The sequence below is a fragment of the Salvelinus fontinalis genome, chromosome 35 (genome assembly GCF_029448725.1).
Source record: "Salvelinus fontinalis isolate EN_2023a chromosome 35, ASM2944872v1, whole genome shotgun sequence".
Lineage (NCBI taxonomy): Eukaryota > Metazoa > Chordata > Actinopteri > Salmoniformes > Salmonidae > Salvelinus > Salvelinus fontinalis.
The window spans coordinates 1,223,009-1,295,097 of NC_074699.1; the positions used below are offsets into that span (position 1 = coordinate 1,223,009).

At 43.1% G+C, this 72,089-nt stretch overlaps 2 protein-coding genes across 4 annotated transcripts in view; both read left to right on the forward strand.

Moving 5' to 3' along the window:
* Nucleotides 1–709, forward strand: part of LOC129834176 (carnitine O-palmitoyltransferase 1, liver isoform-like) — a 15,524-nt gene extending 14,815 nt beyond the window's left edge. For both annotated transcript variants that reach the window (XM_055898917.1, XM_055898918.1), the window contains exon 19: nucleotides 1–709. This exon is cut by the window's left edge and continues 535 nt beyond it. The gene's annotated coding sequence lies outside the window, so the exon portion shown is untranslated.
* Nucleotides 710–14,718: 14,009 nt separating this feature from the next.
* LOC129834179 (leucine-rich repeat and immunoglobulin-like domain-containing nogo receptor-interacting protein 1-B) lies at nucleotides 14,719–43,181 on the forward strand. 2 transcript variants are annotated; one of them, XM_055898920.1, is made up of 2 exons: nucleotides 14,719–15,048; nucleotides 38,158–43,181. In XM_055898920.1, exons 1-2 carry the CDS (start codon nucleotides 15,037–15,039, stop codon nucleotides 40,015–40,017), a joined length of 1,872 nt encoding a protein of 623 aa, XP_055754895.1. In that variant the 5' UTR covers nucleotides 14,719–15,036; the 3' UTR covers nucleotides 40,018–43,181. The 2 variants fall into 2 exon arrangements, with proteins under 2 accessions (XP_055754895.1, XP_055754896.1); XM_055898921.1 differs by lacking the exon at nucleotides 14,719–15,048 and adding an exon at nucleotides 15,070–15,163.
* The last annotated feature ends 28,908 nt before the right edge of the window (nucleotides 43,182–72,089 follow it).

The window sequence follows — 72,089 nt, forward strand, 5'->3', positions numbered from 1 at the left end:
TACCACCAAGTAAAGGACTGTTGGCAGGGGTACGGTATCCATTTTAGGACAACTTCCATGGACAGGTGATGCTGTCCAAACATGGACACCATAACAGCCTAGAGTCTGACACATTTCAATAGTATGGTTAGTTGAAGGATCATACTTAAGGCCCAGTTGCCCAGACACGGACATAAGTCCTGGACTAAAAGCACTTAATATGGATATTCTCCTTTCAGCATGTTTTTCTGCCCAGGACTATGCTAAATCTGGGTCCAGGAAACCAGCCCTCTATGTACTACAGTATAACTACCGTTGGTAAAGTCTTAAAGGGATAGTGCTACATTTTGGCAATCAAGCCCTTTTTCTACTTACCCAGAGGCACATGATCTCATGGATACCACTTTTATGTCTCTGCTAGCTGTACCTATAGACTTCCAGTCATTGCGCTAACGCTTGTTAGCAATGCCTCGCCGAACTACCTTCAACTTCCTTCAAACTGCACCATGAGGCATTACAAGTCACATTTTCTTTGTTAATGTAAAGTATAATTACAAATATTTAAACTTGATCATTTTAATTTCAAAAGAATTAGAAATATCATATAGCAATAGAAATGTCTGCTGTAGAAGGTATTCCTTTGTTGCTAAGGCGATAGCGTTACATGTTTCGTTATAAATATGTAAAACAGCATATATATACCAAAATAAAAGTGTATGTTATCAGTGGATTAATAGTTGTATACTTGTTTGACATTTTTGCTACACTGTCAGGAACTAGTAACAAGCAATTTACTGCACCCTCTATTAAATCTGATAAACTGTGTACACTACCAATACACTTTGAATTGATGTCAGCCCAACTGCCATAGCCGTTCTAACCCAGAAGATGGATCTCTTTCATTAGAATACCAGTACATTCACTTTGGCCTTTCTCCTGTGTCCTCTTCACCCTGAGGCTGTAATCTACTAGAAGCCTGGTAGGTATGCCTTGACGGGTGGATGTACAAGTCCTGTCATAGTCCACAGCTGAAAAGCACTGCACTACCACACTGCTAAGGTCCTGACACACATTTTCTGTTGTGGCTTTCCACTTTGAAGACTGATGATACATAGCCACGGGCTGAACTTAGAAGTCTCCCCGCAGCGCAACTCATATCTACTGTTACTGCTCTACTCAGAGCTTTTGAAGTCATTACAAACACTGTCTAACTGCCTTTAGAAGTGTATATGAATAAACACATTCATTATTAACAATGTTAAATATGCATTCATGTATCCAGGCTTAAACCAGTCCAAGGTGACACAATGACAAATATCTCATTTAGTTTGCTGTTTACCACACCATTGTAGATGAAGTGAGCATTTTTATTTAAGATATTTACTAATAAAACAAATATAATTTAATGCAAACATAGCATAGTCTGTCTCCACCTGCTGTCTCATTTGTCTCCCCTTCTTTCTCAGTCGCTGCACTGTCTGACCTGATAGCTAATCAACATAATACTAATAACACACACAAGGCTATGCAGATGAGTCATCAAAATGTCAAAAAGGACTTGGCCATATGCCATTGTCTGGATAGAGAAACAGGGATTACATTACCCACAGGAAATAAAACGTATGAACTCTGTTGTGTAATTATACAGGGACAGGGATTACATTCTGCACGTCCTCCTCCAAGGCCAGCTGTCTGGACCTCATGGTTTCATCCAGCGTTAATGGTCAACATGCTGTCATAGTGAATTTGTGAATTTGGTTTAAAAGTATCTTGGGACACAAACCTTTCATACAATTATACATAAAAGTCACCATTATTAGGAAGCATGTAGAAAGACTCCATCCTACTCATGGGTTGGTGTGCTGTATACTGCCACGGGTTGGTGTGCCGTATACTACCATGGAAAACTAAGCCTTCTTTGGTTTATTCTTGATCAGTAGTCTTTTTGAAAGAAATGTATCCTCCACCTGGGGGTAAATGCAGCCTCCACCTGTGGGTAAATGTAGCCTCCACCTGGGGGTAAATGTATCCTCCACCTGGGGGTAAATGCAGCCTCCACCTGTGGGTAAATGTATCCTCCACCTGGGGGTAAATGCAGCCTCCACCTGTGGGTAAATGTAGCCTCCACCTGGGGGTAAATGTAGCCTCCACCTGGGGGCAAATGCAGCCTCCAACGGGGGATAAATGTAGCCTCCACCTGGGGGGAAATGCAGCCTCCACCTGGGGGTAAATGTATCCTCCACCTGGGGGTAAATGGATCCTCCACCTGGGGGTAAATAAAGCCTCCACCTGGGGATAAATGCAGCCTCCACCTGGGGGTAAATGTAGTCACCACCTGGGGGTAAATGTAGCCTCCACCTGGGGGTAAATGTAGTCACCACCTGGGGGCAAATGTAGCCTCCACCTGGGGGTAAATGTAGCCTCCACCTGGGGGCAAATGTTGCCTCAACTTGGGGGTAAATGCAGCCTCCACCTGTGGGTAAATGTAGACTCCACCTGGGGGCAAATGTAGTCTCCACCTGGGGGTAAATAAAGCCCCCACCTGGGGATAAATGTAGCCTCCACCTGGGGGTAAATGTAGTCTCCACCTGGGGGTAAATGTAGTCTCCACCTGGGGGCAAATGTGGTCTCCACCTGGGGGTAAATGTAGTCTCCACCTGGGGGTAAATGTAGTCTCCACCTGGGGGTAAATGTAGTCTCCACCTGGGGATAAATGTATCCTCCACCTGGGGGTAAATGTAGCCTCCACCTGTGGGTAAATAAAGCCTCCACCTGGGGGTAAATGCAGCCTCCACCTGGGGGTAAATGTAGCCTCCACCTGGGGGTAAATGTAGCCTCCACCTGGGGGTAAATGCAGCCTCCACCTGTGGGTAAATAAAGCCTCCACCTGGGGGTAAATGTAGCCTCCACCTGGGGGTAAATGTATCCTCCACCTGGGGGTAAATGTATCCTCCACCTGGGGGTAAATGTATCCTCCACCTGGGGGTAAATGTAGTCTCCACATGGGAGTAAATGTATCCTCCACCTGGGGGTAAATGTATCCTCCACCTGGGGGTAAATGTTTTCTCCACCTGGGGGTAAATGTAGTCTCCACCTGGGGTTAAATGTAGTCTCCACCTGGGGGTAAATGTTTTCTCCACCTGGGGGTATATGTTTTCTTCACCTGGGGGTAAATGTATCCTCCACCTGGGGGTAAATGTTTTCTCCACCTGGGGGTAAATGTATCCTCCACCTGGGGGTAAATGTTTTCTCCACCCGGGGGTAAATGTATCCTCCACCTGGGGGTAAATGTATCCTCCACCTGGGGGTAAATGTATCCTCCACCTGGGGGTAAATGTATCCTCCACCTGGGGGTAAATGTATCCTCCACCTGGGGGTAAATGTATCCTCCACCTGGGGGTAAATGTTTTCTCCACCTGGGGGTAAATGTATCCTCCACCTGGGGGTAAATGTTTTCTCCACCTGGGGGTAAATGTATCCTCCACCTGGGGGTAAATGTATCCTCCACCTGGGGGTAAATGTATCCTCCACCTGGGGGTAAATGTATCCTCCACATGGGGGTAAATGTATCCTCCACCTGGGGGTAAATGTTTTCTCCACCTGGGGGTAAATGTATCCTCCACCTGGGGGTAAATGTAGTCTCCACATGGGAGTAAATGTATCCTCCACCTGGGGGTAAATGTTTTCTCCACCTGGGGGTAAATATATCCTCCACCTGGGGGTAAATGTATCCTCCACCTGGGGGTAAGTTGCCAGAGGATGTTCTCGTTTAGGCTTATTAGTAAGTCCACTAAATGTTTATACCTCCCAGTCACAGATGTTGATGACGGATAGACATATGAATAGTCCCAGTACATAGAGGTCTCTGTGACATTTACTATGCATTTGGCATTTACATCTGAGGAGATCACACAAATGATCTACCGGACATGCAGTAATAAGCTCTGGATGTAACATTTAGTGTGCGAGGCAGTTCACTTGTTAAATGTCAAATGACAGTACTTGTCAGTGCTGTTGCGCTGGTATCATTATGAGCTTTTTTAAATATAATGGGTCCAAGGATTCCTACTACAATAGGCCTTACAAACATTTCCATAATATCTGTGGGTGTGGGGAAATTACAGTGAATACTTTCACTAGGCAGTGTGCAGTAATACATTCTATGATGTGAATACTTTCACTAGGCAGTGTGCAGTAATACATTCTAGGATGTGAATACTTTCACTAGACAGTGTGCAGTAATACATTCTAGGATGTGAATACTTTCACTAGGCAGTGTGCAGTAATACATTCTAGGATGTGAATACTTTCACTAGACAGTGTGCAGTAATACATTCTAGGATGTGAATACTTTCACTAGGCAGTGTGCAGTAATACATTCTAGGATGTGAATACTTTCACTAGACAGTGTGCAGTAATACATTCTAGAACCTGAGATCGTGATAGAAAATCAGATTCCATCAAGATGATCTAGTGGCCCAGTTCTGTCTCTGCTATCTGAACACCTCTCCTGAATACATACTCACCATCAACATCTGAATCTAGATCAATCCCTGATCATGTATCAGTCTGTAACCCTTTTTCATTGTTTTTTACTTCACCTTTATTTAACCAGGTAGGCCAGTTGAGAACAAGTTCTCATTTACAACTGTGACCTGGCCAAGATAAAGCAAAGCAGTGCGTCACAAACAACAACACAGAGTTACACATGGAATAAACAAACATACAGCCAATAATACAATAGAAAAGTCTGTATACAGTCTGTGCAAATGTCATCCCAGTACATTTCTCTCTTGGCCCATTAAAAGAGTAGGTTTGTATATCATCCCCCTTCTCTTCACACCTGCTGGTGTCAACGTCATCCTTCACCAGGACCTGAGCAGGGTCAGTGTCCATCACAAATTGAATAAAGCAGCACCAAGTCCCAGTGTTGTTTCATCTTGGCAGTACCTGAGCACAGACAATGGCTTGGGCAGGCTGTTCCCTGTGATTCAATTTGCTGTTCCACCTTGTCTGTGATACAGAGATTGCATCCACCCTGTAATGAGGTCATTCATTTCGCTTTGATGCACTGGGGTTGTCCAGTCTGAGAACTAAAGGAGGCTGCCGGCAAAGACTGCCTGAGTAACACAACATATCATACTGAACACACCACACCCTACACACCATATACAACACAACATACCATAACATACACACCATACACAACACAACATACACAACACACCATACTCAACACACCACACCCTACACAACCCAACACACCATACACAACACACCATACCATACACACCATATACAACACAACATACCATAACATACACAACACAACACACCATACACAACACACCACACCCTACACACCATATACAACACAACATACCATAACATACACAACACAACATACACAACACACCATATTCAACACACCACACCCGACACACCATAACTTACACACCACACCATACGCAACACACCATACGCTACACAACACAACATACACACCACACCATACACAACACAACATACACACCACACCATACGCTACACACCATACACTACACATCATACCCTACACACCATACACAACACAACATACACAACACCACACCCTACACACCAACTACAACACAACACACCATAACATACACACCATAAACAACACAACATACGCAACACACCATACGCAACAGACCATACGCAACACACCATACGCAACAGACCACACCCTACACACCATATACAACACACCAAACCATACGCAACATAACATGCACACCACACCCTACACACCATATACAACACAACACACCATACGCAACACACCATATGCAACACACCATACACAACACACCATACACAACACACCATACCCTACACACCATATACAACACAACAAACCATACGCAACATAACATACACACCACACCACACACACCACACCATACATTACATTTACATTTACATTTAAGTCATTTAGCAGACGCTCTTATCCAGAGCGACTTACAAATTGGTGCATTCACCTTATGACATCGCAACACACCACACGCTACACACCATATACAACACACCACACCCTACACAACACACCATATGCAACACACCATACACAACACACCATACACAACACACCATAACATATACACCATATACAACACAACAAACCATATGCAACATAACATACACACTACACCACACACACCACACCATACGCAACACACCACACGCTACACAACATACGCAACACACCACACCCTACACACCATATACAACACAACATACGCAACACAACATACGCAACACACCACACCCTACACACCATATACAACACACCACACGCTACACACCAAATACAACACAACACACCACATGCTACACACCATACCCTACACACCAACTACAACACAACACACCATACACAACACACCATACATAACACACCATACACACCACAACATACACACCATACGCAACACACCACACCACACCCTACACACCTATACAGCACAACACACCATACGCAACACACCATATGCAACACACCACAACCTACACACCATATACAACACAACATACCATACACATCACACCATACACATCACACCATACACATCACACCATACGCAACACACCACAACCTACACACCATATACAACACAACATACCATACACATCACACCATACACATCACACCATACGCAACACACCACAACAAAGTACAAGAGCACAAAAAAAGCACAAAGGCACAAACACACACACACTGCAGAAATGACAGCTACGTTGTCATCTGTTCCCCCAATGTCTGCACCTCTGTCTCGCTATGTCCTCCAGCACGCTGTCAGTTTGACTTGTTGATAGACTTGTTGATAGACAGGTAGAATGAATGAGTGAATGTACAAGGTTTCAAGTAGACGCTGACATTATTTCCCCCCCTGAAGCACTGTCTGTGTAACCGATGTGAAATGGCTAGCTAGTTAGCGGTGGTGTGCGCTAATAGCGTTTCAATCGGTGACGTCACTCACTTTGAGACCTTGAAGTAGTGGTTCCCCTTGCTCTGCAAGGGCCGCGGCTTTTGTGGAGCGATGGGTAACGATGCTTCGTGGGGGACTGTTGTTGATGTGTGCAGAGGGTCCCTGGTTCGAGCCCGGGTATGGGCGAGGGGACGGACGTAAAGTTATACTGTTACATCTGGAGAAACACTGAAACCTTATGCATGGTGATTATACAGGATTTACACTATTACCCCAGATCCAATTTCCATCTGCAAGCAGACTGGAGCCATGTTGGGGGGGCCTGAAAACCAGCTGCCTAAAAAGATCATAAGTGTTGTTTGTCTCTAACAAACTGTTGGACATATGTTACCGGGGACTTGGGTCTCATGTGGGAGCTGCTCAACTATCATGTTATTCCAATGAGACAAGATGCCTTTTGGAGGACAAATACAGCTTTATTAGAGAGAAGCTGGAGAAAGTCTGTATTCCCACAGTCTCCTGGGGTGGATTGGACAAAAGATCAGGATTTGCTGCAGGTGGCAGTCAATAATGAATGGCTTTGTAAGGCTCACTGGAGTTATGAGAGCTCTATTCAGATGCATCCGCTTTCACTTTCACACAGCGGAAAAGGTTACACTCACTAGGGCTATATACACTATATATACAAAAGTATGTGGACACCCCTTCAAATTAGTGGATTAGACTATTTCAGGCTCACCTGTTGCTGACAGATGTATACAATTGACCACACAGACATACAATCTCCATAGGGAAACATTGGCAGTAGAATGGCCTTACTGAAGAGCTCAGTGACTTTCAACGTGACACCGTCATAGGATGCCACCTTTCCAATAAGTCAGTTCGTCAAATTTCTGTCCTGCTAGAGCTGCCCTGGTCAACTGTAAGTGCTGGTATTGTGAAGTCGAAACGTCTAGGAGCAACAACGGCTCAGCCATGAAGTGGTAGGCCACACAAGCTCACAGAACGGGACCACCGAATGCTGAAGCGCGTAAAAATCCTCTGTCCTCAGCTGCAACACTCCCTACCTTGTTCCAAACTGCCTCGGGAAGCTACGCCAGCACAATAACTGTTTGTTGAGGTTTCCATGGCTGAGCAGCCACACACAAGTCTAAGATCACCATGCGCAATGCCAAGCGTCAGCTGGAGTGGTGTAAAGCTTGCTGCCATTGGACTCTGGAGCAGTGGAAACGCATTCTCTGGGGTGATGAGTCACGCTTCACCATCTGGCAGTGCGATGGACAAATCTGGGTTTGGCAGATGCCAGGAGAACGCTACTTGCTCCAATGCATAGTGCCAACTGTAAAGTTTGGTGGAGGAGGAATAATGGTCTGGGGCTGTTTTTAATGGTTTGGGCTAGGCCCCTTAGTTCCAGTGAAGGGAAACCTTAACGCTACAGCATACAATGACATTCTAAACAATTCTGTGCTTCCATCTTTGTGGCAACAGTTTGGGGAAGGCCCTTTCCTGTTTCAGCATGACAATGTGCACAAAGTGAGGTCCATCCAAAAATGGTTTGTCGAGATCAGAGCCCTGACTTCAACCCCATCAAACACCTTTGGGATGAATGGGAAGACCGACTGCGAGCCAGGCCTAATCACCCAACATCAGGGCCCGACCTCACTAATGCTCTTGCAGCAATGTTCCAACATCCAGTGGAAAGCTTTCCCAGAAGAGATGAGGTTGTTATAGCAGCAAAGGGGGGACCAGCTCCATATTAAGTGTCCACACACCTTTGGTCATGTAGTGTGTCTCCTATACTCAGTAGGGCTATATATACTCAGTGGCCACTTTATTAGGTACACCATCCGTTCCCGAAACTGGGTGGCTCCTACAGACAGTGAGTTACGTGGTCATGGCTTGCTATATAAAGCAGACAGGTATTGAGGCATTCAGTAACCGTTTGATTGAACGTTAGAATGGGCACAACGAGAGACCTGCGACTTTGAGTGTTGTATGATCGTAGGTGCCAGGCGAACTAGATCCAGTATGTCAGAAACGGACGCCCTCCTAGACTTTTCACGCATGACAGTGTCTAGGGTTTACCGAGAATGGTGCGACAAACAACAGACATCCAGTCAGCGGCTGTCCTGTGGGCGAAAACATCTCACTGATGAGAGAGGTCGAAGGAGAAAGGCAAGAATCGTGCCAGCTAATAGGCAGGGCCACAAACAGACAAAGAACGACGCCGTACAACGGTGGTGTGCAGAACGACATCTCGGAACGCATAACTCTTCGGTCCTTGTCTCGGATGGGCTATTGCAGCAGACCACCACACCGGGTTCCTATCAGCTAAAAACAAGAAGAAGCAGCTCACGTGGGCACACGATCACCAACACTGGACAATTGAGGAGTGGGAAAAAAACATTGCCTGGAAAATGACAGCTAGTTCAGTTTACTTGAGTCTCCAGCCCTCAATCCAATAGAGCATATTTGGGATGAGACGGAACGGCTTGTTCGCAGCACGAATGTACCGGCGTCTAATCTGCACCAATTGTGTGATGCCATCGCGTCAGCATGGACCAACATACCTGTGGAATGTTTACGACATCTTATAGAATTACCCAAATAATTCAGGCTGTTCTGGAGGCAAAGGTGGGTCTAACCCGGTACTAGGTGGGTTTTATACAGGTAACGAGTTCAAACAGGTGAAGTTAATACAGGTAATGAGTGGAGAACAGGAGGGCTTCTTAAAGAAAAACTAACAGGTCTGTGAGAGCCAGAATTCTTACTGGTTGGTAGGTGATCAAATACTTATGTCATGCAATAAAATGCTAATTAATTATTTAAAAATCATACAATGTCATTTTCTGGATTTTTGTTTTAGATTCTGTCTATCACAGTTGAAGTGTACCTATGATACAAATTACAGACCTCTACATGCTTTGTAAGTAGGAAAACCTGCAAAATCGGCAGTGTATCAAATACTTGTTCTCCCCACTGTATGTCTCATACTCAGTAGAGCTGAGTACACACTGAGTGTACCAAACAAACATCAGGAACACCTTCCTAATATTGAGTTGCACCCCTCCACCCTTTTACCCTCAGAACAGCCTCAATTTGTCGGGACATGGACTCTACAAGGTGTTGAAAGCGTTCCACAGTGATGCTGGCCCATGTTGACTCCAATGTTTCCCACAGTTGTGTCAAGTTGGCTGGATGTCCTTTGGGTGGTGGACCATTCTGTATACAGCCTCATTATTGTTATTTTATTGTGTAACTTTTTTTAAACACATTTTTTATTATTTTTTTTTTTTTTTTTGTAAATATTTTCTTAAATCTATTTTCTTTAAACTGCATTGTTGGTTAAGGGCTTGTAAGTAAGAATTTCACGGTAAGGTGAAATTGTAATACAATACAATTTGATTTGATACACACAGGAAAATGTGGCGCGTGAAAAACCTAACCATGTTGCAGTTCTTGACACAACAGACATTTTTCGTCTTTCCCATTCACCCTCTGAATGGCACACATTCACAATCCATTTCACAAGGCTACACTGGTTGAAGTGGATTTAACAAGTGACATCAATAAAGGATCATAGCTTTCATCTGGTCAGTCTATGTCATGGAAGGAGCAGGTGTCCTTAATGTTTTGTCTACTCAGTGTATGACTCTTACACTCAGTACAGCTTATAATGTACATGTCTAATCGATAGTGAAGAACTACCGTGACCAGTCGATAAGATCTGAAAAAAAGATTTTGGAGTTTCATTTCATTTATCCCCCTCATGTTCCCATCACATAATACATGTTTACACCATTAGACTTGTGATAATGGATAGCAGGGGAATTCAGATCTGGAGTACTGCTGGATATGTAACGGGTCCGTAACCAGACGCTGGGAGACGGGAAGCAAGGACAGGGTGAGCATTTAATAATAAATAGACATGAAAATAAACATGAACAGCGTCTGGAGATGAGAAACAAAACAACATCAGTGCAGACACAGGAAGTGACAGATATAAGGGAGGCAATCAATGACGTGATGGAATCCAGGTGAGTCCGATGAAGCGCTGGTGCGCGTAACGATGGTGACAGGTGTGTGTAATGATGAGCAGCCTGGCAACCTTCGAGCACCAGAGAGGGAGAGAGGGAGCATACGTGACAGTAACCCCCCTTTAAGGGCGCCACCTGGCGTCCTACCTGGGTGAGCCCGACAGACCGGCCAAGGCATGGGAGCCCGACGAGCCGGCTGAGGCGTGGGAGCCCAACGAGCCAGCTGAGGCGTGGGAGCCCAACGAGCCAGCTGAGGCATGGGAGCCCAACGAGCCAGCTGAGGCGTGGGAGCCCAACGAGCCGGCTGAGGCTTGTGAGCCTCTCAAGCCAGCTGAGGCGTGGGAGCCCGACGAGCCAGCTGAGGCGTGGGAGCCCGACGAGCCGGCTGAGGCGTGGGAGCCCGACGAGCCGGCTAAGGCATGGGAGCCTGACGAGCCAACTGAGGCATCCCCGGTTGCTTCGGGAGAGGCACCCGGACTCGACCTAACCCCTCCAAAAATAAAAAAGACATTAAAAATTCCCTGGTGACAGGTGTGCGTAACGATGAGCAGCCTGGCGACCTTGAGCGCCAGAGAGGGAGAGGGGGAGCGGGAGCAGACGTGACAGGATATCTGTTCAACCTGAAACTGAATTGCACCCACCTGGTGTCCCTGGTCTAAATCAGTCCCTGATTACACGAGGAAAACGAAAAGAAGCAGTGGAACAAACTGGCTTCCATGTCCAAATTTGAATTTGAGGAGTCTAAAGTAGTCCACGGTGGTAATTTATGATTTACTCTCTAAAACAGCATAATTACGTACCATGTAATGTAACACGTCTCTTACTCTACGTCTCTGGTTGATACTGTAGCAAAGCAGAACGTCTATTAGATTCTAATAAAGAATTTGGAGTTGAAATGTTCATGACATTCTGAGAGCAATTCTTCCTCTAGTCATATTCCCATTAGATTAGATATGTTTATATCGTTAGACTTCTGACGGTCTGTAAACCATGATTTATTATTGACTCTATCAAACAGCCACAGTGCAGTTTACAAACCAGTTCATCTAGAAGGTAATATCTACATATAGCTCCATAAATTAACTGAAATATATTCTGTAGTGAACTGTGGGGTCAGAAGGCTTGCTGTGAGGAAAGTGTGGCACTTTTAGATTGTTTCTGTTGATGTTTACACTAGTGTTTCTGTTGATGTTTACACTAGTGTTTGTTTGTGTTGATGTTTACACCAGTGTTTATGTTTCTGTTGATGTTTACACTAGTCTATAAGTTTACACTGGTGTTTGTGTTGATGTTTACACTGGTGTTTATGTTTATGTTGATGTTTACTCTAGTGTTTATGTTTGTGTTGATGTTTACTCTAGTGTTTATGTTTGTGTTGATGTTTACTATAGTGTTTATGTTTATGTTGAAGTTTACTCTAGTGTTTATGTTTGTGTTGATGTTTACTCTAGTGTTTATGTTTGTGTTGATGTTTACTCCAGTGTTTATGTTTGTGTTGATGTTTACTCTAGTGTTTATGTTTTTCTACAAACTCCACCCGCCCTCCAAAACCTTCATCCAATGTGTTGTAGACATATCTACCCCCCACACAACACCTCAACCTCAAACTCCCAACACCAACTATCATGAACATGCTCCCTAACCCCCCCCCCCCCCCCCTGCCATCAATACCCTCCTCCTACAGTACCAACCAACCAACACCCTGGTAATTTGAATGTTAATCTCAAACAAACACACACTGCCCTTAATCTCTTTTACCAATCCCTACCAGTCTGTATGCCCCAAAACTACCCACAACCACCCACCCTTCACCTCAAGAAGCCTGTGTCTCTCATTGCCTCCCAGGCAGCACTTCAGTGATCTTCCTGCCTGCCTTCCTGTCACACTCCAAAGGTCCGCGTGCCTCATGATTACTGTTCTATGTATAATAGGTAGCATTCATCATCCACTAGTGACAGGAAATGATGGAGGAGTCTGGGGCGCGGAATAAAACCCAGAGCCAGAGCACTAATCTCTTCTTCTCCTCTTTTCTTTCTCTGTTAATACAATGACATGCTCATATTCCTCCCATTAACCCCCTCATCCCCACTCCACTAACACAATGACATGCTCATATTCCTCCCATTAACCCCCTCATCCCCACTCCACTAACACAATGACATGCTCATATTCCTCCCATTAACCCCCTCCTCCCCACTCCACTAATACAATGACATGCTCATATTCCTCCCATTAACCCCCTCATCCCCACTCCACTAACACAATGACATGCTCATATTCCTCCCATTAACCCCCTCATCCCCACTCCACTAATACAATGACATGCTCATATTCCTCCCATTAACCCCCTCATCCCCACTCCACTAACACAATGACATGCTCATATTCCTCCCATTAACCCCCTCATCCCCACTCCACTAACACAATGACATGCTCATATTCCTCCCATTAACCCCCTCATCCCCACTCCACTAACACAATGACATGCTCATATTCCTCCCATTAACCCCCTCCTCCCCACTCCACTAATACAATGACATGCTCATATTCCTCCCATTAACCCCCTCATCCCCACTCCACTAACACAATGACATGCTCATATTCCTCCTGTTAACCCCCTCATCCCCACTCCACTAATACAATGACATGCTCATATTCCTCCCATTAACCCCCTCATCCCCACTCCACTAATACAATGACATGCTCATATTCCTCCCATTAACCCCCTCATCCCCACTCACATCCCTACAGTAAAGTGTGGGGATATAGAAATTAATTTGTTACATTGTTGCCCGTTTTAGGATAGCACCCAACATATAAGCATCAATTTGAACTCACAAAAACAATACTGCAATAGTTTCCCATTATCCAGGCCTACACTTCTGGTTGGTCCTTTTTAAGTCCAGCCCAGTTTACACTAGAAAGTCACTAGTTTATTGCATCTCTCCGTTTACCTGGTCTACCTGGTTTCTCTATCTCCCTCTCTGTCTCCCTACCCCTTCCCTCTTTCTTTCCATCTCTCACCCTCTTCCACATATCCTTTTTTGATCTTCCTCTATCCTCATCTTCCTCTATCCTCATCTTCCTCTATCCCCATCTTTCTCTATCCCCATCTTCCTCTATCCCCATTTTCCTCTATCCCCATCTTTCTCTATCCCCATCTTCCTCTATCCCCATCTTCCTCTATCCCCATCTTCCTCTATCCCCATCTTTCTCTATCCCCATCTTCCTCTATCCTCATCTTCCTCTATCCTCATCTTCCTCTATCCTCATCTTCCTCTATCCCCATATTCCTCTATCCTCATCTTCCTCTATCCCCATCTTCCTCTATCCCCATCTTCCTCTATCCCCATATTCCTCTATCCTCATCTTCCTCTATCCTCATCTTCCTCTATCCCCATCTTCCTCTATCCTCATCTTCCTCTATCCCCATCTTCCTCTATCCTCATCTTCCTCTATCCCCATTTTCCTCTATCCTCATCTTCCTCTATCCCCATCTTCCATTATTCATTTTATTTTTCACATTCTGTCTTTCACAACCCTCTTTCTGCAGCTCCCCAGTTAATTTGAATCAAGCTGGAAATTGGGACGTTCAAGTAAACAGCATAACATATCGCCAATGCAATCAGAGAGCCTCCCTCCCTCCCTCCCTCCCTCCCTTCCAATGAATTGCAGCTCCTCCCTGCACCTTGCTCAGCAGCGGCCCCTCCCTCTATCTCTCTCCCCTGTCCCTCTCTCCCCTCTCCCTCTCTCCCCTCTCCCACTCTCTGTCTCACTCAGCTCGGTGCAGCATGTATGTTAGAGTGTCTGAGACACCGGAGCCTGTGTTTACATGCCAGCCTATCAGTGGAGGTGGATTTAGAGCATCTGGAGGACCCAGGCATCTCCCATGCTCCTCACCGGGGACTCACCTCCTTTTATCTCCACTCGGGTATCCCATTTCTCGCTTTGAATCCTCCTTTCAATGGCCTCTTCAATCTCTGCCCTGCTCTCTGAGGCATTTTGGATTTCCTTGGCAACGTGGAGCAGCTTAAATTAGAATTCTGTGCATGACGGTCCTGGTAAGTAGCCTCCTCTGTCTGTTCTGTGGGCTTCCAGCACTGAGCCATAGAGGCAGGCTCATCATGGTGCATTGGTGGGGCAGAATTGGCAGGAAAATATTTGTCTGGACAAATGGTACGTATTGAAAGGGGGAAAGGGAGACCGAGGGATGGGATGTTTGATCATTCTACTGAATAGGATTCAGGAGCAGGTTTGTTCTGTCACCTGGATGCTACCATTTATTTAAATGTGTAAGAGCATACATGTAGGCTACTGTGTGTGGGTATGGTATGTGTGTGTGTTTATATGGTGTGTCTGTGTGTGAGTACGGTGTGTCTGTGTGTGTGTGTACGGTGTGTCTGTGTGTGTTTACGGTGAGTCTGTGTGTTTGTGTGTACAGTGTGTCGTGTGAGTGTATGGTGTGTCTAGGTGTGAGTACGGTGTGTCTGTGTGTGTGTACGGTGTGTCTAGGTGTGAGTACGGTGTGTCTGTGTGTGTGTACGGTGTGTCTGTGTGTGTGTACAGTGTGTTTGTGTGTGTGTACGGTGTGTCTGTGTGTGTGTACGGTGTGTCTGTGTGTGTGTACGGTGTGTCTGTGTGTGAGTATGGTGTGTGTTTACGGTGAGTCTGTGTGTGAGTACGGTGTGTCTGTGTGTGAGTACGGTGTGTGTCTGTGTATAACTGTTTCTCTTTGTGTGTGTGCATGAATGTCTCTGTATGTGAGTCTCTCATGTGCTCCTGTGTCCCTGCTGTTTCCATATGTATTTTAAAAGGTGTGTCATATTACTAGTGTAGGGGTGTGTGTGTGATGGAGCGTGCCTGCTGTGTGTTCCTGTCTGAGTGCTCCTCCACCACCATGCTTATTGTAGCTCCAACTATTCTGTCCTTGTTAGCACGCCTCTTTCTAAAGACCCTAAACACGCCGTCTAGCCTGACACTGATTTGCTTCCGGAGGTCAAACTTCATTCAATCACAATGAATTTGCTGTGTTCCCTCTGGGGTTGAAAGAATGGTGTTTCATTTCACCCACAGGTTCCAGGGAAGGCTTTTTGTCCCATTTTGTATGTAGGTCAAACACCCCAGCCTCTCATCCGTTCTCTGTGTGTGTGTCTGTGTCTGTGTCTGTGTCTGTGTCTGTGTGTGTGTGTGTGTGTGTGTGCGTGTGTGTGCGTGTGTGTGTGTGTGTGTGTGTGTGTGTGTGTGTGTGTGTGTGTGTGTGTGTGTGTGTGTGTGTGTGTCATCCTTCTAGCCTGCATTATTTGCATCCCTCATAATTCTGCCTGGCTGCAGTGCTCTGACACACAGTAGAAATCTATAGAGACTCTTCTACCTCCTATAGAAGTACAGTACAGCAGCTGCCTGCAAGCCACAAGCTGATACCTCTAGCTGGTGAAGTTGAGGCTGTTTTAGCTTAGAGACACACACTACACTGTTGGTTACTGTACACGAGGCTCCCTACAATAGGCGAGACTGGAAAGAGACTTCTCTTCCCCTGGTTTCACCCCACTGCTGTTTTGTAACACTGTGACCCAAAGATGCAAAAATACAACGTTTCCTAAATTGCGTCCTAATCTAAAAAAAAAATCCTATCCAACACTACCTAGTTCATCTCCTTCATCACTACCTAGTTCATCTCCTTCATCACTACCTAGTTCATCTCCTTCATCACTACCTAGTTCATCTCCTTCATCACTACCTAGTTCATCTCCTTCATCACTACCTAGTTCATCTCCTTCATCACTACCTAGTTCATCTCCTTCATCACTACCTAGTTCATCTCCTTCATCACTACCTAGTTCATCTCCTTCATCACTATCTCGTTCATCTCCTTCATCACTACCTAGTTCATCTCCTTCATCACTACCTAGTTCATCTCCTTCATCACTACCTAGTTCATCTCCTTCATCACTACCTAGTTCATCTTCCTTCATCACTACCTAGTTCATCTTCCTTCATCACTACCTAGTTCATCTTCTTCATCACTACCTAGTTCATCTCCTTCATCACTATCTCGTTCATCTCCTTCATCACTACCTCGTTCATCTTCTTCATCACTACCTAGTTCATGTTCTTCATCACTACCTAGTTCATCTTCTTCATCACTACCTAGTTCATCTCCTTGGACCCACATGTATCTCTGTGTAGTATTGTTGTGTCAGTAGGATGTTGGCATCAGCAGCCTCTGAAACGGTAGAAACATGGTCTACTCATCAGACATCAGACTAGTCCCCTACACAAGGATATGTTGTAGGACATTGAATTGAAATCTTTTTTCCTGTTTCCTGTCTTCTCTAATATGTCATGATTATGAAGAAACAAAAACAGAGGGAAGCAAACAATCTAAACCTGAGATAGAGGTCGTTTTGGAAATGTTGAAGAAACCCAACATTGGGCTGAAAGGTTTGACCTGACACACAGGACTACATTAATATACTGATAGAAAAGGGTTTGACCTGACACACAGGGCTACATGAATATACTGATAGAAAAGAGTTTGACCTGACACACAGGGCTACATTAATATACTGATAGAAAAGGGTTTGACCTGACACACAGGACTACATTAATATACTGATAGAAAAGGGTTTGACCTGCCACACAGGACTACATTAATATACTGATAGAAAAGAGTTTGACCTGACACACAGGGCTACATTAATATACTGATAGAAAAGGCTTTGACCTGACACACAGGACTACATTAATATACTGATAGAAAAGAGTTTGACCTGACACACAGGGCTACATTAATATACTGATAGAAAAGAGTTTGACCTGACACACAGGGCTACATTAATATACTGATAGAAAAGAGTTTGACCTGACACACAGGGCTACATTAATATACTGATAGAAAAGGCTTTGACCTGACACACAGGACTACATTAATATACTGATAGAAAAGGCTTTGACCTGACACACAGGACTACATTAATATACTGATAGAAACGGTAGAGGGATTGTTTTCCTTCCAATATTCTGAAAATATGTACAACCAAATACTTCAAGAGTAAATTCAATGGCTCCTCTACACATCAAAATAACAGAAATGAATATATATTTTAAAGACGTATGGATTGTGAGGTCAGAATACCGCCATGACGACCATTCGTTATATGGTAAAGAAGATAGGAGGTTATCTCACCAGATGAAGCCAGAAAGGACAACCAAATATTACTGAAAGGAACTGAGATGTTCTCCATACATAGGAAAACCCCCAGAATAGTTGACCCTTTCAAAAAGATACACCACCGTTCAGAAGTTTGGGCTCACTTAGAAATGTCCTTGTTTTTGAAAGAAAAGCACATATTTTGTCCATTAAAATAACATCAAATTGATCAGAAATACAGTGTAGACATTGTTAATGTTGTAAATGACTATTGTAGCTGGAAATGGCAGATTTTTTTTGTGGAATATCTACACAGGTGTACAGAGGCCCATTATCAGCAAACATCACTCCTGTGTTCCAATGGCATGTTGTGTTAGCTAATCCAAGTTTATCATTTTAAAAGGCTAATTGATCATTAGAAAACCCTTTTGCAGTTATGTTAGCGCAACTGAAAGATGTTGTCCTGATTAAAGAAGCAACACAACTGGCCTTCTTTAGACTAGTTGAGTATCTGGAGCATCAGCATTTGTGGGTTCCATTACAGGCTCAAAATGGCCAGAAACAAAGCACTTTCTTCTAAAACTCGTCAGTCTATTTTTTGTTCTGAGAAATTAAGGCTATTCCATGTGAGAAATTGCCAAGAAACTGAAGATCTCATACAACGCTGTGTACTACTCCCTTCACAGAACAACGCAAACTGGCTCTAACCAGAATAGAAAGAGGAGTGGGAGGCCCCGGTGCACAACTGAGCAAGAGGACAAGTACATTAGAGTGTCTAGTTTGAGAAACAGACGCCTCACAAGTCCTCAACTGGCAGCTTCAATAATTATGCAAAACAACAGTTTCAACGTCGACAGTGAAGAAGCGACTCCGGGATGCTGGCCTTGTAGGCAGAGTTCCTCTGTCAGTGTCTGTGTTCTGTTGCCCATCTTAATATTTTATTTTTATTGGCCAGTCTGAGATATGGCTTTTTCTTTGCAACTCTGCCTAGAAGGCCAGAATCCCGGAGTCGTCTCTTCACTGTTGACATTGAGACTGGTGTTTTGCAAGGTACTATTTAATAGTGTATGTTTTTGATCGCAATTTTTTTTTTGGCTATTTCAGACAAAATATGACTTCATTTCAGATGTATATATCATTACACAATATTTTCCTCCACATGTAAATGTTTTTGCTCCATTTTGATGTGATTTTAATAGAATTTCATAGTTTTCTTACCACACATTTTTCTACCATTTAAGCCCAATGTTGCAACTTTTCCAGAAAATTCTACAAACTTGAAGAAAAAAAATATATACATTTTCATAATCAGAGGTGTATTCCAGGTATTTTTGAAGGGTAATGAAATGTTTTCCTCATTTGGATCTATGTTTGGGTCTCACAGGGTAAAATGGGAAAGAAGCAGAAGGTCTATAGTAGTGTTTGTATTGTTTGTGCTGCAGCTTTAGGTTAATACATACAGTATGTGTCACGATAACAAGGTGACAGTAGATATCAAACTACAGAACATCGATGTCACATGAAATGTGGGACTTTCACATCGTGACTGAGTGAGTGATTTAAACCACGACGGTTACCTGGCAACACGTTACTGTAGGTGGTCTAATGTAACAATCTAATAAACCTTCATAAACACTCTTCTCCAATTAGTCTTGCCATAATGAAAGCACAGATTCTTTAGCAAGCCCATCTGTTCAAGCACAATATCAACACGTGATTCCTTATAATAAGTACAGCATGGGCATGATCTGGATGTCAGGCTCATTCATATCAATGATGTGCAGTAGAAACGTCCCGTAGCAGTAGAATGTACATTAAGTACCGCTTAAAGCAGGACAATGTGTGTGAGCGCCACAGCGCCCCTGGTTGTTTCAATACACTCACTGTTCATAGGCTACTGCCGTTCGTTGATGTATGAGCCTATTGTGGGCCGCTGCAGTCTTTAAACATGCGATTGCTCAACCGTGACACGTGAGACAGGAAGTCATCACTCATCACTGTTTTGACTCTGTAAGCAGATGTGTCTCAGGCATAATTCTGTTTTATCCTCTCCGACTGCACAACAGAGATGCTACAGAGATGCGGGCATGGTATAATGATGGTCTATAGCCTTGCTGTTACCTTGTTCTCCTGACCTATAGTGGTCATATGAAGGGTCTGTTCTGAATGTACACCTCAGGGCCTTGCTACTTAAACTGAACCCAATAGCCATTGGCTCTTTCGCCTATTTAACCTTTTTCATTGATTGTGTTGTCTGTACAGTTGGGTAGCATGTAAGTGTAACGGATGTGAAATGGCTAGTTAGTTAGCGGTGGTGCGCGCTAATAGCCTTTCAAGCGGTGACGTCACTTGCTCTGAGACCTTGAAGTAGTGGTTCCCCTTGCTCTGCAAGGGCCGCGGCTTTTGTGGAGCGATCGGTAACGATGCTTCGTGGGTGACTGTTGTTGATGTGTGCAGAGGGTCCCTGGTTCGCGCCCGGGTCGGGGCGAGGGGACGGGCTAAAGTTAAACTGTTACATTGGTGCCGTGACCCGGATCACTGGTTTCTGCGGAAAAAGGAGGAGGTCGAAAGAGGGGTGAGTGTAACGGATGTGAAATGGCTAGCTAGTTAGCGTGGTGCGCGCTAAAAGCCTTTCAATCGGTGACATCACTTGCTCTGAGACCTTGAAGTGGTGGGTCCCCTTGCTCTGCAAGGGCCGCGGCTTTTGTGGGGTGATGGGTAACCATACTTCGTGGGTGACTGTTGTTGATGTGTGCAGAGGGTCCCTGGTTCGCGCCCGGGTCGGGGCGAGGGGACGGGCTAAAGTTAAACTGTTACATCAGCACTGGGAACGCCAATCTATATGCCGTTCCAAGATTGATAATTGCACTTTGATTGATTTGATTCAAATGGGAATGTTTTAACTATCTAGCAGAGGATGCCTCCATAGGGCCCTATTTGGCTTTTAATAGGATGGAAAACCAAATAGTGGTTAAGGTTGAGGACAATGCAGACGATGGCTGTACACAGTCTCTCTGGTGGTCCGACTGGTCATTACAGTATTGAGGCGGTTCACTATCCCCACTTTTGTTACACACAAGACGGAATAGAATGCAAATCATCAACAAGCCATTACAAGTTCAACTCTTGACACGCAAAAACAGATCTATAGATGAACATGTACACTGTTGGCCAACTTCCTGTTCAACAGTCCATCCACACCGCCCATCTCTTACATCGTGTGACCCTGTGGTGAGCAGTAGCTTTTCATGTAAATCAAGTCTGTGCCAAGGATATTTAGTCTGCCTGTCCTGTACACTAGTTCTCCGTAAGATATGGGGGGGAAGTCAGAGGGTGAAGGAAGCTACAGAATGCTGTAATAGTGATGTGGAAAGATGGACGGATTATATTCTCAACAGGGAGAGTGTTAAGGATGCTGCTGAAACCACGGCATTGCAGTAAACAGATGTAGGAACTTAATTTGATCACGCTTTTATTGCTGAAAATGTTCCTGCAAAGCAGGAAATAAAAACAGTTGTGTATTCAAGGTTTAAAAGCATCTGAAGTTTGTAATTCCCACTATAAATTTCAGACTTGATTTTCCCTAATGATAAATGTATCAACCCCTACAAAATTATCCATGAATTATAATCCACATAATAATTCACACTTCCTGTTGCTGCAGGATTATTTTCCTGCTGTATCAAATTTGCTCAAATTAAGATCCTAAACATGTAATGGTTCCTTCCTGTCAGGGACCGTTAAGACAATTGGACCACGTGTAGACCGCGTGCAGGCGGGAGGGACGGGTGAGACAGACAGACAGACACAGGCAGATCAGTCACGGGGTAGCCTACTCAATCTTGCTCTCTACAAATGTATTCACAAGGTCACAGTGGCGCTTCGCTGCAGCAGCCTCTCCCATTTAAATGTAATCATAACAGCTTTATGTAAAATATGATCCAGGCATGGTGGAGGATGGGGTTTGATTCTCCCTCTGACTCCTACACTCCACCGGCTCTATAATTCAGTGATCTTTGCATATTCTAAAACAAAGTGTGGGCTACCGATTAAACACTCCTCCTGCCCATTTGTTGTAATTGTCACTGTGAATATTTAGGGAAGTATTGGCTAGAGTGAGCTATATCAGCTAAATTAATATGAGAACGAAGATAGCTGGTGGTAATTATTATACGGGTGATTTGGGATGAAAAAATCTCCCAGAATCGTCCATTGTGCTGTCTATAAAGGGCCTTAAGAAGCTTGGCCGGTGGAAAATTGCCTTCAGGATTGCATTGAACCACAGTTTTCAATTCTACTGGAAACTTGGATCCCTGTTGATACAGAGGGGAAAAGGTTTGTGTAATTACCAGCTTAGGCTGCTGCTATAGCGCAGAATTTCCAAAGAGGAATGGTGTTAATGAGGAAAGAAGCATCCCTTTACAGAATTATTATTAGACATTCAGTCAGAGCAGAGAGAGACAGATCTGTGTGGAAATATTACCAATTAGACTCGGCACAGGCTTTGCACCGCAAGTCATTTCATACAGAACAAAGCACCCAAATGAAGTGAAACCAACCGGACAGCGACCATTACAATGTGTTCAGCACTCGTACAGGGATGTGTCATGCAGCATCATTTTCTGCATATATTACATAACGAGCTGAGGTTCTTACAGATCCAATATTCTATTTGGGTTTTTCACATTTCAGGTATTCTTCATCTGGTGTGTTCCAGTTCCTTAAACACAACAGCTACGGGTATTAGAACATAGTGTAGCTAATTACATAAGACATCTTACTTACTAGGCCCTATGTACTGTACATTGGAGCAGGCCAATTGGTGACAGTTGTAGGGCCAAGTCCAATGGATAAGCATGACAGAGGCATAGATTAACAGCAGTGGAGGCTGGTGACTTGAAAAATGGAGGAGGATGGGAGACCCACGGTATAGGAGCGGAACGCACGGAAACGACAGTGTGTTTCAAAAATCATCAAAGATGTATTATTTGAACCTATGTGATTGTGTGTTATCATCTTTGCTCAGTAAATACCGGAGGAAAGTGGAAAGCCTACTTGAGCGCACGTGAAAAAATGCGCTGGGTCAACATCTCTCTTTAATCAATTTTTTTTGGATGATGCGATGGAAGCTATCTAATCATTTGGAATTGTTTTCGACGTCGCAGAAAAGACAGTCGAACGTTCGATATGTTCAGCAAGTAAACCATCGTAACGTGCCATTACCTCTGTAAGCTCCTTGTAGTTGCCCTTGTTGGCAGAACTTTCCCTCTCACCATGTCCTCTATCGATGCAGCTTTTTCCCAGAAGCTTGAATCTGAGGTCGGCATTTATATGCTCCCTGCTTTTGTTTTGCCGTTTAGATCGATGTTCTTCAGATCACTGTACCCACCTTTTGACCAAGGCTCAGACTTTCCAAAATGCAGGCTAGCAATACAGGCGGCTTGATGACAGGCTCCCTGTTAGCCAGCTATACTTTTGAAACCAGTTGGTTTTGAACAGAGGTCAGAGGTCGACCCTTGCTTTTAATTTCCACCTTTTCTGTGTACCCTAGAGAATGAAAGGAGTTCTTCAACAAAACGTCCACAACATTTTTGTCAGTGTTGGCCATTCTACCATTCTGGCGGAGAAAACTGCACACTCGCGCTGGTAGCTAGCTAGCTACTGACGTTAGCAAGGCTAATGTTATTTTAATTTTTTCATAAATTGCACTAACTGGACACAAAAATTTTGTTTTAAAACCAATAAAATAATGTACAGTGGGGCAAAAAAGTATTTAGTCAGCCACCAATTGTGAAAGTTCTCCCACTTAAAAATATGAGAGAGGCCTGTAATTGTCATCATAGGTACACTTCAACTATGACAGACAAAATGAGAAAAAAAATCCAGAAAAATCACATTGTAGGATTTTTATTACATTTATTTGCAAATTATGGTGGAAAATAAGTATAACAAAAGTTTATCTCATAACTTTGTTATATACCCTTTGTTGGCAATGACAGAGGTCAAACGTTTTCTGTAAGTCTTCACAAGGTTTTCACACACTGTTGCTGGTATTTTGGCCCATTCCTCCATGCAGATCTCCTCTAGAGCAGTGATGTTTTGGGGCTGTTGCTGGGCAACACGGACTTTCAACTCCCTCCAAAGATTTTCTATGGGGTTGAGATCTGGAGACTGGCTAGGCCATTCCAGGACCTTGAAATGCTTCTTACGAAGCCACTCCTTCGTTGCCCAGGCGGTGTGTTTGCGATCATTGTCATGCTGAAAGACCCAGCCACGTTTCATCTTCAATGCCCTTGCTGATGGAAGGAGGTTTTCACTCAAAATCTCACGATACATGGCCCCATTCATTCTGTCCTTTACACGGATCAGTTGTCCTGGTCCCTTTGCAGAAAAACAGCCCCAAAGCATGATGTTTCCACCCCCATGCTTCACAGTAGGTATGGTGTTCTTTGGATGCAACTCAGCATTCTTTGTCCTCCAAACACGACGAGTTGAGTTTTTACCAAAAAGTTATATTTTGGTTTCATCTGACCATATGACATTCTCCCAATCTTCTTCTGGATCATCCAAATGCTCTCTAGCAAACTTCAGACGGGCCTGGACATGTACTGGCTTAAGCAGGGGGACACGTCTGGCACTGCAGGATTTGAGTCCCTGGCGGCGTAGTGTGTTACTGATGGTAGGCTTTGTTACTTTGGTCCCAACTCTCTGCAGGTCATTCACTAGGTCCCCCCGTGTGGTTCTGGGATTTTTGCTCACCGTTCTTGTGATCATTTTGACCCCACGGCGTGGAGCCCCAGATCGAGGGAGATTATCAGTGGTCTTGTATGTCTTCCATTTCCTAATAATTGCTCCCACAGTTGATTTCTTCAAACCAAGCTGCTTACCTATTGCAGATTCAGTCTTCCCAGCCTGGTGCAGGTCTGCAATTTTGTTTCTGGTGTCCTTTGACAGCTCTTTGGTCTTGGCCATAGTGGAGTTTGGAGTGTGACTGTTTGAGGTTGTGGACAGGTGTCTTTTATACTGATAACAAGTTCAAACAGGTGCCATTAATACAGGTAACGAGTGGAGGACAGAGGAGCCTCTTAAAGAAGAAGTTACAGGTCTGTGAGAGCCAGAAATCTTGCTTGTTTGTAGGTGACCAAATACTTATTTTCCACCATAATTTGCAAATAAATTCATTAAAAATCCTACAATGTGATTTTCTGGATTTTTTGCTGTTGTCTGTCATAGTTAAAGTGTACCTATGATGAAAATTACAGGCCTCTCTCATCTTTTTAAGTGGGAGAACTTGCACAATTGGTGGCTGACTAAATACTTTTTTGCCCCACTGTATACTATACCTCCTCCGTCTCCTGTAATTTGAAAAAACTAATTTGAATTGAATAATATCCCAAAAATGCTCAACTATCACTTTTCATCTCTATCCAACAATGTAACAAAGCTTCTCAACACATTGAACCCCCATAATGCTCTGTGGCACAATCCCAATACAACACTAGGTTAATTCTCTGACTATAATTCTGTGATTGGATTGGCAACATGTCACTTCATGCTGCAAAAGCTTTGATTGGTTGCAGGACGTACTCTGGAAGTGGTCATAATTACCATGTATATCTAAGGGGGTGAGGCCTATGAGCCTCCTAGGTTTTGTATTGAAGTCAATGTAGCCAGAGGAGGACGGAAGCTAGCTGTCCTCCGGCTACACCATGGTGCTACCCCAGACAGTGCTGTTGAAGTTACTGTAGACCTTCATTGCAAAACAATGTAATTTAATCAATTATTTGGTGACATATGAATATATTTTGCATAGTTTTATCTAAAAATGTTAACTTTTAAATGTTTCTAATGCTTTTATTTGTATGAAATTTCACTGAGGAAGATCTTCCTCCTCTGAGGAGCCTCCACCGATTAACAGTAAACGCATATTGTTTTGTTGTTAATTCTACAAAGTAATCAGTAATTTACACTAAAAGGTCAAATTCAGAGTATTTAAATGATGGAGAATTAGCCTACATGAGAAGGGGCCACTTGGGGAACATTTTGGGGGTCCCTGTGTCTTCAGATTCACAGACACCCAAATATCACCTGAGTATATTTTTGACATGGCCTGTGGATTAACCAGACACACCATTTCTCTTATTAGTAGTAATCATTTGCCATTGACCTTGAAACATATGATCATAATGGGGAACCATTAACTTGAAGAGCATATCAAGATATTATTTCTGAATCAAGAAAAGGTATAACACAAGCTCTCTGGTAGGAGCTCAGCTCTTCCAATCCCCCCTGCCTAGTTTTGCAGGTCACTTCAGTGTGCAAGGGCTTATTCTGTGGGATTCAAGGCTGCAGATAGAAACGATTTGCAAAGCTGGTAAAATCCCCTATTCCACAAGACAGAGAACAATGGCTCTTCTATTAACACTCCATTTCTGTCTGGATGTGCTGTGACATTGTGCCCTAACAAATCAGCCCAACGGGTGAATCCCAATGTGGTCGTGGTATAAAACGTCTCCTTCTACTTTCCTGCACCAGCACCGACTGGAAAAAGTGAAAGCAATCATGGTATGGAGGCATTCAATACTTAGCTTTCACTTTCCACATGTTGTCAGATCAGCCAAGAAAAGGAGATGAGGAAGCCTCTTTAGACTATTGGGACCAACTGCTGTCTGGTTGCCATGGTAGCGGACAGTCTTTCCAAGTGTTCTGTGTCTGAGATCCAGAAACCAATTGTAGTTCTTGCTCTGGCAGTTCCTCCCATGGTACACATACATTAGAGAAAAAGGCAGGCCCCTAAAATAGTCCCAATCCAATATCATAGACAAGCAACCAGGACGTTGAAACCGTTGGAGCAAACATGAATTTGAACTGAGATCAACTTTCAGTCCAATAGCAGCTGGGGAGGCTTTCACCTAACCAAACCTACATGTACATATTACAACAATCAATCACCCCAACTACCTCGTACCCTAGTCCAATGACTCAGTTCCGGTACTACTTGTATATAGCCTGTATATAGCCTCATTAATGTTATTTTATTGTGTTACTGTTACATTTTTATCTATTTGCTAATTTTCTTACTTTTGAACTGCATTATTTGGAAAAGGCTCGTAAGGAAGCATTTCACAAGTCTACACTTGTTGTACTGTATTTGGGGCATGTGACAAATAACATTTATTGAATTTGTGTTGCGGTTGGAGCCCTGTATTCCAAGCTGTCAATGTTATCCCCTTGTTTTGTGTGTTCTCTAGAGTAGATTTGCCTGCTCGGATCTCCCACATTTCCCAGCAGCAACATTCCCTCCACTTGGATCACTCCCCTTCAATCAGCTGTCACTCAAATCTCATTAGCATATCCACCACTGTTTTAAAGGGGGGAAAGGACCATTGGAACAGGCTCCTGTTGAAGGTCTAGGTGGAGTCGTCATGATGGCTGATACCTAGTCTTTTGTCTTTTCCCCCCTCTTTGGTAGGCACTAGTGAAAGGGCATGGTCTAACACAGGTTAAATAAGTGTATTGAATACCTATTCAATCCCTTCATCTGTTTGTGGTAATGAGGAAAAAGAGCACAGAAAAGGAAGCCATGCAAAAGCATTGAGATGCAACCCCATGTCTGAAAAGCTCCCCTGAAAGGGCATTGAGATGCACCCCATGTCCCTAAAGGAGGGGAGCACAGATGTGCTGCAGGCGAGAGTCTGTTGAATTAGATAAGAGAAGACAGACGAGACAGTTCTAAGTCATCAATGAGCTCTAATTTACTTCATTTCTCATGTAAAATCAACCTGCTACACATGCAAAGTGTACTTTTATGAAGTACTTAATAATACCCAGCTTTTCATTTTACACAATGTACAGCATGTAGCCTACACTTTTGACAGTAGTTTGAAAATGTTGAATTGCTTTGAAATTATCTTTGTTTGATGGTTTGTGAAATTTGGGAATATTTACTGATTTTGGCACAATCTGTCTGAGAAGTGTCTCTTTACAGTATGTCAACATCAAGGTGTCCAGAGTTTTTTGCCGTAAGTCAACTTTTAACAGATTCTCAGCTGTCAAAAACTCAAAGCTTTGATCTAAATCTTAGAGTAGTCAAACGGAACATCAAAGGAGGGTCGTTTTAGACTAAAAATAAAGCTCAAAGCATAACAAATAAGTTGTTTCTGTTTCCATTTCAAATTGAACGTATTGGGATGCCAACTGCTTTACCCTCATTAGCTTCATGGTATTACAGTATCATTGAGATGTGAGGCTAACTCATTAGCTTTATGTTAATACAGTACAGTATCATTGAGATGTGAGGCTAACTCATTAGCTTCATGTTAATACAGTACAGTATCATTGAGATGTGAGGCTAACTCATTAGCTTTATGTTAATACAGTACAGTATCATTGAGATGTGAGGCTAACTCATTAGCTTCATGGTATTACAGTATCATTGAGATGTGAGGCTAACTCATTAGCTTCATGGTACTACAGTATCATTGAGATGTGAGGCTAAGTCATTAGCTTCATGGTATTACAGTATCATTGAGATGTGAGGCTAACTTATTAGCTTCATGGAATTACAGTACAGTATCATTGAGATGTGAGGCTAAGTCATTAGCTTCATGGTATTACAGTATCATTGAGATGTGAGGCTAACTCATTAGCTTCATGGTATTACAGTATCATTGAGATGTGAGGCTAAGTCATTAGCTTCATGGTATTACAGTATCATTGAGATGTGAGGCTAACTCATTAGCTTCATGGTATTACAGTATCATTGAGATGTGAGGCTAACTCATTAGCTTCATGGTATTACAGTATCATTGAGATGTGAGGCTAACTCATTAGCTTCATGGTATTACAGTATCATTGAGATGTGAGGCTAACTCATTAGCTTCATGGTATTACAGTATCATTGAGATGTGAGGCTTACTCATTAGCTTCATGGTATTACAGTATCATTGAGATGTGAGGCTTACCCTACCTGACTTATTGGCTACACTTCATGTGACAGTGCCTTTGACAGACCTTTTGATTTATTTAGATGGGATTCATTGAAACAAGTGTCTCTAAATATTATTTTGTCCAATAATTTGAGTAATTTGGTAAAGGAATTGTGAAGCAGGAAAGTACCAATTTGAAGTATCAACCTCTGTTAATTCCCTGGTTTTCACTGATAGGCATACTGAGTCATCTACAGTGTTGAAACCCAGCATAGCAGAATTGCTGCCTGTAAAATCAATCTTTTTCTTGCCTTGAAGGTCAGTCACTATGTTACCAATTTGTGTGGAAGGGGAAGAGAAATAACAACATCCAACATGGTGTTTGCGTTTTGTGTTCCGACAAGTGGAAATGTGGAAATATGTTGTGTGCTGACGGAGCTCCCATGTCTCTATACAAAGTCATAGAAAATCCTTCATACTTCATGTGTTGTGAATGATTGAAAACATGTAGTGAAAGATTTACAACTATCCTTATTTGCACAGCTGACACAATAGGCCAAGTTGTCTCATCTATAGTATGTTCTGTAAGATTGTTTGCTATAGTTAGTTTTGAATAGTTAGCCTTGAATATTTAGCTTTGAATAGTTAACCTTGAATATTAAACCTTGAATAGTTAGCATTGAATAGTCACTGGTCACCATAACAACACCCACCCGTAGCACGCACTCCAGCAGGTATATCTCGCTGGTCATCCCCAAAGCCAACACCTCTTTTGGTAGCCTTTCCTTTCAGTTCTCTGCTGCCAATGACTGAAACGAATTGCAAAAATCGCTGAAGTTGGAGACTTATATCTCCCTCACTAACTTTAAGCATCAGCTATCTGAGCAGCTTACCGATCGCTGCACAGTCCATCTATAAATATCCCATCCAATCTACCTACCTCATCCCCATATTGTTATTTATTAACGTTTTTGCTCTTTTTCACACCAGTATTTCGACTTGCACATCATCATCTGCACATCTATCACTCCAGTGTTAATTTGCTAAATTGTAATTACTTCGCTACCTTGGCCTATTTATTGTCTTACCTCCTCACGCCATTTGCACACACTGTATATAGACTTTTTCTATTGTGTTATTGACTGTACATTTGTTTATTCCATGTGTAACTCTGTGTTGTTGTTTGTGTCACACTGCTTTGCTTTATCTTGGCCAGGTCACAGTTGTAAATGAGAACTTGTTCCCAACTGGCCTTCCTGGTTAAATAAAGGTGAAATAAAAAAATAAAAAAAATAGCTAGCCTTGAATATTAAGCCTTGAAAAGTTAGCATTGAATAGTTAGCCTCGAATAGTTAGCATTGAATAGTTAGCCTTGAATAGTTAGCATTGAATAGTTAACATTGCATAGTTAGCATTGAATAGTTAGCCTTGAATATTCAGCCTTGAATAGTTAGCCTTGAATATCAAGCCTTGAATAGTTAGCCTTGAATAGTTAGCCTTGAATAGTTAGCCTTGAATAGTTAGCCTTGAATATGAAGCCTTGAATAGTTAGCCTTGAATAGTTAGCCTTGAATATTACGCCTTGAATATCAAGACTTGAATAGTTAGCCTTGAATAGTTAGCCTTGAATATTAAGCCTTGAATAGTTAGCCTTGAATAATTAGCCTTGAATAGTTAGCCTTGAATAGTTAGCCTTGAATAGTTAGCCTTGAATAGTTAGCCTTGAATATTAAGCCTTGAATAGTTGGCATTGAAAAGTTAGCCTTGAATAGTTAGCCTTGAAAAATTAGGCTCATAGGTCATAGAATACTATTTGGATTTATTATGGATCCCCATTAGCTGCTGCCAAGACAGCAGTTACTCTTCCTGGGGTCCAGCAAAATTAAGGGAGTTATACAATTTAAAAAACATTACAATACATCCACAACACATTCAGTGTGCCCTCAGGCCACAACTCTACTACCACATATCTACAATACAAAATCGTGTTATCGTGTGTGTGTGCATGTGTCTGTGCCTGTGATTGTGTTTCTTCACAGTCCCCGCTGTTCCATAAGGTGTATTTTTGATCTGTTTTTTAAATAAAAATTTACCGCTTGCATGAGTTACTGGATGTGGAATAGAGTTCCATGTGGTCATGGTTCTATGTGGTTCTGTATAGAAAGGGAATGTATAGACATTCACAGTGTAAGTGGACCACTCCCTGTGATAACCAGCTTCCTTGCTCAGCTGCATCTTACAGGAGAGAGAGAGAGGAGGGGGGGGGGGGGGGGGGGTAGTAGAGAGAGTAGTTGGGGAGAGAAAAATGTGTCAGAATGTGATGAGAACGAGAGGTCCAGAGAGGAAAGGGCTAGCAGTCCTACAACTGCATGAGAGAGGAGGAAGAGGAAGGCCCACTGTGCTTCCTCCCAAGGTCATTACTAAGAGGACATCAGAGAGGGATGGAGAGACAGGGAGAGAGGGATGGAGAGACAGGGAGAGAGGGACGGAGAAACAAGGAGAGAGGGATGGAGAGACAGAGAGAGAGAGATGGAGAGACAGGGGGAGAGAGATGGAGAGACAGGGGGAGAGAGATGGAGAGACAGGGAGAGAGGGATGGAGAGACAGGGAGAGAGAGATGGAGAGACAGGGAGAGACAGGGAGAGAGAGATGGAGAGACAAGGAGAGAGAGATGGAGAGATAGGGAGAGAGAGATGGAGAGACAGGGAGAGAGAGATGGAGAGACAGGGAGAGAGGGATGGAGAGACAGGGAGAGAGAGATGGAGAGAGGGATGGAGAGACAGGGAGAGAGAGATGGAGAGAGGGATGGAGAGACAGGGAGAGAGAGATGGAGAGAGGGATGGAGAGACAGGGAGAGAGGGTTGGAGAGACAGGGAGAGAGATGGAGAGAGGGATGGAGAGACAGGGAGAGAGGGATGGAGAGACAGGGAGAGAGATGGAGAGACAGGGAGAGAGGGATGGAGAGACAGGGAGAGAGGGGTGGAGAAATAGGGAGAGAGGAAGGTGGAGACAGGGAGAAAGGGATGGAGACAGGGAGAGAGGGATGGAGAGACAGGGAGAGAGGGAGGTGGAGACAGGGAGAGAGGGAGGTGGAGACAGGGAGAGAGGGAGGTGGAGACAGGGAGCAAGGAAGGTGGAGACAGGGAAAGAGGAAGGTGGAGACAGGGAGAGAGGGGGTTGGAGACAGGGAGAGAGGGAGGTGGAGACAGGGAGAGAGGGGGGTGGAGACAGGGAGAGATGGAGGTGGAGACAGGGAGAGAGGGAGGTGGAGACAGGGAGAGAGGGATGGAGAAACAGGGAGAGAGGGATGGAGAAATAGGGAGAGAGGGATGGAGAAATAGGGAGAGAGGAAGGTGGAGACAGGGAGAGAGGGATGGAGAAACAGATTCTATGTGGTTCTGTATAGACAGGGAATGTATAGACATTCACATTGTAAGTGGACCACTCCTTGTGTTAACCAGCTTCCTTGCTCAGCTGCATCTTACAGGAGAGAGGTGGGTGGGGGGGGGGGGGGGGGGGGCAGATGGTAGAGAGAGTAGTTGGGGAGAGAAAAATGTGTCAGAATGTGATGAGAATGAGAGGTCCAGAGAGGAAAGGGCTAGCAGTCCTACAACTGCATGAGAGAGGAGGAAGAGGAAGGCCCACTGTGCTTCCTCCCAAGGTCATTACTAAGAGGATATCAGAGAGGGATGGAGAGACAGGGAGAGAGGGATGGAGAGACAGGGAGAGAGGGAGGTGGTGACAGGGAGAGAGGGAGGTGGAGACAGGGAGAGAGGGAGGTGGAGACAGGGAGAGAGGGATGGAGAGACAGGGAGAGAGGGAGGTGGAGACAGGGAAAGAGGGAGGTGGAGACAAGGAGAGAGGGAGGTGGAGAAACAGGGAGAGAGGGATGGAGAGACAGGGAGAGAGGGACGGAGAAACAGGGAGAGAGGGATGGAGAGACAGGGAGAGAGGGACGGAGAAACAGGGAGAGAGGGATGGAGAGACATGGAGAGAGGGACGGAGAAACAGGGAGAGAGGGATGGAGAGACAGGGAGAGAGGGACGGAGAGACAGGGAGAGAGGGATGGAGAGACAGGGAGAGAGGGACGGAGAGACAGGGAGAGAGGGATGGAGAGACAAGGAGAGAAGGAGGTGGATAAATAGGGAGAGAGAAAGGTGGAGACAGGGAGAGAGGGATGGAGAAACAGGGAGAGAGGGATGGAGAAACAGGGAGAGAGAGATGGAGAGACAGGGAGAGAGGGATGGAGAGACAGGGAGAGAGGGATGGAGAGACGGGGAGAGAGGGATGGAGAGACAGGGAGAGAGGGATGGAGAGACAGGGAGAGAGGCAGGGAGAGAGGGAGGTGGAGACAGGGAGAGAGGGATGGAGAGATGGGGAGAGAGGGATGGAGAGACAGGGAGAGAGGCAGGGAGAGAGGGAGGTGGAGACAGGGAGAGAGGGATGGAGAGATGGGGAGAGAGGGATGGAGAGACAGGGAGAGAGGCAGGGAGAGAGGGAGGTGGAGACAGGGAGAGAGGGAGGGAGAGAAAGATGGAGATGGAAACAGAGACAGAGGGAGGTGGTGAGGGGTTGAATTTCCTGTTTTTATGGGTTGAATTTCCTCCAAAGTGGAAAGAAATGAGATCAGGCCCTAAACTCCAATACAAACATGCAAAGTGATTTGAGACAGAAAGCAACATTGGTAATGGGTTCTCTTGTCATTTTAAGGGTTATTTCAATTACATTGTTTGGTTTATTTCTGACCCATATAAAATAACAAATAAAAATACAAACTTTTGCAAGTGAATCGCGGATGACATAATACAGTAGAATATCCATGTAACCATTCTCTCACTGTAACATATTTTCACAGGAAGACAAAACATCAAATAAGGCTGCATGACTTTAGGTTAGGATACAACTAAAGCACCAAAGCACAGCAATGCCTTTCATCTACACGTCCATGTTATTGTCTGGACATGCAGTGGGCGATACAGGCTGTGTTTACACAGGCAGCCCAATTCTGATTTTATGCCCAGTTATGAGTTGGTCAAAAGAGCAATTCTTAGCAAAAGATCAGAATTGGTCTGCCTGTGTAAATGAGGCCTTAGTCATGTGTTAGCGAGGTGTTGTTCCAGTCCCCTTTGACTCATTGTGTTTGGCATTTCATCACAGTACTAAATCACGTCACAACATTTACATTTAAGTGCTTTTATCAGTTGAAATATCAAAATGTCTCCTTCATTCTTTTTATATTCCTGGGCTGGTAGACGGATGTCCTGTCTGGGCTCGATAAAGACCAGCCATTTCGTCTATCAGATATGTAATAGATGTTTTATTGTGTGGCATATTCCAAACCCTCAATTAGCATCAGTGAGATTTCACAGTCATTAACCCAATACATTCATGAACCCAAGGATCAATTCTCATCTTAATTGTGTGGCATATTCCAAACCCTCAATTAGGTTGGGTGGAGGTCTGTGAATGCTTTTACACCAACCGGATCTACCCATTCACAAGCCACACAATGATACTGTGTGGTGAAAGGCTGAAACATGTTCTTGAAGTTTGAAACAAACAAAGTAGACTTTGGTGTATCACAGGGGTTGTGTATACCGTCACTATACAACCCCTTGAAAAATGTGAATTTGGATTGGAGGAGAAATGTAGAAGACAGTTAGACCTAGTGGGTCGCTGGTCCTGCTGAAAGAACAGTCCCAACCGTTCTAATGGCACTACTTTCTCTCCGTCTGGCATTTGTAAGGTGTGATTTGTGTCAGCTCACCGCTACCAGAGGAATCACTCTCATCTGACTGTCAAGTCCGTTTTGTTAATCACACAACTATGTGACACAAGTTGCGCAACGGGAGATACTATCGAGCACCTCCGCCGAACAATTGAAGCACTCTTGAAAAACCATTATGTGTTGCAGGGAATGAGCCCCCTCACTTCTCATCTGTGTGAGTTCAAGCTGTTTCTATGCTGATTCAGCACCGCCACTTATCAGCAGTGACGACATGCCGGCTCTCTGGCAGGAGACTGTTTCTGTTCCACTTGATACTTCCATTCATACTCTAACACACCTGGACAGCTTTGTACAACTCTCTACTGTACACTCATCATTTTGCTCCTCTCGCTGGGGGAAACCCAGTCGAGGTAGAGATGTGGTACTGATCTAGTGCGTAGTACTACCGGCATATTATACTTTAATTATGCTGTAATAGAGTGTTTCTCAGAAATACCTGGAAAACAGATGTCTGTAGATCAAAGTGAAATACTTCCTAGAGTAGTTATCTTTTGGAGAATGCATCGGAGACAACAGAAATGTTTAATATGAATGGTTAGCTTACTACTTTATAAACCCCATAAACCATGAAATCTTACTGTACTGCCCAGTGGTTAAATATGATGTCGACCGCAGTCACTCTTGGAAGCCAAATGCAGCATGTGCCATAGAACTAGAGTCCATAGAACAAGCCTCCCTATTCAAGTCAATGATGGCATAATGGGTGTATTCTATTTCTATGGTATGTGCCACATAGTTTTGGTTACTGCGGTTACCGTGGTCCTAAAATGGAACCTTTGATCATTCGTTTATGTCCAGGAATCTGTCCCTGGAGAAATGTACAGTCTAGTTAACATGTTTAGTATCTGTCCCTGGAGAAATGTACAGTCTAGTTAACATGTTCACTATCTGTCCCTGGAGAAATGTACAGTGTAGTTAACATGTTTAGTATCTGTCCCTGGAGAAATGTACAGTCTAGTTAACATGTTTAGTATCTGTCCCTGGAAAAATGTACAGTCTAGTTAACATGTTTAGTATCTGTCCCTGGAGAAATGTACAGTCTAGTTAACATGTTTAGTATCTGTCCCTGGAGAAATGTACAGTCTAGTTAACATGTTCACTATCTGTCCCTGGAGAAATGTACAGTCTAGTTAACATGTTCACTATCTGTACCTGGAGAAATGTACAGTCTAGTTAACATGTTTAGTATCTGTCCCTGGAGAAATGTACAGTCTAGTTAACATGTTCACTATCTGTCCCTGGAGAAATGTACAGTCTAGTTAACATGTTTAGTATCTGTCCCTGGAGAAATGTACAGTCTAGTTAACATGTTCACTATCTGTCCCTGGAGAAATGTACAGTCTAGTTAACATGTTTAGTATCTGTCCCTGGAGAAATGTACAGTCTAGTTAACATGTTTAGTATCTGTCCCTGGAGAAATGTACAGTCTAGTTAACATGTTTAGTATCTGTCCCTGGAGAAATGTACAGTCTAGTTAACATGTTTAGTGTCTGTCCCTGGAGAAATGTACAGTCTAGTTAACATGTTTAGTATCTGTCCCTGGAGAAATGTACAGTCTAGTTAACATGTTTAGTATCTGTCCCTGGAGAAATGTACAGTCTAGTTAACATGTTCACTATCTGTCCCTGGAGAAATGTACAGTCTAGTGAAACCACAATGTTTGGTTAGTTACTGTATGTTCAGTATGTATATATGCCTACATGACTTGCATACAAGTGAGCCTCCCTGTAGCATGTATTTCATCAGATGTTTTTGGACTTGGGCACTTTTCTTTCACCATGCATTTTGGAAAAACAACAAACAGTATTTTTGATTGACTTTTGAGTTTGTAGATTCTTGTTGCGCTGTGCAGACAGCCTTTCTTCCTCTCGGTCTCTGTGGGCTTTAGCCAGGAGTCAGTGAAATGGTTTGAGGACAGTGACATTTGCCCTGTCCTTTAGGGACATTTAGCAACATTAGCGCATATTGATGGATGGTACAGATTTTAGCTTGACTGTCAAGTAAAGCCCTCTCAATAAAGAGAATGTCCAGAGAGTTATTATTCTAACTTAGCGTGGCTTCTTCACAGAGTACATCACACAGACATGGATGAGCCTCAAATTGTATGATCGATGTGGGAACCAGAGCTTGAAGGCTTTTGCAAGTTAAAGCGCCCCTGAGTCTAAAGCAAATAAGGGTTTAAACAGTCTCTCTCTCTCCGTTTATCGCTTCTCTGCAGCAATCTCCGTTGTATATCACTCCAAGGTCGACAGCTCGCCAGCCAGCCGCATGGTAGTGTTGTGTTTAGTTGCAGGCAGCACACTTGTTTATTCACGCCATTTAATGCATTGAATTAAAGCCCATTTCGGTAAGCTACTTCTCATTCCAACTACTTGTCACAGGGAGATTGACAGGCGACTCCAGGTGCTGCTGACACCTAGAACAGTAACTGACAGACTCTGGAGCCCACAAGGCAGCCCATTCTCCTTTGGCCTGCAGATTAAGAGTTCATAAAGCCAGGATGAAGAATGTATCTGTCCCTCATGGTTGGATGGACAGTAGTTCTTTGGGGTTTACAGAAGACTTACAGTCCTAAGTCGATAGAGCAGCAGTTGGTGTTTAGGACCCTGACACACAGATAAGAGAAGAGTAACAGAGAAGAGTAACCTGCAATCGGAATAGAGGGTCCTCCAGGCAATTGCACTTGTACAAAACAATACATTATGTTCCATACAAGCCTGGCATAATTCTCTTTCACATTGGAAGTGGGTATCTCTCCATGATTTGTAAATTAAACTGACATTTGTTTATTGCTGTAAATACTTTGTCTGCTTCATTTAGTTGATTGAGGTTTACGAGAGAGCCTAATCGGAAGTGAAAAGGACTAATTTGAGCTTTGTCGTCCATTGCATTAAAAGAACAATTAAAGCTGTAATTCAGATGTGTCCTCTGTGAGTGGTGTAGTTACTAAACACGACAGATATAGTTTTAAGAAGATTTTTGTTGTGAAAGGAAATCTGAGGTTTTCTGTTCACCTTCTGGTATTTCACCTGATATTTCTACCACTTGTCTAACCCAGAGCCTTTATTCCAAATCTGAGGCGAATGTAACCCCGTGACATCATCTTTTGGGCAAGAGTTATGATTTTTGTCTGTTGTGTGGCTAAAGTATTGTTTGTTAAATAAACACAATTGTTTTTTTATATCAATAATACTTCAGGTGATAAGCGACAAACCTGACAAAATAATATAATTTAAAAAATGTGTTTATACATGTAGTTCTCCTTTAAATGTACCAACCATCTGTCTTACTTCTGTCTCCGCAGGTAAGCAGTAGAATGGTGTCCGGGGAGGCAGGTGGGCACAGCTACCTGGTGGCGTGCTGGCAGCCCATCCTGGTCCTAATGCTGGGCACTGTCCTCTCCGGCTCCACCACCGGCTGCCCGTCCCGCTGTGAGTGTAATGCTCAGGAACGTTCCGTAGTGTGCCATCGACGGAGGCTGGCCTCATTTCCCGAGGGCATCCCCATCGAGACGAAACTACTGGACCTCAGCAAGAACCGTCTGAAAAGCCTGGGGCCTGAGGAGTTCATCAACTACCCACAGCTGGAGGAGCTGCAGCTCAATGAGAACAATATCTCTTCCATGGAGCCCGGGGCTTTTAGCAACCTTGTCGGCTTGCGGACTCTGGGGCTGCGCAACAACCAGCTTAAGCTAATCCAGTTGGGAGTGTTCACAGGCCTCAGCAACCTCACCCAGCTGGACATTAGCGAGAACAGAATTGTCATCCTGCTGGACTACATGTTCCAGGAGCTGTACAATCTGAAGGCTCTGGAAGTCGGCGATAACGACCTGGTGTTCATCTCTCACCGAGCGTTCCACGGCCTCAGCAGCCTGGAACAGCTGACCATGGAGCGCTGCAACCTGACCTCGGTGCCCACCGAGGCCCTGAGCCATCTGCACAACCTGCTGTCGCTGCGACTACGCCACCTCACCGTCAATGCTGTCAGGGATTACTCCTTCAAGAGGCTTGACCGCCTGAAGGTGTTAGAGATCTCCTACTGGCCCTACCTGGACACCATGACCTCCAAATGCCTGTACGGCCTCAACATCACCTCCCTGACCATCACAAACTGTAACCTCACCGCCATCCCTTACCAGGCCATTCGACACCTTGGGCACCTTCTCTTTCTCAACTTGTCTTTTAATCCCATTCACACGGTGGAGGGGAACAAGCTGCACAATCTGCTGAGGCTTCAGGCCTTCCACTTGGTAGGAGGGAGATTAGCCACAATTGAGCCCTACTCCTTCCGGGGCTTGAACCACCTCCGAGTCCTCAACGTATCCAGCAATAGCCTGAACACCCTGGAGGAATCCGTCTTTCACTCCGTGGGGAACCTGGAGACCCTGGCACTGTACGATAACCCACTGGCCTGCGACTGCCGACTGCTCTGGGTCTTCCGCCGCCGCTGGAGGCTCAACTTCAACCGGCAGCAGCCTTCCTGCTCTTTGCCCGAGGCCGTGCAGGGCAAGGAGTTCAAAGACTTCCCAGACATCCTCCCCTCCGATTCCTTCACCTGCCAGAAGTCCAGGATACAAGACCACAAGGCATTGCAGAGGCACGTGGACGAAGGCACAACGGTCCATTACACATGCCAGGCGGACGGCGACCCAGCCCCCGTGATCATGTGGCTGTCCCCCAAGAAGCAGTTCATCACCACCAAGTCCGTGGGGCGTCTCAGCGTGTCCCCCGAGGGCACGCTAGAGGTGCGCTACGCCCAGATCCAGGACAACGGTACCTACCTGTGCATCGCCAGCAATGCAGCAGGGAATGACACCAAGCCTGCCCACCTGCATGTGCACAGCTACTCGCCCAACTGGCCGCACCAGCCCAACAAGACGTTTGCTTTCATCTCCAACCAGCCCAGCGAGGACGGGGCCAACGGGACCCTGGCCCAGGTTCCCTTCCCGTTCGACGTGAAGACTCTGATCATCGCCACCACCATGGGATTTATATCGTTCCTCGGCGTCGTCCTCTTCTGTCTCGTCATCCTCTTCCTCTGGAGCAGAGGAAAAGGCAACGTCAAGCCAAACATAGAGATTGAGTATGTACCCCGTAAGGCGGAGGCAGGTGAGAGTAGTCCAACCGGCGATGCGCCGCGTAAATTCAACATGAAAATGATGTGAGACTCAAGCTTACTGACTTCAAAATGAGGTGTGGACACACTATATTCTCTTTAAATATATGTGGAATTTATGACAGATAGACATCTTGATACTATACCCAAGACTGTTTTACCTTCAGGGACTGAATCTTAAACAGCGAGTGTTGGATTTAAAAGTATTCAAATCTCTGTGCATTTTTATGGGCAATAGTCATTGAGAAAATAAGCCAGAATAAGCCAGTCATGTTTTATGCTCCTTTCAACCTGAAAATGGAGATTGTCTTTATCTAGTCTTTTGATTGTTTTTTTCTCTCTGTATCTTGTTCTTCTTACCATGTACAACGAGCAAAGGAATGGTCGCAATACCACTTAAAGGGGTAGTTCACAGAAATACTGAAATTGACAGCAGCAACGGTAAGAGGAATATCATGTCAATTTGTTTGAACTACACCTTTAATGGTTATGGGTTTTGAGCATATTACTGTATTACGAGCAGGCGCAATTCAAGCAATGTACGTACAGTGCATTCGGAAAGTATTCAGACCCCCTTGACTTTTTCCAAATGTTGTTACGTTACAGCCTTATTCTAAAATTGATTAAAGTTTGTATTAACTCATCAATGTACACACAACACCCGATAATAACAAAACAAAAACAGGTTTTCAGACCCTTTACTCAGTAAACACCGGGATTTGGGGAGTTTTCCCCATTCTTCTCTGCAGATCCTCTCAAGCTCTGTCAGGTTGGAATGGGAGCGTCGCTGCACAGCTATTTTCAGGTCTCTCCAGAGATGTTCGATCGGGTTCAAGTCCGGGCTTTGGCTGGGCCACTCAAGGACATTCTGAGACTTGTCCTGAAACCACTCCTGCGTTGTCTTTGCTGTGTGCTTAGGGACATTATCCTGTTGGAAGGTGAACCTTCGCCCCAGTCTAGGTCCTGAATGCTCTGGAGCAGGTTTTCATCAAGGATCTCTCTGTACTTTGCTCCGTTCATCAATGCCTCGATCCTGATTAGTCTCCCAGTCCCTGCTGCTGAAAGAAATCCCAACAGCATGATGCTGCCACCACCATGCTTCACCGTAGGGATGGTGCCAGGTTTCCTCCACACCTGACGCTTGCCATTCAGGCCAAAGAGAGTGTTTAGGTGCCTTTGGCAAACTCGAAGTCGGCTGTCATGTGCCTTTTACTGAGAAGTGACTTCTGTCTGGCCACTCTACCATAAAGGCCTGATTGGTGGAGTGCTGCACAGATGGTTGTCCTTCTGGAAGGTTCTCCCATCTCCACAGAGGAACTCTGTCAGTGTCACGCCCTGACCATAGATTGCTTTGTATGTTTCTATTTTTTGTTTGGTCAGGGTGTGATGTGGGTGGGCATTCTATGTTTGTATGTCTATGTTTTCTATTTCTATTGTGTTTGGCCTGGTATGGTTCCCAATCAGAGGCAGCTGTCAATCGTTGTCTATGATTGAGAACCACACTTAGGTAGCCTGTTTTCCCACTTTGAGTTGTGGGTGGTTATTTTCTGTTTAGTGTTTGTTATACCTTTCAGAACTGTTTGTTGGTTGTTTTGTGGTTTTTGTTTGCGTGTTCATTCTTTATTAAAAGTATTATGGATACGTACCATGCTGCACTTTGGTCCTCCTCTCCTTCTCCCGACAACAATCGTTACAGTCAGAGTGACCATCGGGTTCTTGGTCACTTCCCTGACCAAGGCCCTTCTCCCGATTGCTCAGTTTGGCCGTGCGGCCAGCTCTAGGAAGAGTCTTGGTGGTGCAAAACCTCTTCCATTTACGAATAATGGAGGCCACTGTGTTCTTGCAATGCTGCAGAAATGTTTTGGTATCCTTCCCCAGATCTGTGCCTTGACACAATCCTGTCTATGAGCTCTACGGACAATTCCTTCGACCTAATGGCTTGGTATTTTGCTCTGACATACACTGTCAACCATGGGACCTTATATAGACAGGGTGATGTCTTTCCAAATCATGTCCAATCAATTGAATTTACCACAGGTTGACGACAATCAAGAAACATCTCAAGGATGATAAATGGAAACAGGACGCAAATCATTTTTGGAAATTTAATACATTTTCTAAAAATTCTAAAAACCTGTTTTCGCTTTGTCATTATGGGGTATTGTGTGTAGATTGATGAAGAACATTTTTTATTTACTCCATTTTAGAATTAAGGCTGTAACGTAACAAAACGTGGAAAAAGTCAAGAGGTCTGAATACTTTTCGAATGCACTTAAGAGATAAAAGTAAGCTAGAAAGGCATAGAACGGCATATTCTAATTTGTAAAAAAAAATATATATATTATGCTTGACAATCATCAAAATCACAAAGGTCATTGGTATAAAATCACAGAATAACTACAATGTAAAATATCAGCAATGAAGTTAGGGTCCTCTGATGCCATTTTGTCTACTGAGTGTGCAGTGGCTCAAATCCTTTCCTAGCAAACTAGGAACATTCTCTGAACATTAGCTAAGATTCCCCTTAAGTTCTAGTTCGGGTTTTAGGATGATAACATCCCAAAAACATAAAAATAATGTTTTTGATAACAACATTATTTTGTACAATATTTTTTATTTTTTAATGAAATATCCTTGGAATGTTCTCCTAACATTCCCTAAAATGGTGTGCACAACATCTGTAAGAAACACCACAGAACATTCCCCAAACGTTCACATTAGGTTACCAGGTAATGTAATAACACAATGTAGCAGTAACGTTTTTTACAACAAAATATGAGAGCAACGTTCTTGGAAACTTCTTGCAAAGTGCAAATGTTTTATACGAACATTGTATAATCATCAGCACAAGTGGACAGTTTTTGTGTTATGAGAACATTTGCCGCAACCTAACAAACGTTCTGGGAACTTTCACAAAATTAATTTTGGTTTGCTGGGTTGTTTGTATAATCACAAACATGCTTCAAATGATCATTGTGATATTCAATTTGAATCCCTATGTTGTTTTTGTTGTCAGTGTGTTCTCCTGTTAGCAGTGATCAGGAACCAGTTGTTGTAATACAGATGATGTGTTAACAGGGTTTTATGTGGTGAAATACATTTTATAGCCATAGTCTGCTCTGAAAGTAATGTGTTCATAAACCCTTAAACCACTGGTTATGAAATAATGGACGGAATGAAAGCATATTAAAACAATAAAGTTTTATACAGTAATTGTATACATTTTTTATGCTATTCCACTCAAGCACATTGAAAGGGCACCAAATGAGTCTATTTGCCTGCTGTATATCCCCGAATGTGAATACAGTAGTAGGCTAAACACTGTTGACAAGCCTAGGATTTCAGGTCTCAGAATTGGTTTTCTCCCTTTTGTATGCGGTAGCCTAGCCAGATGGGGGATGCTATAAGGAGTTTATTCTTTCATGCTGTGAGTGCAGCTGTGAATAATTTACAGGGGATGACGTTGCTATGAGAACACCAGAGAAGCGAAGATGAAACTGTGTCATCCTGGCACTCTAGGAGTTGAACACGAACGGATATTATTGGAGTAGATCCTGTTACAGTATCAGAGGCCAGGGAGGAGCTATGAAATATAGCAGTGGTTTCCAAACTTTTTATAGTCCCGTATCCCTTCAAACATTCAACCTCCAGCTCCAGCTCCAGCACCAGGGTCAGCGCACTCCAGCTGTGTACCCCCTCTAGCACCAGGGTCAGCGCACTCCAGCTGTGTACCCCCTCTAGCACCAGGGTCAGCGCACTCCAGCTGTGTACCCCCTCTAGCACCAGGGTCAGCGCACTCTCAAATGTTGTTTTTTGCCATCATTGTAAGGCTGCCACGCACACACTATACAATACATTTATTAAACATAATAATTTGTTTTTGTCATAACCCGGCTCGTGGGAAGTGACAAAGAGCTCTTATAGAACCAGGGCACAAATAATAATATAATAATAATCAATAATTTTGCTCTTTGTTTAACCATCTTACATAAAAAAACTTACTTGTTTATCGAAATTGTGAATAACTCACCACAGGTTAATGAGAAGGGTGTGCTTGAAAGGATGCACATAACTCTGCAATGTTGGGTTGTATTGGAGAGAGTCTCAGTCTTAAATCATTTTCCACACACAGTCTGTGCCTGTATTTAGTTTTCATGCTAGTGAGGGCCGAGAATCCACTCTCACATAGGTATGTGGTAGCAAAGGGTATCAGTGTCTTAACAGCGCGATTTGCCAAGGCAGGACACTCTGAGCGTAGCCCAATCCAGAAATCTGTCAGTGGCTTCTGATTAAATTCAATGTTCACAGAACCGCTTGTTGCAATTTTGATGAGGCTCTCTTGTTGAGATATCGGTAAGTGGACTGGAGGCAGGGCATGAAAGGGATAACAAATCCAGTTGTTTGTGTCGTCCGTTTCGGGAAAGTACCTGCGTAATTGTGCACCCAACTCACTCAGGTGCTTCGCTATATGACATTTGACATTGTCAGTAAACCTGAGTTCATTTGCACACACAAAATCATACAATGATGGAAAGACCTGTGCGTTGTCATTGTTAATGCAGACAGAGAAGAACTCCAACTTCTTAATCATAGCCTCAATTTTGTACCGCACATTGAATATAGTTGTGGAGAGTCCCTGTAATCCTAGATTCAGGTCATTCAGGTGAGAAAAAACATCATCCAGATAGGCCAGTCGTGTGAGAAACTCATCATCATGCAAGCGGTCAGACAAGTGAAAATTATGGTCAGTAAAGAAAACTCTCAATTCAAAAAAACGTGTCAATACTTTGCCCCTTGATAACCAGCGCACCTCTGTATGTAAAAGTATGTAAAAGCATTACATGGTCGCTGCCCATATCATTGCATCGTGCAGAAAATGCACGAGAGTTCAGGGATCTTGCTTTAACAAAGTTAACCATTTTCACTGTAGTGTTGAAAACGTCTTTCAAGCTGTCAGGCATTCCCTTGGCAGCAAGAGCCTCTCGGTGGTTGCTGCAGTGTACCCAAGTGACATCGGGAACAGCTGCTTGCATGCACATTACCACTCCACTAGGTCTCCCTGTCATGGCTTTTGCACCATCAGTACAGATACCAACACATCTTGACCACCAAAGTCCATTTGATGTCAGAAAGCTGTCCAATACTTCAAAAAGTACCAGGAGCTGTGCCAGGCCCGCCACGTCTGTTGACTCATCCAGCTGTAACGCATAGAATTCACTGGCTTGTATGCGAAGCAGTAATTGTTTCAAAACATCTCCTGCCAAGTTACTGATGAGTCGTGAAACAGTGTTGTTTGATGAATACATTGTCTTAATAGTTTTTTGGGCCTTTTCCCCCAGCATTGTCCCAGCCATATCCACGGCATCAGGAAGAATTTAGTTGTTCCACAATAGTATGGGGCTTGCCTGTCCTAGCCACTCGGTAGCTCACCATATAAGATGCTTCTAGACCCTTCTTATTAATGGTATCTGTTGCTTTTATACATGCCTTACTATTCTAAAGTCAACTTAATCCTCACTCAAAGAACTCCTGTGGCTTATTTTTCAAATTGGCATGTTTTGTTTCTAAATGTCTGCGCAAGAGTGAAGGTTTCATCAAGTTATGAGATAGTACTTTTGCACATATAACATACTGTGGCTGAGGAAAGGCACTACTCCCAACTGTTCAAGAGTTTGGGGTCACTTAGAAATGTCCTTGTTTTTGAAAGAACAGCACATATTTTGTACATAAAAAAACATCAAACTGGCACTAACCAGAATAGAAAGAGGAGTGGGAGGCCCCGGTTCACAACTGTGCAAGAGGACAATGTCACGTTCCTGACCTTATTTCCTTTGTTTAGTCTTTGTTTAGTTGGTCAGGACGTGAGCTGGGTGGGCATTCTATGTTTTGTGTTTCTATGTTGGGTTTGTTGTTTGGCTTAATATGGTTCTCAATCAGAGGCAGGTGTTTGTCATTGTCTCTGATTGGGAACCATATTAAGGTAGCCTGTTTTCACTGTTTGTTTGTGGGTGATTGTTCTTGTTCGTGCGTTCATGTGTTTTATGTTCTCAGGTTCAGGACTGTAGCTTAGTTGGTTTTAGACTGTTTATTGTTTTTTGTTAGTATTGAAAGTAGTAGTCTAATAAATATGGATACATTACCACGCTGCGCTTTGGTCCTCCTCCCAACGACGAGAGCCTTTACAGACAAGTACATTAGAGTGTCTAGTTTGAGAAACAGACGCCTGACAAGACCTCAACTGGCAGCTTCATTAAATAGTACCCGCAAAACACCAGTCTCAACGTCAACAGTGAAGAGGCGACTCCAAGATGCTGGTCTTCTAGGCAGAGTTGCAAAGAAAAAGCCATATCTCAGACTGGCCAATAAAAATAAAATATTAAGATGGGCAGAAGAACACAGACACTGGACAGAGGAACTCTGCCTAGAACTCTGCCTAGAAGGCAGAGTCCCTCTTCATTGTTGACGTAGAGACTGGTGTTTTGCGGGTACTATTTAATGAAGCTGCCAGTTGAAGACTTGTGAGGCATCTGTTTCTCTGTACGCCTATGTAGATATTCAATTAAAAAACAGCCGTTTCCACCTACAATAGTCATGTGCAACATTAACAATGTCTACACTGTATTTCTGATCAATTTGATGTTATTTTAATGGACAAAACATTTGCTTTTCTTTCAAAAAGAAGGACATTTCTAAGTGACCCCAAACTTTTGAACGGTAGTGTAAGTGAACCCCAAATCAATGTAGTTCTCATCATATTTGCACCTCTTTGATGGTCCAAAGTCCCTGTCTGTTGTTCGGTGCTTTCCCTGGTAAAATGGCAGGAGCTCTTCGGCTGCATCAGATTCACAACTGTTAGTGTCCATGCTAGCTGGGCTAATATCAAATGTAGAATTACTGATGCTTGCATTGAAGCAGGACAACTTGTGTAGTCGACAGGTGCAGGTGTAGTACTGCTGGTAGTAGCAGTATTACCAATAGAGCTGGTATGTGTCTCTATGGGCCTTACTTTTTATTTTTTTTAACCATTTATCCATTTTCGAGCAAACGGAATGAACAGCAGCTACATACGGCCCATTAGTGTAATTCCCGCGAGAGAGTAACTGTTAACGGTTATCTCCTATAGCTGGTATATCTCCTATATCTCCTATAGCTGGTATATCTCCTATAGCTGGTATATCTCCTATAGCTGGTATATCTTCTATATCTCATATAGCTCATATATCTCCTATGACTCATATATCCTATATCTAATATAGCTCCTATATCCCATATAGCTCATATTTCCTATAGCTCCTATAGCTGGTATATCTCCTATAGCTGGTATATATCCTATAGCTGGTATATCTCCTATAGCTGGTATATCTCCTATATCTCATATAGCTCCTATTTCCTATAGCTGGTATATCTCCTATAGCTCCCATAGCTGGTATATCTTCTATAGCTGGTATACCTCCTATGTCTCCTATAGCTGGTATAACTCCTATAGTTGGTATATCTCCTATATATCATATAGCTGGTATATCTCCTATATCTCCTATAGCTGGTATAACTCCTATAGTTGGTATATCTCCAATATATCATGTAGCTTGTATATATCCTATATCTCCTATATCTCTTATAGTTGGTATATCTCCTATAGCTAGTATATCTCCTATAGCTGGTATATCTCCTATATCTCATATAGCTGGTATATATCCTATAGCTGGTATATCTCCTAAATCTCCTAAATCTCCTAAAGCTCCTAAAGCTCCTAAAGCTCCTATATCTTCTAAAGCTCCTAAAGCTCCTATATCTTCTAAAGCTCCTAAAGCTCATATATCTTCTAAAGCTCCTAAAGCTCCTAAAGCTCCTAAAGCTCCTAAAGCTCCTAAAGCTCCTAAATCTTCTAAAGCTCCTAAATCTTCTATAGCTCCCATATCTCCTAAAGCTCCCATATCTCCTATAGCTCCCATATCTCCTATAGCTCCCATATCTCTTATAGCTCCCATATCTCCTATAGCTCCCATATCTCCTATAGCTCCCATATCTCCTATAGCTCCCATATATCCTATAGCTCCCATATATCCTATAGCTCCCATATATCCTATAGCTCCCATATATCCTATAGCTCCCATATATCTCCTATAACTTATATAACTCATATATCTCCTATATCACCTATATATTCTATATTGCCCTCCTATTTGTGCCAAGACACTCTTGTTGGTTTTCTTTTACATTATTATTTTTTTCAATGTATTTTTAATGAGACTGAGGCCTTTAAAAAAATGTTTGATATAGTGCAATATTAGCCATGTTAAGCAGTTTCCTCTGAATCCCTGATTAGACTCTGTTGTCAAGTTGATAATAATAGACTTAACAGAGATTTCTGCCTTTTGCATGCAATGTGCACAACAATTACACTCACTTCCTAAACCAATTAGGATGCAACAGGCTGTAGCATTTTTTGCCAACAAGCAGGTTAGAAAGTTAGACATTTCTGCTATTGCCATGCTGTGCTACATCATCATGTCAAAGGATGCAAGAGCCTTAGGTAAGTTAAATGTTATGTTAGTTAACTGCCAGTTTGCATAGCCAATCAGCTGACCTAAATAATGGTTTGTATCATAAAATATGAAATTACTAGTCAACGTGACTATGAACGGCATTTGTCATGCAATTATTAGTCTGTGATATAACCCTGGTATGTAGACCTGCTGACAGAGGGTTCAAGTGTTAGCCTTCTGCTAAATGGAATGTTAGTATGTGCTCAGGTGAGGTGTGTGTTTGTGGCTGTGTGTGTTCCAACCACCCTGCCCTCCAGCCCTGTTCCCTGCCAATGACTAAACCACTTGCCATGAAGAAACAACCGAGACATGCTTTTCACGTCGGTCGACGAGCCAGACCGGCCTCGGGGAGTGAGGGGGGCTTAACACAGGAGGAGGCGGTGCGCCAAAGTCTAGTCTGCTGATGAACAACAAGAAGTGCTAATGAAATGTACTGTGTGTGTATGTGTAAGAAAGAGAGTGAGAGGGGTGTGAGCTGTCTATTTGGAATGCATGCATGAATCTGAGTGGTGTAAATTAAAACTAGCGAGGACTGCCTAATATGACTGAGTGGTGAGTGGCGTAACCCGTGAGCCTATCTCCTGTTTCTGTAGCCTGAGGCAGCTTGATGTACACCGTTTGGAAACAACAGCCGTAAGACTATAACCAAGTGCTTATTCATGTCAATGGTTGTGAAAGCTCGGAATACAATACTGTACCTTCTATGGAGTAGTGGCATAGCAATGTTGTACAGAGGAACCATTCATAATTCAATAGATATGGATGGATGGATTCTTGAACAAGCAACACACATTCATCTATTATGATTAGGAGGGCTTAGAAATGTAGGATACTGTAATAAATACAAGCATGTTGTATATGAATGACATGGATTCATGTGGCAGGGATGTGTCTGCTGTCTGAGAGACCGGGCGGGAATCAGGTGCCTGCTGGGATTTTAAAGTAAAAGCACAACACATGGATACCCTATAGATTCAGTACCAGGAAGTAGAACAGTTCTCTCCAGAGAATCTGTAAAGTGAAATGTCTGCTGCCTGTGACGTCTCCGACTCTGTCATATCAAGTTAACAGGCATGATTTATGTGTGCACTGTTGGCTCTTTTTCCCCCAGAATGGATCAATACCTCTCAGGCACTGACATGCTGTTACGGTCAAAGCATTAAGGGGGACCTGTTCATAATTCTACACAGCTAATGTCTTAGCTTCCATTAACCCTCTCCGTGCAAACAAGAGACACATCATTTAAAACTAGCTGCTATGGCAAGATGAAGACAAGAAAATTGACCCAGGGTTTATGCTCCATATTGAAGGTTGCGTGATAACTTGATCCATTATGGATATCAACAATAGCTGAGTTGCTAAGTGTGGGTGTGTGCAAATAGTAGTCTTTATACAGACTTATACAAATGCCTTCAGAAAGCATTATTCAAATATGGTTGTGTTACAGCCTGAATTCTAAATGGATTAAATAGATGTTGTCCCTCCCCCATCTACACACATTACCCCATAATGACAAAGGGAAAACATGTTTTTAGACATTTTTGCAAATGTACCTGGCAGCAATTACATCTGTTAGTCTTTCTGGGTGAGTCTTTAAGAGCTTTTCACACCCGAAGTGTACAATATTTGCACATTATTCTTTATCAAATTCTTCACGCTCTGTCAAGTTGGTTGTTGATCATTGCTAGAAAGCCATTTTCAAGTCTCTTGCCATAGATTTGTAAAAATGATTCCACTTTGACATTATTGGGGTATTGTGTGTAGGCCAGTGACACAACATCTCAATGTAATCCATTTGAAGGCTGTAACACAACAAAGTGTGGAGAAGTCAGGAGACGTGAACACATTCTGAAGGCCCTGTATATGGAGATGTAGACCTTGGAGCCTTGCCACAATAACATTTCAACTCTAAACATATTAAGGTAGACAGACGAAGGCACTATAGCGTATGGTGAAGTGTAGCGTGGGATATGTATACCGAAGACATATATAATGTACACATGAAATGTGGCCTTGTGGGTAGAATGTCTGCCCTGAGATTCTAAGTTTGGGAGTTCGATCTCCAGCCGAGTAATATAAAATAAATTGGACCCGATGCATAAAGATGATGTATTGTGGGTAATGCCCTGCGATAGACTAGCGTCCTGTCAAGCTGCTATAGAAACAGGGGCAGGCTCCTGCTCCTATGAGCCATTCCGGCTTGCACACGCCAAGGATACTTACTACAGTAACTCAAATTCAACAACCTTCTTGTTGTCGTCTCAAACGGACTCATCTGCCATTTGTAAAGTCATACAGTATTACTGGATACCATTTCCTCCAGGGGGTAAACAACTGAAGGCTCTGAATACAAGGCCACAATATATAATGGGTCCCAGGAGAAAGGATGGGGATTCAATGTGGGAGTAGGGCAGCACCTTAATAAAATAGGATTATGCCTCTGTAAGCCCATGTGAATTTTCAGGGCTTAAGATATCTGTCTAAAGAGCACTGACTAGATTGAAACATGGACTCTCTAGAGGGGAAATGTGATTTGTGATGGACGAAGTGTGTGTGTGTGTGTGTGTGTGTGTGTGTGTGTGTGTGTGTGTGTGTGTGTGTGTGTGTGTGTGTGTGTGTGTGTGTGTGTGTGTGTGTGTGTGTGTGTGTGTGTGTGTGTGTGCGCGCCAGCTGTGTGACTGACCTCCATGAAGCCCCACCAGGGACAAACTAGATCTCTGTCCTCTCTGTGAAAGACCTCCAAGGACAACCAAGATCTCTGTCCTCTCTGTGAAGTCCCACCAAGGACAAACAAGATATCTGTCTTCTCTGTGAAAGACCTCCAAGGACAACCAAGATCTCTGTCCTCTCTGTGAAGAACCACCAGGGACAAATTAGATCTCTGTCTTCTCTGTGAAAGACCTCCAAGGACAACCAAGATCTCTGTCCTCTCTGTGAAGAACCACCAGGGACAAACAAGATCTCAGTCTTCTCTGTGAAAGACCTCCAAGGACAACCAGATCTCTGTCCTCTCTGTGAAGAACCACCAGGGATAAACTAGATCTCTCTCTTCTCTGTGAAAGACCTCCAAGGACAACCAAGATCTCTGTCAACAACCACCAGGGACAAACAAGCAGTGAGTGGTGCTGACCTCACATAGAGACCTAACAGGAAACAGATCATGGTGGTGCTGACCTCACATAGAGACCTACCAGGGAACAGATCATGGTGGTGCTGACCTCACATAGAGACCTACCAGGGAACAGATCAGAGGGGTGCTGACCTCACATAGAGACCTAACAGGGAACAGATCAGAGGGGTGCTGACCTCACATAGAGACCTACCAGGGAACAGATCAGAGTGATGCTGACCTCACATAGAGACCTACCAGGGAACAGATCAGAGGGGTGCTGACCTCACATAGAGACCTACCAGGGAACAGATCATGGTGGTGCTGACCTCACATAGAGACCTACCGGGAACAGATCAGAGTGATGCTGACCTCACATAGAGACCTACCAGGGAACAGATCAGGGCTGTGCTGACCTCACATAGAGACCTACCAGGGAACAGATCATGGCTGGCAATTAAGCCCCTTTTTCTATCATTCTAGTCTATTTCACTGCTGGTGCTTCAACCCTTAGAGTTTCAGTAAAGGTCTTGTTTAATACGCCATAGCACTTTTAACCATGTCCCTTATCACACGAATAGAAAACAAATGAATTATTGACCCACAGTCCAACCATGCATTATTCAAGTACAGTACCATTGCATTTCATATTGGATGTTGTACTGTACCTCACAAGAGGCAGGTTGCCTTGCACTGCACATGACTGGGTGCTGTGTTTAATATTAAATATTATAATATAAATATCAACATATAAAACAGCCAGTCCCAGAAAAAATACACCTCTATTGTGTCTGTGTGAACTGAGAGGAGCTTCTGAGATTTAACTCTAGCAACTGATTGATGATGGTCCCAGAAAACATTTGAACTTTTTTTTCTGGAACATATTATTCTCTTGAGTCAACAGAGAACAGGTCTTGTGGTAAGTCGTTAGAGAGTACAGGGAGCTAAAAGTCAAAGTGAATACGTAACTGCTTTATCAGTTGGTCTGTGAAAGAGAGCTAGATATACACCATCGTTCAAAAGTTCGGGCTCACTTAGAAATGTCCTGTTTTTTTAAAGAAAAGCACATTTTTTGTCCATTCAAATAACATCAAATTGATCAGAAATACAGTGTAGACATTGTTAATGTTGTAAATGACTATTGTAGCTGTAAACGGCAGATTTTTTTATGGAATATCTACATAGGCCTACAGAGGCCCATTATCAGCAACCATCACTCCTGTGTTCCAATGGCACGTTGTGTTAGCTAATCCAAGTTTATCATTTTAAAAGGCTAATTGATCATTAGAAAACCCTTTTGCAATTATGTTAGCACAGCTGAAAACTGTCGTTCTGATTAAATAATTAATACAACTGGCCTTCAATCAATCAATCAAGTTTATTTTATATAGCCCTTCGTACATCAGCTAATATCTCGAAGTGCTGTACAGAGACCCAGCCTAAAACCCCAAACAGCTAGAATGCAGGTGTAGAAGCACGGTGGCTAGGAAAAACTCCCTAGAAAGGCCAAAACCTAGGAAGAAACCAGGCTATGAGGGGTGGCCAGTCCTCTTCTGGCTGTGCCGGGTGAAGATTATAACAGAACTATGCCAAGATGTTCATAAGTGACAAGCATGGTCAAATTTTTATTTATTTTTATTTTACCTTTATTTAACTAGGCAAGTCAGTTAAGAACAAATTCTTATTTTCAATGACGGCCTAGTGGGTTAACTGCCTGTTCAGGGGCAGAACGACAGATTTGTACTTTGTCAGCTCAGGGATTTGAACTTGCAACCTTTCGGTTACTAGTCCAACGCTCTAACCACTAGGCTACCCTGCCACCCGAAATAATAATCATGAATAATATTCAGTTGGCTTTTCATAGCCGATCATTAAGAGTTGAAAAACAACAGGTCTGGGACAGGTGGCGGTTCCATAACCGCAGGCAGAACAGCTGAAACCGGAACAGCAGCAAGGCCAGGCGGACTGGGGACAGCAAGGAGCCACCACGCCCGGCAGTCCCGACGTATGGTCCCAGGGCTCAGGTCCTCCGAGAGAAAGAAAGAGAGAAGGAGAAAATTAGAGAGAGCCAAGATTTTCAAAATGTTCATAAATGACAAGCATGGTCAAATAATAATCAGGAATAAATCTGTTGACTTTTCATAGCCGATCATTAAGAGTTGAAAACAGCAGTCTTTAGACTAGTTGAGTATCTGGAGCATCAGCATTTGTGGGTTCCATTACAGGCTCAAAATAGCCAGAAACAAAGAACTTTCTTCTGAAACTCGTCAGTCTATTCTTGTTCTGAGAAATTAAGGCTATTACATGCGAGAAATTGCCAAGAAACTGAAGATCTCGTACAGCGCTGTGTACTACTCCCTTCACAGACCAGCGCAAACTGGCTCTAACCAGAATAGAAAAAGGAATGGGAGGCCCCGGTGCACAACTGAGCAAGAGGACAAGTACATTAGAGTGTCTAGTTTGAGAAACAGACCCCTCACAAGCCCTCAAATGGCACCTTCATTAAATAGTACCTGCAAAACACCAGTCTCAACGTCAACAGTGAAGAGGCGACTCCGGGATGCTGGCCTTGTAGGCAGAGTTGCAAAGAAAAAGCCATATCTCAGACTGTCCAATAAAAATAAAAGATTAAGATGGGCAAAACAACACAGACACTGGACAGAGGAACTCTGCCTAGAAGGCCAGCATCACGGAGTCGCCTCTTCACTGTTGACATTGAGACTGGTGTTTTGCGGGTACTGTTTAATTAAGCTGCCAGTTGAGGACTTGTGAAGCGTTGTACGAGATCTTCAGTTTGTTTGGCAATCTCTCTCATGGAGGAATAGCCTTCATTTCTCAGAACAAGAATAGACTAAAGAGTTTCAGAAGAAAGTCCTTTGTTTCTGGCCATTTTGAGCCTGTAATCGAAACCACCAATGCTGATGATCCAGATACTCAACTAGCCTAAAGAAGGTCAGTTTTCTTTAAAAAACAAAGACATTTCTAAGTGACCCCAAACTTTTGAACGATAGTGTATATAAAGTATGACTAAAAAGAGAACAAGTTTTAATATGTGACTTCTATGTATCTCTTCTTAGTCATACATGTACCCCCCAAATCTCTTAACGGCAACGTCAAAATCAAATCAAATGAACGTTTTTTTGGTCGGTACACAGGTGCAGCGAAATACTTGTGTTTCTAGCTCCAACAGTGCAGTAATACCTAGCAATACAAAACAACACACATTATCCCCCCAAAAATATATATATATTTTTTTAAAGAAATGTCGGAACAAAACCAAAAAATCCAATTAACAACCCAATAGCACTGTAACAGTAATCCAATTAACAGCCCAATAGCACTGTAACAGTAATCCAATTAACAACCCAATAGCACTGTAACAGTAATCCAATTAACAACCCAATAGCACTGTAACAGTAATCCAATTAACAACCCAATAGCACTGTAACAGTAATCCAATTAACAACCCAATAGCTCTGTAACAGTAATCCAATTAACAACCCAATAGCACTGTAACAGTAATCCAATTAACAACCCAATAGCTCTGTAACAGTAATCCAATTACCAACCCAATAGCACTGTAACAGTAATCCAATTAACAACCCAATAGCACTGTAACAGTAATCTAATTAACAACCCAATAGCACTGTAACAGTAATCCAATTAACAACCCAATAGCTCTGTAACAGTAATCCAATTACCAACCCAATAGCACTGTAACAGTAATCCAATTAACAGCCCAATAGCACTGTAACTGTAATCCAATTAACAGCCCAATAGCACTGTAACTGTAATCCAATTAACAGCCCAATAGCACTGTAACAGTAATCCAATTAACAACCCAATAGCACTGTAACTGTAATCCAATTAACAGCCCAATAGCTCTGTAACAGTAATCCAATTAACAACCCAATAGCACCGTAAAAGTAATCCAATTAACAACCCAATAGCTCTGTAACAGTAATCCAATTAACAACCCAATAGCACTGCGACAGTAATCCAATTAACAACTCAATAGCACCGTAACAGTAATCCAATTAACAACCCAATAGCACTGTAACAGTAATCCAATTAACAACCCAATAACACTGTAACAGTAATCCAATTAACAACCCAATAGCACTGTAACAGTAATCCAAGAGCAATCTATACATATATACACCGGATGATATTACACAAGATATACTAAGAATGATATGTACAGCAGTAGAAATATTAGTGAGCTATGTCAATAATCCAGTATATTAATAAATATGCAGTGTGTTAAAACAGTGTAACTAAAATGTAATGTGCAGTAGTAGAAATATTAGAATGAGCCATGTCGAGATTACAGTATTTAAATAAACAGTACAAAACCCCATAGTAAAATGAGTCCAGAATATAAATAATATACATGTATGTAAATGGAGTGTATAGACAGTATGGACAGTATGTGAATATACTTGTAAAAATGTCCATTTGTTAACGTCTACTGTATATCTATGTTCATCCGGTCCACTCGCTGTGTTATCATCGAGTGTTGAAATCCATCGTTTTTTCCCCTCAAAAACGGCATTCTACGCCATGTGAGAGCCAAAGCACAGACATGGCCTTCTAATGTCAAAACAGGATGTGTTTACAGTCATAGTTTATCAAGAAAATATACCTGGATAGAAAACACAGCTGTAACACAATGTAGAATGGCATAACACTTGAAAACAGCCTGTAACTGTAACACAATGTAGAATGGCATAACACTTGAAAACAGCCTGTAACTGTAACACAATATAGAATGGCATAACACTTGAAAACAGTCTGTAACTGTAAGACAATATAGAATGGCATAACACTTGAAAACAGCCTGCAACTGTAACACAATGTAGAATGGCATAACACTTGAAAACAACCTGTAACTGTAACACAATGTAGAATGGCATAACGCTTGAAAACAGTCTGTAACTGTAACACAATATAGAATGGCATAACACTTGAAAACAGCCTGTAACTGTAACACAATGTAGAATGGCATAACACTTGAAAACAGCCTGTAACTGTAACACAATATAGAATGGCATAACACTTGAAAACAGTCTGTAACTGTAACACAATATAGAATGGCATAACACTTGAAAACAGCCTGTAACTGTAACACAATGTAGAATGGCTTAACACTTGAAAACAATCCAAGTGATTGTCATGACAGAACTGGAGGGAAGTGTTCAGACGCTTAATGCTTCATCAGGACCATAAATTCACTTAGTACGAACCCACAGGGTACAGTGAATATAGATAAGAGCCTAGGGCCTGAAAAAATATACTGTTATGACCTAGAGGCATGAGAATGACAATGAGTGTGGCGGTGTGTGTTGGCCTACTGATGAAGTGGAGCTGTGTGTGTTGGCCTACTGATGAGGTGGAGCTGTGTGTGTTGGCCTACTGATGAGGTGGAGCTGTGTGGGTTGGCCTACTGATGAGGTGGAGCTGTGTGGGTTGGCCTACTGGTGAGGTGGAGCTGTGTGTGTTGGCCTACTGGTGAGGTGGAGCTGTGTGTGTTGGCCTACTGATGAGGAGGTGTGTGTTGGCCTACTGATGAGGAGGTGTGTGTTGGCCTACTGATGAGGAGGTGTGTGTTGGCCTACTGATGAGGAGGTGGGGCTGTGTATGTTGGCCTACAGATGAGGAGGTGTGTGTTGGCCTACAGATGAGGAGGAGGGTGTTGGCCTACAGATGAGGAGGTGTGTGTTGGCCTACAGCTGAGGAGGTGGGGCTGTGTGTGTTGGCCTGCTGATGAGGAGGTGTGTGTTGGCCTACAGCTGAGGAGGTGGGGCTGTGTGTGTTGGCCTACAGATGAGGAGGTGGGGCTGTGTATGTTGGCCTACAGATGAGGAGGTGTGTGTTGGCCTACAGATGAGGAGGTGGGTGTTGGCCTACAGCTGAGGAGGTGGGGCTGTGTGTGTTTGCCTGCTGATGAGGTGGAGGTGTGTGTTGGCCTACAGATGAGGAGGTGGGGCTGTGTGTGTTGGCCTGCTGATGAGGAGGTGGGGCTGTGTGTGTTGGCCTGCTGATGAGGAGGTGGGGCGGTGTGTGTTGGCCTACAGATGAGGAGATGTGTGTTGGCCTACAGATGAGGAGGTGTGTGTTGGCCTGCTGATGAGGAGGTGGAGCTGTGTGTGTTGGCCTGCTGATGAGGAGGTGTGTGTTGGCCTACTGATGAGGAGGTGGGGCGGTGTGTGTTGGCCTACAGATGAGGAGATGTGTGTTGGCCTACAGATGAGGAGGTGTGTGTTGGCCTGCTGATGAGGAGGTGGAGCTGTGTGTGTTGGCCTGCTGATGAGGAGGTGTGTGTTGGCCTACTGATGAGGAGGTGGGGCTGTGTGTGTTGGCCTGCTGATGAGGTGGGGCGGTGTGTGTTGGCCTACAGATGAGGAGATGTGTGTTGGCCTACAGATGAGGAGGTGTGTGTTGGCCTGCTGATGAGGAGGTGGAGCTGTGTGTGTTGGTCTACAGACGAGGAGGTGGGGCTGTGTGTGTTGGCCTGCTGACGAGGAGGTGTGTGTTGGCCTACAGATGAGGAGGTGGGGCTGTGTGTGTTGGCTTACTGATGAGGTGGAGCTGTGTGTGTTGGCCTACAGATGAGGAGGTGGGGCTGTGTGTGTTGGCCTACATATGAGAAGGTGTGTGTTGGCCTACATATGAGGAGGAGCTGTGTGTGTTGGCCTACTGATGAGGAGGTGTGTGTTGGCCTACTAAGGAGGAGGTGTGTGTTGGCCTACAGATGAGGAGATGTGTGTTGGCCTACAGATGAGGAGGTGTGTGTTGGCCTACAGATGTGGAGGTGTGTGTTGGCCTACAGATGAGGAGGTGTGTGTTGGCCTACAGATGAGGAGGTGTGTGTTGGCCTACAGATGAGGAGGTGTGTATTGGCCTACAGACGAGGAGGTGTGTGTTGGCCTACAGATGAGGAGGTGTGTGTTGGCCTGCTGATGAGGAGGTGTGTGTTGGCCTACAGATGAGGAGGTGTGTGTTGGCCTACAGACGAGGAGGTGTGTGTTGGCCTACAGATGAGGAGGTGTGTGTTGGCCTACAGATGAGGAGGTGTGTTTTGGCCTGCTGATGAGGAGGTGGAGCTGTGTGTGTTGGCCTACAGATGAGGAGGTGTGTGTTGGCCTACAGATGAGGAGGTGGGGCGGTGTGTGTTGGCCTACAGATGAGGAGGTGTGTGTTGGCCTACAGACGAGGAGGTGTGTGTTGGCCTACAGACGAGAAGGTGGAGCTGTGTGTAAAGCAATACATTATGACAAGGGGCAGGCAGCACGATAACACCGTATTTACACTACACATTCATTACGCTGTAAACGCTAGCATTTCAGTTCATCATCTATTTATGTTGAGATACTCAAGCTCCTAAGCAGTGGGAACCACTGGAAAAAAATGTTGACTACTGTAAAAAAAGAGAAATCGCAAGCTAAACATGAAAAGAGCAGATACAGTAACTACGAGAAAAAAGCTGGCTCATCACTGGACTCCCAAAAGGACTTCCCAGGCCAAAGTACACTTTGAACTGAACAGGACCTTAGTGCTGTTTTCAGTTCAGTGTTCATAGCACCCCTCCGACCCAAACACAAGGAAAATTAATGAGGTCTGAGGTTTAGAGATACATTAAAAAGTAGAGGACACCAACCCTATCTGAACCCATGGTTTTGTTTTCTTAAAAACTGTGATAAAAAGAAAATGCATTTGGTTTCATAGGCTATTTATAAAGCATGTACACATCATTTATTTACAAATACTCTTTACTTGCACTTTTGCTAGCAGTATCTTGTCTTGTAAGGGCTACATGGTGCTAAGCGCATGTATATTCATTTTTTAATGTTCTTATTTAACCTTTATTTAACTTGTTTGTATCATGACGATACAGTATTTTAAACAGGCCATTGCAGGAGCTCAATTTGGATAGAATCTCCATAAGAAGTGAAATGAATCAGAATGTTTCTTCTTTGGCTTGCCTCCATTTCCCCTCTGATGTGACAAGAGCTTCCTGTTACAGTGATCTATTCCCCTCTGATGTGGCTGATGTGACAAGAGCTTCCTGTTACAGTGATCTATTCCCCTCTGATGTGGCTGATGTGACAAGAGTTTCCTGTTACAGTGATCTATTCTCCTCTGATGTGGCTGATGTGACAAGAGCTTCCTGTTACAGTGATCTATTCTCCTCTGATGTGGCTGATTTGACAAGAGCTTCCTGTTACAGTGATCTATTCTCCTCTGATGTGGCTGATGTGACAAGAGCTTCCTGTTACAGTGATCTACTTCCCTCTGATGTGGCTGATGTGACAAGAGCTTCCTGTTACAGGGATCTATTCTCATCTGATGTGGCTGATGTGACAAGAGCTTCCTGTTACAGTGATCTATTTCCTTCTGATGTGGCTGATGTGACAAGAGCTTCCTGTTACAGTGATCTATTCCCCTCTGATGTGGCTGATGTGACAAGAGCTTCCTGTTACAGTGATCTATTCTCCTCTGATGTGGCTGATGTGACAAGAGCTTCCTGTTACAGTGATCTATTCCCCTCTGATGTGGCTGATGTGACAAGCGTTTCCTGTTACAGGGATCTATTCTCCTCTGATGTGGCTGATGTGACAAGAGCTTCCTGTTACAGTGATCTATTCTCCTCTGATGTGACAAGAGCTTCCTGTTACAGTGATCTATTCTCCTCTGATGTGACAAGAGCTTCCTGTTACAGTGATCTATTCTCCTCTGATGTGGCTGATGTGACAAGAGCTTCCTGTTACAGGGATCTATTCTCCTCTGATGTGGCTGATGTGACAAGAGCTTCCTGTTACAGTGATCTATTCTCCTCTGATGTGGCTGATGTGACAAGAGCTTCCTGTTACAGGGATCTATTCTCCTCTGATGTGGCTGATGTGACAAGAGCTTCCTGTTACAGTGATCTATTCTCCTCTGATGTGACAAGAGCTTCCTGTTACAGTGATCTATTCTCCTCTGATGTGACAAGAGCTTCCTGTTACAGTGATCTATTCTCCTCTGATTTGACAAGAGCTTCCTGTTACAGTGATCTATTCTCCTCTGATGTGGCTGATGTGACAAGAGCTTCCTCTTCACTCTGTTACAGTGATCTATTCCCGTCTAGGTGATCCACCACATTTCTCCACAGAATGCAGAGGGACTCAGATCCATTTTTAATCAAATAACTGTGCTGATCAAAGCTCCCAGTCGCTGTGGAGATCCCGCCACCCATGAAGCTGCAGCATTTTCCATCGCCACAATCAACGTCTGTAGTATTCTCTCTGGTATGCAATCTGGTTCCCGCTCATGTTATGGATTTGGCACTGCAACCTTAGAGGTCCTAAATTCTGTCACCACCGCCCTTGACTATTTTTATTGATTTGGCCAAAGCTTTTGATACGGTAGACTACTCCATTCTTGTGGGTTGGCTAAGGAGTATTGGTGTCTCGTTATGATTACTACCTCTGAGGGTTTAGCGCTTGAGGTAGTCACCTCATACAGGTACTTGGGAGTATGGCTGGACGGTACACTGTCCTTCTCTCAGCACATATCAAAGCTGCAGGCTAAAGTTACATCTAGACTTGGGTTTCCTCTATCGTAATCGCTCCTCTTTCACCCCAGCTGCCAAACTAACCCTGATTCAGATGACCATCCTACCCATGCTAGATTATAGAGACATAATCTATAGATCGGCAGGTAAGGGTACTCTCAAGCGGCTAGATGTTCTTTACCATTCGGCCACCAGATTTACCAACAATGCTCCTTACAGGACACATCACTGCTCTCTATACTCCTCTGTAAACGGGTCATCTTTGTATACCCGGCGCGAGACCCACTGGTTGATGCTTATTTATAAAACCCTCTTGTGCCTCACTCCCCCCTATCTGAGATACCTACTGCTGCCCTCATCCTCCACATACAACACCCGTTCTGCCAGTCACATTCTGTTAAAGGTCCCCAAAGCACACACATCCCTGGGTCGCTACTCTTTTCAGTTCGCTGCAGCTAGCATCTGGAACAAGCTGCAACAAACACTCAAACTGGACAGCTTTATCGCCATCTCTACATTCAGAGACTCAATCATGGTCACTCTTACTGACACTTGTGGCTGCTTTGCGTAATGTATTGCTGTCTCTACCTTTTTGCCATTTGCGCTTTTGCATGTGCCTAAAAATGTTGATACCATGTTTTTTGCCGCCACCATGTTGTGTTGTCATGTTGTGTTGTTGTCTTGTTGTGCAAATACCATGTTGTGTTGTCATGTTGTGTTGCTGCCATGTTGTGTTGTTGTCATGTTGTGTTGTTGTCATGTTGTGCTAATACCATGTTGTGTTGTTATGTTGTGTTACTGCCATGTTGTGTCTTGTTGTCATATTGTGTTGTTGTCATGTTGTGTTGTTGTCATGTTGTGCTAATACCATGTAGTGTTGTTGTCATGTTGTGTTGTTGTCATGTTGTGCTAATACCATGTAGTGTTGTTGTCATGTTGTGTTGTTGTCATGTTGTGCTAATACCATGTAGTGTTGTTGTCATGTTGTGTTGTTGTCATGTTGTGTTGTTGTCATGTTGTGCTAATACCATGTAGTGTTGTTGTCATGTTGTGCTAATACCATGTAGTGTTGTTGTCATGTTGTGTTGTTGTCATATTGTGTTGTTGTCATGTTGTGTTGTTGTCATATTGTGTTGTTGTCATGTTGTGTTGTTGTCATGTTGTGCTAATACCATGTAGTGTTGTTGTCATGTTGTGTTGTTGTCATGTTGTGCTAATACCATGTAGTGTTGTTGTCATGTTGTGTTGTTGTCATGTTGTGCTAATACCATGTAGTGTTGTTGTCATGTTGTGTTGTTGTCATGTTGTGTTGTTGTCATGTTGTGCTAATACCATGTAGTGTTGTTGTCATGTTGTGCTAATACCATGTAGTGTTGTTGTCATGTTGTGCTAATACCATGTAGTGTTGTTGTCATGTTGTGTTGTTGTCATGTTGTGCTGTTGTCATGTTGTGCTAATACCATGTAGTGTTGTTGTCATGTTGTGTTGTTGTCATGTTGTGCTAATACCATGTAGTGTTGTTGTGTTGTTGTCATGTTGTGCTAATACCATGTAGTGTTGTTGTCATGTTGTGTTGTTGTCATGTTGTGCTAATACCATGTAGTGTTGTTGTGTTGTTGTCATGTTGTGCTAATACCATGTTGTGTTGTTATGTTGTGTTGCTGCCATGTAGTGTTGTTGTCATGTTGTGTTGTTGTCATGTTGTGCTAATACCATGTAGTGTTGTTGTCATGTTGTGCTAATACCATGATGTGTGGTTATGTTGTGTTGCTGCAATGTTGTGTTGTTGTTTTATTGTCATATTGTGTTGTTGTCATGTTGTGTTGTTGTCATGTTGTGCTAATACGTGTAGTGTTGTTGTCATGTTGTGTTGTTGTCATGTTGTGCTAATACCGTGTAGTGTTGTTGTCATGTTGTGTTATTGTCATGTTGTGCTAATACCATGTTGTGTTGTCATGTTGTGTTGCTGCCATGCTGTGCTGTTGTCTTGGGTCTCTCTTTATGTAATGTTGTGATTTCTCTTTCATCGTGATGTCTGTTTTGTCCTACATTTATCTTTTAAATCCCAGCCCCCGTCCCCACAGGAGAAATGTGTTCTTAATAATTGACATGCCTAGTTAAATAAAGGTTAAATAAAAAAATATATAAAAGACTGAAGTAATCAGGAAGGCGCTGGGAAGAAGGAAACTGCCATTTTGATGTTATGGTTGCAGGAAAAACAACATCTTTCACTGACTTGAATGAAGGGAACACGGTTGTGTTTCATGTGTGGAGGAGCAGCAGGAAATTACACAGATTTATTGACTGTAGTGTATTGATTGTAATAGGAGTTAGTGTATTCCCATGGCAACCTTGTTATGGATGTTCTCTCATACTCAAAGGAAAGCAACTTCATGGCAAAAGGAAGGAATCAAGCTGTTGTCTTTGTAAACGTTAGCTTGTTGTACTGTAGTAGGTCTGCACAGCCACTTGTCTTCATAACACGAGCATAAGAACGGCTTGATCTGGCATCATGTTTCTTGTTCATTAGATGATGATGATTCAATCATTATCAACTGACATAACGCTCTAATGGGGCCTTAAGAATGGAACTACAAATATTTGAGGTGCTGAATGAATTATTTTTTTAATAAAACATTTTTTTTGTGTCAAATCGCCAATTGGCATCCCATCCTTTATGGGATGAATTGACACATTAACAAACAGTACAATAATTCACTGTGATAATTCAGTGATCATTCTTCTTCTCTGCAGTGGGCATCACACAAAGAGTGAAACATTGTCAGGTAGAAATCAATATATAATAGTAAATAAGGTGATGCAAACAATAATTACATCCCTAGAGCGGTAAAATAATACACACACACACACACACACACACACACACACACACACACACACACACACACACACACACACACACACACACACACACACACACACACACACACACACACACACACACACACACACACACACACACACACACACACACACACACACACAACATACAGCGGCAAGGAAAAGTATGTGAACCCTTTGGAATTACCTGGATTTCTGAATAAAATTGTTATAAAATGTGATTTGACATTCATCTAAGTCACAACAATAGATACACACAGTGTGCTTAAACTAATAACACACAAACAATTATAAGTTTTCATGTCTTTATTGAACACACCGTGTAAATATTCACAGTGCAGGGTGGAAAAAGTATGTGAACCCTTGGATTTACAGTTTTTTTGGATTGCTTACACACTAAAATTAAAAGTAGTACACTATTAGCAAAACCTTACACTCAAGAAGCAAAACATTAGCCCATATTTGCACAACTATAAGCACATTGTCAACCTCACACTTGTTGCAAAACTCTACACACAGTGATTTGCAAAACACTAAACACACTTAACATACATTACACACAAAAATCTATCATGAAGTCACGTCCTTGCAATACCAAAGCACTGACTGTCAAAATACCACACCGTCCAACCAATTGGTTCAACACAGTCATCAGGTGTGCAAACACTCGTTTGCTTAATTGTAGACACACCAATCAGGTGTATAAGCACTATAAAAAGCAGCAGGTGAGTTCATCGGTCTTCAAGCACAATGGAAAGAGTCAGAGAAAGAGTAAGACGAGGAGGAGGAGGAGGAGGACGACGACGAGGAGGAGGAGGAGCACGAGGAGGACGAGGAGAAGGAGGAGGAGGAGGAAGAGGAAGACAAGAAGGTGCTCAAAGAGGACCGAATCTGACAAATGAGATCCGCGCAACACTGGTTGACCATGTTGTCAACCACGGCCTGACGCTGAGGGAGGCTGGACTGCGAGTACAGCCAAATCTAAGCCGATATACAGTGGCAAGTGTGATGAGAACATTACGACTGGAAAATAGGTATTGTAAAAATATCATCATATCAAAAACATCTGCACGGTTTCAGTAACTGCTTACAGTACTGTATTCTATGCACTATCAGCACTTCTGTTACCTTTTCCTGTGAAATTACTGTACTATTGTATACTGTTTTTTTTTCTACATAGGATTGAGGGTCAGGGACGACAAGGGGGAAGGCCTCCTATGTTCACAGAACAGCAAGAGATGGAGATAGTAAACATGGTTTTGGCCAACAATGCTATAACACTCACAGCTCCAAGCTAACTTTGTCAATAACCACGCCATTTTCAACGATATCCATCAGGTCTCAACATCAACACTGGCACGCATCCTAAAAAAAAAACATATTCAAATGAAGCAAATTTATCGAGTGCCTTTCGAGCGCAATTCCGAAAGTGTGAAACGACTGCGGCATGATTATGCAGAGGTATGTACTCACTTTAGCAGTGTGATCTTGCATACTGTCTCATAATCGTTTACTGTAATATGTATACTAGATCTACACTGAACTACACAATTTCGCCTGACACTGTTTTTCAGAGTTTTACGAATGGATGGAGAAGAGATCCATTTACGTAGATGAGGCTGGGTTCAACCTGACGAGAACACGAAGGAGGGGAAGAAACATCATTGGCCACAGGGCTATAGTCAATGTCCCAGGGCAACGTGGGGGTAATATAACACTCTGTGCAGCCATTACACAGAATGGGGTCCTCCACCGCCATGCCCATATGGGCCCTTACAACACAGCACTCATACTTACATTCTTGGACCAATTGCACAACATAACAGCAGCAAATCAAATCGATCATATGCAATACATTGTTGTCTGGGACAATGTGTCTTTCCACCGCTCTGCTCTGGTTCAGAACTGGTTTCAGCAACATCCACATTTCACCGTCCTATATCTTCCACCATACTCTCCATTCCTCAACCCTATAGAAGAGTTTTTCTCGGCACGGCGGTGGAAGGTATATGATCTCCGTCTCCAGGCTGAGGTACTCCTCATCCAAGCCATGGAGGAGGCCTGTGACCAGATGGAGGTAGCAGCAATGCAAGGATGGATTCGTCATTCAAGACGTTTCTTTCCAAGGTGTCTTGCTAATGACAACATGCAATGTTGATGAAATTCTCTGGCCAGATCCAGCTAGGCGAAGAGACAATGTCTAGTTTTTTTTTTTTTTTGAACTTACAATACGTAAAGTGACGTTTGGTTACAGTATTATGAATCTCCATGTCAACATTTTGGGCGTGTTGAGAAATAAATGAGTTTCTTCAGTCTGCAACATTGGTCTTGTGTAGTGTTTGGTGAATTTACATTATATTTGTACTTTGTTGATAGTAGCCTACTCTAATCATAGGGAAGTAGAAGTGTTTTAGGTTTATCACAGCAGAGTGTAACTCGTGCAAACAGAGTATAGTAATGTGAAACGTGTGTGTTTCATATGGTAACAAAGTGTGTTTTTTAAAAAGAAGTGTATAGTTTTTACAAGAGTGTTTAATTTTGCTAAGGATCTGTAGTGTTTTGCTAATTGGGTGTGTGGTTGTGCTAATTGTGTGTAGTGTTTTGAAAACACGGGCCCTGTTTTGAAAATCGTGCTTAAGCAATCAAAAAAAACTGTAATAACTGGTTGAGCCTTCTTTGGAAGCTATAACCTTGTTGGGGTAGGTTGCTTGTCCCTTGTCAATCATTTGCTTATTGGTGAAATCAGAAATCTGACAATATCTTTAAGTAAATCAATCATTCATTCATTAATGCAATTGCAGACAGAAGTTGACAACGGGAACATAGCACACATGTTTCCGAGAAAGTTCTGCAAAATAGGAAAGGGTCCAAGTTGCTTTAATATGCTTGCAGTCATCCCCTAGTGATGTAACTGCCTACGTCAACACCTTCTACACATGAGACCAAGCCCATGCATATACAGTTATACAAACCTGCAGAAGAGACAATAGTTCCAGTGTTTCTAAGGGCTCAGCAGTAATTCTCCACTCCCCAAGTTGCTTTATAGTGGTATGTCTGACTTGTCTCTTATCTCTTTCACTCCCCTGCAGGGTTCTGTGTCTATGAATCTCTTTTAGCCTTGAGGCGCTTTCTCACAGACACCCTGTTTGGACTGCAATAACTCACACATCTCTCAGACCGTTTCTTATAAGAAGCAGAGACTAGAAAAGAACTGTGGAACAATATTAAACCTTATAATGCATATATATATATTGCTCATCTGTGGTCCAGGACCCTATACATGTAGTGGGGGAGGGTCTTATAGCCCTTCCCTTCTATTACAGTTTTTTTTGATTGCTTAAGCACGATTTTCAAAACAGGGCCCGTGTTTTCAAAACACTACACACAATTAGCAAAACACTACAGATCCTTTGCAAAATTAAACACTCTTGTAAAAACTATACACTTCTTTTTAAAAAACACACTTTGTTACCATATGAAACACACACGTTTCACATTACTATACTCTGTTTGCACGAGTTACACTCTGCTGTGATAAACCTAAAACACTTTTATCACTTCTACTTCCCTATGATTAGAGTAGGCTACTATCAACAAAGTACAAATATAATGTCAATTCACCAAACACTACACAAGACCAATGTTGCAGACTGAAGAAACTCATTTATTTCTCAACACGCCCAAAATGTTGACATGGAGATTCATAATACTGTAACCAAACGTCACTTTACGTATTGTAAAATCCCCCCCAAAAATAAACAAAATAACTAGACATCGTGTTCTCGTCAGGTTGAACCCAGCCTCATCTACGTAAATGAACTCATGCTGGATCTCCTCTCCATCCATTCGTAAAACTCTAAGAAAAACAGTGTCAGGCAAAATTGTGTAGTTCAGTGTAGATCTAGTATACATATTACAGTACAGTAAAAGATTATGAGACAGTATGCAAGATCACACTGCTAAAGTGAATACATACCTCTGCATAATCATGCCGCAGTCGGTTCACCCTTTCGGAATTGCGCTCGAAAGGCACTCGATAAATTTGCTTCATTTGAATATGTTGTTTTTTTTAGAATGCGTGCCAGTGTTGATGTTGAGACCTGATGGATATCGTTGAAAATGGCGTGGTTATTGACAATGTTAGCTTGGAGCTGCTTGAGTGTTATAGTAAACATGGTTTTGGCCAACAATGCCATCTCCCTCTCTTGCTGTTCTGTGAACATAGGAGGCCTTCCCCCTTGTCGTCCCTGACCCTCAATCCTATGTAGAAAAAAAACAGTATACAATAGTACAGTAATTTCACAGGAAAAGGTAACAGAAGTGCTGATAGTGCATAGAATACAGTACTGTAAGCAGTTACTGAAACCGTGCAGATGTTTTTGCTATGATATTTTTACAATACCTATTTTCCAGTCGAAATGTTCTCATCACACTTGACACTGTATATCGGCTTAAATTTGGCTGTACTCGCAGTCCAGCCTCCCTCAGCGTCAGGCCGTGGTTGACAACATGGTCAACCAGTGTTGCGTGGATCTCATTTGTCAGATTCGGTCCTCTTTGAGCACCTTCTTGTCTTCCTCTTCCTCCTCCTCCTCCTTCTCCTCGTCCTCCTCGTTCTCCTCCTCGTGCTCCTCCTCGTTCTCCTCGTCGTCCTCGTCCTCGTCCTTCTCCTCCTCCTCGTCTTACTCTTTCTCTGACTCTTTCCATTGTGCTTGAAGACCGATGAACTCACCTGCTGCTTCTTATAGTGCTTATACACCTGATTGGTGTGTCTACAATTAAGCAAACGAGTGTTTGCTCACCTGATGACTGTGTTGAACCAATTGGTTGGACGGTGTGGTAATTTGACAGTCAGTGCTTTGGTATTGCAAGGACGTGACTTCATGATAGATTTTTGTGTGTAATGTATGTTAAGTGTGTTTAGTGTTTTGCAAATCACTGTGTGTAGAGTTTTGCAACAAGTGTGAGGTTGACAATGTGCTTATAGTTGTGCAAATATGGGCTAATGTTTTGCTTCTTGAGTGTAAGGTTTTGCTAATAGCGTACTACTTTTAATTTTAGTGTGTAAGCAATCCAAAAAAACTGTAATACAACATAAGCATTTTCAATTCTTATAATACATCAATCATTTGGTGCAGCCCCTATCATGCCCCCAGGGTGAACCCATCAACCTCAACCAAATGTTTTCTGTAGTTGTGTATCAGACCTGCACAATGATCATGAGGAATTTTGGAACATTCCGCTTCATAAAAACTGTTTCAGTTCAGCAATATTCTTGTGATGTCTGGTGTGAACCGCTCTCTTGAGGTCATGCCACTGCATCTTAATCGGGTTGAGGTCAGGACTCTGACTGGGCCACTCCAGAAGGCGTATTTTCTTCTGTTGAAGCCATTCTGTTGTTGGTTTACTTCTGTGTTTTGGGTAGTTGTCCTGTTGCATCATATAGACATATAGCATATAGCCTTACATAGCCTTACAGCCTTACATATAGCCTTACATTCTCCTGCAAAAAGTCTTGATAAACTTGGGAACTAATTTTTCCGTCTATGGTAGCAAGGTGTCCAGGCCCTGAGGCAGCAAAGCAGACCCAAACCATGATGCTCCCTCCACCATACTTTACAGTTGGGATGAGGCTTTGATGTTGGTATGCTGTGACTTTTTGGCTAAAGCTTCTCCACACATAGTGTTGTGTGTTCCTTCCAAACAACTCAACTTTAGTTTAATCTGTCCACAGAATATTTTGCAAGTAGAACATGTGGAACATTGAGGTGCCCTTTGCGAACTTCAGACGTGCAGCGGCTTCTTCTGTGGTGTCCTCCCATGAACACCATTCTTGTTCAGTGTTTTACGTATCGTAGACTCGTCAACAGAGATGTTAGCATGTTTCAGAGATTTCTGTAAGTCTTTAGCTGACACTCTAGGATTCTTCTTAACTCATTGAGTATTCTGCGCTGTGCTCTTGCAGTCATCTTTAATTTTATTTATACATACATACACATACATACAGATGAAGTCGGAAGTTTACATACACATAGGTTGGAGTCATTAAAACTAGTTTTTCAACCACACTGGCAAGTCGGTTAGGACATCTACTTTGTGCATGACACAAGTCATTTTTCCAACAATTGTTTACAGACAGATTATTTCACTTATAATTCACTGTATCACAATTCCAGTTGCTCAGAAGTTTAAATTAACTAAGTTGACTGTGCCATTAAACCTGCTTGGAAAATTCCAGAAAATGATGTCATGGCTTTAGAGGCTAATTGACATCATTTGAGTCAATTGGAGGTGTACCTGTGGATCTATTTCAAGGCCTACCTTCAAACTCAGTACCTCTTTAATTGACATCATGGGAAAATCAAAAGACATCAGCCAAGACCTCATAAAAAAAATTGTAAACCTCCACAAGTCTGGTTCATCCTTGGAAGCAATTTTCAAACGCCTGAAGGTACCACGTTCATCTGTACAAACAATAGTACGCAAGTATAAACACCATGGGACCACGCAGCCGTCATAACGCTCAGGAAGGAGACATGTTCTGTCTCCTAGAGATGAACGTACTTTGGTGCGAAAAGTGCAAATCATTCCCAGAACAACAGCAAAGGACCTTCTGAAGATGCTGGAGGAAAAAGGTACAAAGTATCTCTATCCACAGTAAAACGAGTCCTATGTCGCCATAACCTGAAAGGCCGCTCCGCAAGGAAGAAGCCACTGCTCCAAAACCGCCATAAAAAAGCCAGACTACGGTTAGCAACTGCACATGGGGACAAACATCATACTTTTTGGAGAAATGTCCTCTGGTATGATGAAACAAAAATAGAATAGTTTGGCCATCATGACCATTGTTATGTTTGGAGGAAAAAGGGGGATGCTTGCAAGCCGAAGAACACCATCCCAACCGTGAAGCACGGGGGTGGCAGCATCATGGTGTGGGGGTGCTTTGCTGCAGTAGGGACTGGTGCACTTAACAAAATAGATGGCTTCATGAGGCAGGAAAATTATGTGGATATATTGAAGCAACATCTCAAGACATCAGTCAGGAAGTTAAAGCTTGGTCGCAAATGGGTCTTCCAAATGGACAATGACCCCAAGCATACTTCCAAAGTTGTGGTAAAATGCCTTAAGGACAACAAAGTCAAGGTATTGGAGTGGCCATCACAAAGCCCTGACCTCAATCCTGCAGAAGATGTGTGGGCAGAACTGAAAAAGTGTGTGCGAGCAAGGAGACCTACTAACATGACTCAGTTACACCAGCTCTGTCAGGAGGAATGGGCCAAAATTCACCCAACTTACTGTTGGAAGCTTGTGGAAGGCTACCCGAAACATTTGACCCAAGTTAAACAATTTAAAGGCAATGCTACCAAATACTAATTGACTTTATGTAAACTTCTGACCAACTGGGAATGTGATGAAATAAATAAAATCTGAAATTAATCATTCTCTCTACTATTATTCTGACATTTCACATTCTTAAAATAAAGTGGTGATCCTAACTGACCTAAAACAGGGAATTCTTACTAGGATTAAATGTCAGGAATTGTGAAAAACTGAGTTTAAATGTATTTGGCTAAGGTGTAAACTTCCGACTTCAACTGTATATACATTACACTACACAGATACATTACACTACATACATACATACATATACCACCCCTCCCCCAATTGGAGTAAACTAATAAACAATAACACTTAGGCTACGAGCTTCAGTTTATACATGTTTTACACATTTTACAGACACAATACAATTTACAATAGTTATATTCTGTTTGTTCAGTCCCACCCTTCAGCTCCATTAAACCCCTCCCATCTATCCTTTAACACCATCCATTTTGTATTTCTATTTGCCATATATTTTTCAACTGTGCTGTGATGCTTCACAAAAGTACTGAACCTTTCTATTCTCATAGCTTCTCAGATTGTAAATTAAAGATAAACATTTTTGCTAAATTAATTATTATATTATTGATCGATTGACTATGACTTTTCAAATCACCCAGTACTGCGATCTGCAGTTAGTTCTAGGTAAATGTTGCAATTATTCAGCA